The 72,089-nt window shown below is 36.4% G+C and overlaps 4 protein-coding genes across 6 annotated transcripts in view; 3 read left to right on the top strand and 1 right to left on the bottom strand.

The window, feature by feature from the left end:
• Window positions 1-12,886: 12,886 nt before the first annotated feature.
• Window positions 12,887-19,086, top strand: faima (Fas apoptotic inhibitory molecule a). The gene is made up of 5 exons (XM_028436750.1): window positions 12,887-12,976; window positions 13,084-13,218; window positions 15,774-16,002; window positions 18,128-18,177; window positions 18,309-19,086. The coding sequence occupies exons 2-5, from the start codon at window positions 13,105-13,107 to the stop codon at window positions 18,456-18,458; spliced, it is 543 nt and encodes a 180-aa protein (XP_028292551.1). The 5' UTR covers window positions 12,887-12,976; window positions 13,084-13,104; the 3' UTR covers window positions 18,459-19,086.
• Window positions 19,087-22,644: 3,558 nt separating this feature from the next.
• Window positions 22,645-33,425, bottom strand: parp9 (poly(ADP-ribose) polymerase family member 9). Its single transcript, XM_028436749.1, has 8 exons — window positions 33,167-33,425; window positions 30,041-30,912; window positions 27,387-27,602; window positions 27,082-27,297; window positions 26,938-26,995; window positions 24,728-25,245; window positions 24,489-24,648; window positions 22,645-23,162 (listed from the first exon to the last, which is right to left on the bottom strand). The coding sequence occupies exons 2-8, from the start codon at window positions 30,905-30,907 to the stop codon at window positions 22,891-22,893; spliced, it is 2,307 nt and encodes a 768-aa protein (XP_028292550.1). The 5' UTR covers window positions 30,908-30,912; window positions 33,167-33,425; the 3' UTR covers window positions 22,645-22,890.
• On the top strand, window positions 32,898-49,188 carry parp14rs1 (poly(ADP-ribose) polymerase family member 14-related sequence 1). Of its 3 annotated transcripts, none has more exons than XM_028436746.1 (17): window positions 32,898-33,523; window positions 33,606-33,706; window positions 36,000-36,030; window positions 37,877-38,158; window positions 38,246-38,467; window positions 38,745-40,978; window positions 41,072-41,302; window positions 41,375-41,596; window positions 41,692-41,761; window positions 42,942-43,088; window positions 44,302-44,364; window positions 44,475-44,651; window positions 45,239-45,454; window positions 45,521-46,135; window positions 46,278-46,414; window positions 46,508-46,682; window positions 47,938-49,188. In XM_028436746.1, exons 1-17 carry the CDS (start codon window positions 33,349-33,351, stop codon window positions 48,219-48,221), a joined length of 5,382 nt encoding a protein of 1,793 aa, XP_028292547.1. In that variant the 5' UTR covers window positions 32,898-33,348; the 3' UTR covers window positions 48,222-49,188. The 3 variants fall into 3 exon arrangements, with proteins under 3 accessions (XP_028292547.1, XP_028292549.1, XP_028292546.1); XM_028436748.1 differs by having other exon boundaries at window positions 42,939-43,088; window positions 45,239-45,421; XM_028436745.1 differs by having other exon boundaries at window positions 42,939-43,088.
• A 3,197-nt stretch (window positions 49,189-52,385) lies between these two features.
• The window catches only part of esyt3 (extended synaptotagmin-like protein 3), a 19,824-nt gene continuing 120 nt past the window's right edge, over window positions 52,386-72,089 (top strand). Inside the window, exons 1-23 of the mRNA XM_028436744.1 lie at window positions 52,386-52,921; window positions 53,875-53,916; window positions 54,894-55,028; window positions 55,324-55,400; window positions 56,972-57,041; window positions 58,258-58,347; window positions 58,446-58,501; window positions 59,513-59,633; window positions 59,710-59,886; window positions 60,932-61,014; window positions 61,215-61,263; window positions 63,682-63,771; window positions 63,857-63,919; window positions 64,023-64,082; window positions 67,903-67,974; window positions 68,081-68,167; window positions 68,793-68,942; window positions 69,874-70,199; window positions 70,272-70,370; window positions 71,222-71,353; window positions 71,424-71,529; window positions 71,603-71,652; window positions 71,919-72,089. The exon at window positions 71,919-72,089 is cut by the window's right edge and continues 120 nt beyond it. Coding sequence (XP_028292545.1) covers window positions 52,568-52,921; window positions 53,875-53,916; window positions 54,894-55,028; window positions 55,324-55,400; window positions 56,972-57,041; window positions 58,258-58,347; window positions 58,446-58,501; window positions 59,513-59,633; window positions 59,710-59,886; window positions 60,932-61,014; window positions 61,215-61,263; window positions 63,682-63,771; window positions 63,857-63,919; window positions 64,023-64,082; window positions 67,903-67,974; window positions 68,081-68,167; window positions 68,793-68,942; window positions 69,874-70,199; window positions 70,272-70,370; window positions 71,222-71,353; window positions 71,424-71,529; window positions 71,603-71,652; window positions 71,919-71,958 — 2,529 coding nt within the window. The 5' untranslated portion in view covers window positions 52,386-52,567 and the 3' untranslated portion in view covers window positions 71,959-72,089. The remainder of the gene's footprint in view (window positions 52,922-53,874; window positions 53,917-54,893; window positions 55,029-55,323; window positions 55,401-56,971; window positions 57,042-58,257; window positions 58,348-58,445; window positions 58,502-59,512; window positions 59,634-59,709; window positions 59,887-60,931; window positions 61,015-61,214; window positions 61,264-63,681; window positions 63,772-63,856; window positions 63,920-64,022; window positions 64,083-67,902; window positions 67,975-68,080; window positions 68,168-68,792; window positions 68,943-69,873; window positions 70,200-70,271; window positions 70,371-71,221; window positions 71,354-71,423; window positions 71,530-71,602; window positions 71,653-71,918) is intronic.

Genomic DNA, 72,089 nt, shown 5'->3' with positions numbered 1-72,089 from the left:
CACAAGGTAGGCCTCTGGAGTGCTTTGTCTCTGCTGCTAACAAGCTAATTAAATGAAAATGTAATGAAACAGTTTACATCTCTGTAAACCTAATCTGATCAGTGCCTTTGAATGCTACTGAGGAGTCCAGTGGATGAAGGACAAACTGACTGGCATTTTGTGTATTGTTGTATGTAGGAATTAACAAACGAAGGAGAAGAAGAAGCCCAGCTCATCAATCTGCATCACGCGCACCCTGAGATTGCTGCAGTTGGTTGAAATAAAGCAATCTTTTAAGTGTAACATTGATCTACTCTAAAGGTGCTTTCACACCCAAAGTGACTTCAGCAACTCTGGCGACTAGATTTGCAACGTTAAGAAACCTCCCTTCAAGCAACGCGACTCACGCAGTTCCAGCAACACAGATTATGCGATTTAGTCGCTGGATGTCGCTCAAACATTTTGAACTTTCAAACGACTTTTAGTAACACTGTGTTGCAACATCCAATCGGTTCTCCCTACGTCGCTTCCCCAGGTGTCACAGGGCTAATACTTTCTTTCTGGCCGCCTTCTACTCTTAAACATGTTCATAGATGATTCATTACCCCTTTTGCACTGAAAGAATATCTGTAATATTACGTGAATGTCTGTAAAAGTCATGTTTTTCTATTAGCTCTGTCTGCTAGCATAGCATCTCTTCTTCACTGCAAGAATTTCTGCATGCCAACCGACCACTGGGTTACCAGCACCCTCTACTGGTCCAAATAAATGTAAATCAGTGCAATGACTGTTTTTTTTTTTTTAAGTCCAATTGTTAAGTCACAAAATACATTTTCAGTTGCACTTTTAAAAAGAAAAAAAACTATTATGCAGTTTTACATTGTTTACTATAGAACCAGAATTTAAATGAATAGGCTTCTTCTTCATTTGTATTATTCCTTTGTTTATTTCATTCAAGATTTATTTTTAGTTAAATTGCATTGTTTTGAATAGTTTATCAGGGGATTCTTTTGACAATGAAAAATAAAAGGAAAATAATACAGTATTTTCTATTTTTTTTCCCCAAAAAAATAAAGCAATGTTTTTCAGTCATTTGTCTACAGTCCCATTTTGTAAAATAAATCGTGAGAGAATCGTATCGTGAACCCAGTATCGTGAATCGAATCGTATCGGGAGTTGAGTGAATCGTTACAACCCTATTTAAATGTATTAAAAAAGTATCTTTATTGAAAAAAAAATAATTCAAATAATTCTATTTATGGATTATTATATATAAATACATCTTATTCTAGCTTGTAAATGCTTGTTCATGTGGATCTTGTTGGGTTCTTTCTTTCTTACCATGGACTTTAGAATTACCTAATTAGAATTATTATTTTGAATTTTTTCTTAATATTCTAACATTTTGTTCACCTTTCTTTTTTTATTTTTCAAAGTACATTTCACTCAACTTTTCTCCTGCATTCCTTCATCCAGCATCCAGTGGAGCATCTAAGCATTCTCACTTGCATTTTCTGCAGAAATGTTTTCTACTTCAGCAGATGGAAAACATTTATCTTTGCCATTCATCCAGAAACATAAAACGTTTCTTTATGATCCTCGTTTCATTTTAGGAAATGACCACAAAAATGTTTAGAATGCAGTGTATGTGTTAAAAGTCTGCTTTTATAAATATATAGGAATATGTCAATGTTTTTCACTCCAAAACTATCCCTCTCACATTGTTACATGATAGCGACAGTGAGATAGTAACGCCTGTAGGTGTCCCATTTTTAAAGACTGAATGCCAGTCATGAAGGTAAAAGAATTTCACCCATGTGAGGACCCAACATTCTTAATGACTACATCAGGTGATAGGGCATCACTCCTGCTGTCTTTGCAGGCCACTGTTTACTGTGGGAAACCCTGTGTGTTGCACAAGAAGAGCCCGAGGCTTGAACAAAGCCAGCTGTTTCTAGTTTCTGTGGTGAGGAGCCTGTGAGCGTGAATACATGAGCCTCTGGAGTGCCTGAATGTGTGTGTGTGTGTGTGTGTGTGTGTGTGTGTGTGTGTGTGTGTGTGTGTGTGTGTGTGTGTGTGTGTGTGTGTGTGTGTGTGTGTGTGTGTGTGTGTGTGTGTGTGCGGGGGCTTTGTTGTGTCTTGTTTTGCAGGGCCGAGCTGGAGTAAAGGTAAAATATCAGGTGGTGGTTTTACACCAGGGCCAGATGACAAGGACAAAGATGACGTGAGACAATAAACTGAAAAAAACTACTACCTCTTCCTAAACCGGTATTTTCAGCTGAGTCATAATGTGCAGGCCATTTTTTTTTTTTTTTTTGCTAAGTTGCTGAGTCATTAAATGCTGACATCCAGAGGGAAGAAGTCACTCTGAGCTCCTAGTTAACTTGTTCATTTTTCTGAATACAACTAGTTCACTGATCAGTGGTTCTCAACAACATTTTGCTCAGAATTCAGTGAAATAACAACTATAGAGCATAATGATGGAATTAATTCAGATTTATTTATTCATTTTAGGATTGTTATCTTTCATATTTTTATTGTTATCTTATGTTGTTTTAAAGTTTTAGGATTGTTGTATTTTACATTGTTTTTACAGTTTAAAGATTATTATCTTTCATGTTTTTATTGTTATCTTTTATGTGGTTTAAGACTACTATCCCAGTGTTTCGTCTGCACTGGGGGCTGTGATGGGGCGTGGCTGCAGTAGTGACGTTTGTCGTGGCCCTCAGTGATGGTGAATAGCTTCTGCTATTCTGATGGACTGGGGGCTCAGTGCCATGTGCACTTTGTAAATACAGTAAGTGGAATGAAAACAGTATTTTCCATGTCCTGAGTAGAGCAGGATTCCTATTACAGCTCACGTTCCCTATTAGTGGGTGAACAATCCAACGCTTGGTGAATTCTGCTTCACAATGATAGGAAGTGGGTCACGGACAGCTAGTCAAAAATAAGTTAATACTTAATATGCCTTTTATTTTTAAAGAAACTTTTCTTTGCTCTGAAATGCATGCTGCACAGGAAATTATAAAGATTTATGTAAAAATTATATATTTGTGTTTTCAACCGCTGGGTCCCAGGGTGAGACCAGTTGAGAATCCCTGCTCTAAAGTACCCCTGTAGTGCCTTCTGTAGTACACCCATTGAAAAAACACTGCACATGTAAAGCCGTGGACACTCACTAGCTGACATGTACAAATTTGGAGCTTGACTAGTTGACATGCAATTTCACAATAGTCCCTAACTAGTAAACTATTACTGTTACTTGTTAACAAGTACAAACCAAGATGCACTTTAAAGTTAACATGCTGCATTTCCTGAGGAAACCTGTTCACTATTAAACAAGTGGAAACAAATAAATCCTGAGTTTTCATTGGTTGTTGTGTTTCATTTTAGACTGGGGAGCCAATAGGAAACCTCAGTGCATGCTCCTCCCCCCATATCATTATTATTTATTGTTTCTGTAGCTAGTTAATTAGTTTCCTTCTTTCTTTACATTAGCTAATACACACTTTTATTCCCACTAGTTTACCAGTTCTGCTGCAAATGGCTTCACTAGTCAAACTGGTCGATATCATACTTTTACTAGTTCACGAATAAACATGTTGGGTCCATCTAGTTTACAAGCAAAAACAAAAAAAGGCTTGGACTAGTTAACTAGTGAACTAGTAACATACATTTGTTTGCACTAGTTAAGTAGAGACCTTCATTCTTAATGACCTTAATGCAATCTGACTAGTTAACAGTCAGATTGTTGCTCACTATTGAACTCGTTTGTGTTTTTGATGTCAAGGATGCATCACTGAGCTTTCCATTACTCCTGAATGTAACGTTTTTTACAAACCTCCAATCATTACTGTTGATTATTATGAGCAAAGTCAGCGTTATGTTATCTGTAGTGAACTGTAACAGAGTCTGTATGAATGCAGAGGCTTTCACTGATGTTTACCATCAGAAAACATTTCCAGGTCACTGAGTGAACCTTTATCTCCGTCCGTTGGTTCTTTTCTTTCTCTTCTCCTCAGGCACAAGCACACTTAGCTTTAGAGAATCGATTGAATGTATATGTTCTTCACAAGCATTTAGATCCAACCCCCCCACCATCATTAGTATCAGACCACACAATAACAAGCTATCTCCATCTATGTAGGATGTAAACTCTCTATTGTCATTGGTTTCCACTCGGTATGTTTCGGCCACTGATAACATCTATAATATACATATTTATAAATTCAAACACCTCACTCTCCTTCCAAGGCAAAGCAAGGCAAATGTATTTGAATAGCGCATTTCATACTGCTCCATTGTTAAATGTTGAAGGAAGAAGTTTCAGAGCACTCTACAGCGCTGGCTTTGACTCATAGATGAGAACCTCTTCTTCAGGTTTCTGTTTCTCTGCCTAGAGAAGTCTCTACTCCAGTAACGACCCCTCAACTGGTTAGCTCATGGAGCTGCACCAGAGACTGTTTGGAGAAGATCAGAGGTGGTTCTCTGAACGCAAATCGAGCCAAACCAAGGTGATAAAATAATCAGCTGTCCTCTGCCCATTCACACCGAGTCCATGACTAAACCGGTGTGAAAGTACTAAAAGAAAAAAGTCTTTTTACCTTCAACTTCCTCACTATAATTAGCTCACACACAAGCAACAGTGCTTATTTTGTGTACACCTTTGAGGCATTTGGGAGGTAGGACAATCTTAAGATATCTGACACTGGAAACCCCATTCATCTATTGCTCTGAAAACCTGACACTGGCTCTTTTTAAAAGCTAAAGGTACAGACACAAGCTGCTCAGGCTGTGAAATAAAACCTATGGATCCTAAAAAATCAGCAAACCGGATTTTAGAATGAAATTGAAGATCTGTGTGTGGTCGCAATCGAACTCGGCTCTTTCAAACCTCTGACATAGAGCTGACCAGTGCCATTAAAGTAAAACAACATAGAAATAAAACAAAAGCAGATCATATTTAGGAGTGAAGCAGTGAGAAAGGGTGAGGATGTTTGTGGAAATTCACAGGAATAACCAGGTTTAACATGTTTATCAGCTTAGAAAACACCCACACATAGAAAAGGCTCCGTGGCTCACTGAGGAGGAGCGAGTCAGTGAGTCAGGGACTCAATGACTCACTACATCTTCCCTTCTTCACTCTATGACTTTTTGACACAGTACATTTGGAGTTACAGCTTAAAAAACAGTCATCAGCTAGTGTTGGAGTACTGGAGACACTGGGTTTCCTTAATGACCAGTGGAGACTAGTACTCATCTGCTATTCTTCAACTTCATTAATGTAATAATGAGAAACACTGTGAACTGTTCCGGATTGATTCATGATGTCATTTTACTTCAAGCATTTTCACATATTTAAAATAACTCTGGACTAATAAGTGGCTTTCAAATACATACAAGGATTTTTGTTTTTTTATCAAGAATTTCATTGAACCATTTTGTCAAGATATGAGATTTTTTGCATGTTGTGCTTTTAAAGCATTGCAGATTCTTTGTTTTGGTCAGTAAAATTTGTTTAAAAGAAAACTAAAATTAAAGAGAGAGAACGTTCAACACTGTCATGGTTCTGGTCTTGTCTCGGTCTCGGATTGTCTCTGTATTGGTCTTAACTCCCAAAAGTCTTGGTCTTGTCTTGGTCTTGGTGTGTTCTGGTCTAGGGTAGTGTGGTCTTGAATACAACACTATTATCAACTGTTCCACGTCCAATCTAGCCCATAGTCCTGGACTGTCCTGATGAGAAAGCAGCTGAAGTCAAGCAGTGGTGGCTTCAGGTTGAGGGGAAACGACTTGGTAATGGTGGACTAAAAAAATCTCTGTACAACATTGTATCATCTGACACAGATGGAGATTGTGGGTTACAAACAAGGCTGATACTCTCAGAAGTCGCTTATGGATTAAGTTGAGGAGAGAATGTGTGTTTGTGTCAGTATCTTTGGAATTAAATCACCTCTATTTTTCTACAAATGAGAATTAGTAGAAAAGCTCCAGTGACCAAAGACTAATTGCTTTGCTGGCAACTTTAGAAAGATGTGGTAATTTGGTGCTTTTTTTTTATCGTATCCGCAAAATTATAGTGCCATGGTTCAAAACTCATTGCACTGATTTTAAACATTTCACATTGAACACGTAAAACATAAAGAACAGTGTCTTCTTTCCAAGACGCTGACATTTTGGCACAAAGCTCCTGATGTTTGAGACACCCAGGCACCATGAGTAAAGGCACAGAACTCCCACTGTTTGACGCAGAAAAGGAGAACATACACACATGACTAATGGAAGACTTGGAGAGTATCGTTTCCCTTCCTTCTCTCTGCTCAGTCAGCAAACACTCAAATTATTTCAGTCTCTATGGTGGGAATGAAAAACCACCCAGAATACTGAGGAGTTCAGGTTTTTAAAGGGTACCTGTGCTACTGTGTCGTATGTGTTACCAACAACTTAACAACAGCTACACAAACAGTGAAACTAAAGTGGCTGTAACTGTGAGAAAATGGATGTAAATGGTTATCTGTTGGAACCAAAAAGGGACAGTGATAATCATGAATCTAGTGATTCCCAGGAAAAAAAACAGCAGCAGAGATTTGTGTGACAGCAGATCCAAAGTGGTTACTATCACGTGGTGCCATCGCGGGTACCATGGACCGGAGCGTTTGGTGCTAGAATATAGTTTTTTCAAAACTCAACCGTAGTTTATTTTCCAGGTATTTTACTTTGAAAACTCCCTACTCCTCTGTCTAAATATTGAAAACAAATCCCCCAAAAATTGTAATTCAAGAGGTTGGAAAGAATATGAAGCCCAATGTAATGGACCAAAACCCAAAATACGACAGAAAACTACACAAAATGTCAACAAAAGTACACAAAGTAACAACGAAAACACACAAAAGATTCCAAAACGACACATAATAGAACAGACAATAAAGACACACAAAACAACCACTTAAAAATGACTACTTAAACAACAACTCATACAAAATAACTCCAAAGACACAGAAACAAAATTTCACAAAATAACACAAAAAGACAGAAAAATACACAGAACAACAAAAATGCAGATGATTCCAAAAATGCACAAATTGACATAAAAAATGTTGAAAATGACAGAAAAAATATCACAAAATGAAAACACGAGCACACAAAATAACAAAAACACACATAATGAGTTGAAAAACACACAAAGTGACAACAAAAATCACACAAAATGACTAATAAAACTGACAAAATGATAATGAAAACACAAAAAACACATACTATATACAAAATCACACCAAAGATGGACAAATTACCAACACAAAATACACAAACTAATAACAAAAATACAGATATTGACTCAAACAAATGTACAATTGACAACAAAAATGTTTAAAATGACAAAAAAATTCTTACAATGAAAACAAGAATACACAAAATAACAACAAAAATACACAAAATGACATAAAACACAAAAAAAATATATCAAACAATTCACAAAACAACAGCAAACTATCAACAAAAACAAAATTAAACAAAATGACTCATAAAACAGACAAAATGGCAATAAATACACACAAAACAACTACTTAAAAATGAATACATAAACAACAACATATATACAGAATTACTCCAAAGATGCTAAAATTACCAACAAAATGACAGAAAAATACACAAAACAACAACAAAAATACAGATGACCCACAAATTGACAACAGAAATTTTGAAAAGGACAAAAAAAATGAAAATAATCACAAAATGACAACAAGAATACACAAAACAATAACAAAAACACACATAATGACTCTAAAAACACACCAAATGACATAAAACATTTTTTTTTTTTTTTTTTTTTAAATCAAACAATTCACAAAACCACACAAAAAAAACAAACAAACAACGACAAACCCAAAGTTGCGCCAGTATTTTTCACCAAATTTTCTTTACTTTTCTTTTAAACTGTATCTTTTCTGTAGGTTGTAAAATAAATGGATAAGTGTGATTTATATCTTTGACCATCTTCTCCAGTTCAACAACAATAAAATCAGCTTGGCTCACACTGTGAATTTTGGATTTTTGGAGTCGACATCAATAAAATAACGTTTCCCATCAAAATGAATGATAAGTCAATGAGGTAATAACAAGTGGACGTGTCCAGATGTGTCCACAGCAACAAACAACACAAATCAAAACTGGGTGGTTTCACTAGTTCCTGATTATTAAACGATAAAAGGAAGAGAATCCTGAAAATGGGGCTTTCTTTAAATTGCTTAATCAATGTGAAACCATTAAAAAATGCTGAGAATGATTATTAAAGCAATAAAGAAGTGGCCGCGGTGCACGCCAAGCCAAACAAACCCTCCACAAAGTGACGAGTAAAAAAGAACTCATTAAGTGATTGAAGCAGGAAGCTCACGTTCACTGTCACAATAATAGATCTTCACTGACATGAAGGAGTGTGTGCACGGGCTGCCGTGCACAAATCCATCTTAACCCCAGTTTTAAACAGACGGGACCTTTTCAGTGCTGTGTCTACAGGCTAATCTTTAGCCATCTAACAGACAAAGACTAAAGCAAACAGAGCAGAATGAGAGGATTGGCTCCAAAAAGACACCATAGCGGGAAAATTAGGAGCTCAGTGAGCAGAGGGAGGGCATGTCTACATCCCAAAGTAATTTATGGCTTTAAATTCACATCAAACAAGACAAGATGTTAGACATTACAGGGATAAACCTGAATCTACGACGATTACAAATGAGACAAATTCATTTTTATAATGTATACTAGAACAGTGGCACCCACTGTGCCCCATTTTTTTTGTTCCTGAATCCAAGTACCCCCTTATGTCCGACTACTATATTTTGCTCAGAATACTGTGAAAAAACAATGAATGAGTGATAACACACATTTTAAATAATCTCATTTTGTAAATAAGTGGAATGAAACGGTATTTAGTGCCTCCTAAATAGATTTATTTCTTTAGTTTTCATTATTTCCAGTCATCTCCCTCCTGGTGTGTGACCGAGACTAACCTTTGTATTTTTAGTCCATGTTCTAATTAAGATCATTTCAAACATGTGTCAAACTCAAGGCCCGGGGGCCAAATCTGGCCCTTTGGAGAAAGTAAAAATGACAGAGAAAACGTGAATCATTGTGTAAACAAAACTCAACAATATTTGCAGGTGCTCACAGTGTTTCTGCTGCTTTCATCACATTATTACAGTCATTTTTGTTAAACTGTAGAACAAAAAACCTCAAAATTCTTACAAAAACCTTCAATTTTCCTTAAATTATTACATAACATTTCACATAATTTAATAAAAAATTGTCACAAAATCTAGGAAATTTCAAGTGAAGACCCTGTTGGGGCTGATGTCTGTCACTTATTGCTTGGATATTGTCAGTTTCTTATATATTTTGTATTTTATGCATATGTAGAAGTGTAAACTAGGGCACATTAATGTTGAAAATACTCATTTTCCCACATAAAATCTGTAGCCTACTTGAGATTAAGCTGCTCCTTATTTGGCACAAAAAAACAACATTATTTAAAACCCCTTATTTTTTATTTTAATCATTTAATTTGTTAATTTTCCTTTCTCGCTCTCTCTCTGGTACCCCCTGTAGTGCCATTGCGTAACCCTAGGGGTAAACGTACCCCCATTTGAGAAGCACTGTACAACTGGCAGACCAGGGGCCACATGTGACCTAATTTTGTGTGGCCCTTAAATTGTGATTCCCCCAAAAAAGTAAAATTCTAAAAGTTTGTTTGTCACATGACAGAAAATAAAATGAAAACAAAAGAACAGAGGCATGCACCCGAAAACACCCAAAGTTACCCCAAAAATATACAAAGAACACATAAAAATACAGCAAAAAACAAAAACACATTAAAAAAATAGTATATAATCAGTGTATAATCACATTTTTTTTAATTGCCAGTAGCTGAATAAAGATAACTGTACAAATAATGATGTCTGCACATAATTTAGAATAGATAATAAAACTAAAATAATAATAACTATTAGACACACATATATACTTTAGATAATAATTCATTCACTTATTTTTCAAAGAAATTAAACAAACAAAAGTGTGTTCTATTGACAAACTTATGTAGATCACAGTTGGAGTGCACTGATGCTAAGCTAACAGCTAGCTTTAGCTCACATCTACATTTAGCAAGGAGAAAGAATTGTTTAAAAAAACTAAATAAAACATCATAAAGTGTCACAAACCATCAGCAAAGCTCGTAGTCGTGAATAAATCATTCCAGACCAGGAACATCCTTAAAAACACATAAAGAAAATGAGTTAAAGGAAACTTTCTAAAATATAGGCTGCATTTCAGGGTTAGTGAGTTCTTCTTTTGTTACCTATTATAACTTTATATTTTGGTTGAACAAATGTTTCCTTTTACGTGTAAAATAAAAAACACAGTTGTACTTTTTTTTGTACTGGTTTAATTGATGAAAGTAGAAGAAGAAAAAAAACCCCGATTTATTTAGCTACTTAGAAAGCTGCACATCGGTCAAAGAGAGCCGAGAACGCCCCCTGGTGTCTGGGAGAGAACATGACCAGGGTTTGAGATATACGTTCTTACTATAAAATAAAATAAAATAAAATAAAATAAAATAAAATAAAATAAAATAAAATAAAATAAAATAAAATAAAATAAAATAAAATAAAATAAAATAAAATGTAGAAAGCACTACCAGATTTTTCTCTCTCATGTAAAACCGTGAAGTTCCTTATATACAAAATTCTAATCCAAATTTGTCTCTAGTTTTAATTTATTTTCAAATTGAGTTCATTTAAGAAATTCAAGTAAAACTTTACTTCTCAAAACTGTAAAAATAAAGTTTTCTGTTGTATTATCATTATTCTTTCCTTTAGAATTTGACTTGTAGTGACTTTACTACAGTGGCTGAGAAGTGGAAAAACTTCTCAAAAATATATTTGTGAAAATAAATTGACATCATTATCACAAAATTACAAATTACTGCAATACTTTTACAAATACCTAAAACAAACAGATGGAAATTTATTTGCATGTTTCATTTGTTCATTAATGTGTACTTTCCCTTTTCTAAATAAAAAAGAAAAAAAATATCCGATACTTTTAAAAATGCCAAAAACTAATATGTAAATGTGGAAATACTTTTATACTTACAAAAACATTATTGTACGGAGCCCTGGAGGTGACATGACTACGATTGTAAACCTGTTTCAACATTTGTAAAAGTGCTTTTGCAATTTGTAATATTTTTTAATGATTAAGATAATGTATTTTGTGTAAAAGTGTAAATTTGCTAAGGCATTAGTAACAACAAAAATCTTTTAACCATTTTTTTTTTTTTTTTTACTTCAATTTACTAATTGATGGGTTAGGGATAGTAATCATTAATAAAATCAATTAATTATTACTAATTGACTAATCAATTTACTAATGTAACTTACTTTATTATTATTATTTACCATTTTTAACGGTATTTTGTTGTTACGATAAATGTGTAGTTTTCATTATTAATAAATTTTTACACAGAAGATTATAGTGATCATAAAAATTCGATATTTCAAGCTTAACATTAAAAACATGTAAATATAAATTTATATTTCCTAAAATTACGTCGGCTGTGGGCGGGGACAAGACTGTGCGTAATGCCGACGTCCCGTTGCCATAGTAACAGCACAGCCACCGCTCGTGCTTCTGCTAAAGGCTCAACTACAACCAGCTGTGATTAAAACTGTGTTTTTAAATGTTTAAAATGAGCCTCTGATAGTCTGCTAAAGGTTATTCTACCGTGTGGTGATCAAATATTTCCTCACACATTATCCTCGTAGCACAGGAGCTAATGTTAGCACTCCGTTACCCACATTTCACAGGTTTCCTTAGTTACTGTAGCAAAGAGCCGGCGTTCCTTTCACAATAAAACATCAGCGCAACAGTAGCGTTGGAAATATTTTCTCCAATTGTTTGTGTCAACGAAATATTTCTCATGTTAAAATATCTTTAAAAAGATAATTGCGAGTTCTTAAAGCTATCAAAATACTATTGTTTTATCTAGTATTTAGTTAGATTTGTGTCTTTATTGTTAAATTAAAAAAACAAATTTTAATTTAAAAACAATTACTCAAATTAAATACACAACACATTTTCAATAAAACACAAAAAGTTTTCAAATACAAATGAATATTTAACACTCCAAAATTGTATTTGAATACTAATTTTTATTTAAGTTTAGTTAGTGTTTATCTCAAATGCTTTAAATCTACCGCCACATATTACCTTTTGACAAGATAATTTATTTTGTTTTATATTTTTCACCAAAAGGCACGTGTCAAACTAAAATCTGCAAGATTTTTTGTTGTTGTTGCGATCAAAGAACGAATTTAGACTCAAAACGTGTTTTTATGCCTTGATTTCTCTGAAGCACAAATATGTATTTGTGTGATTGAGTGAATTAAGTGAGTTTTTCTTTTTTTTTTTTTTTTTTTTTAAACAAGAAATACTTTTTTGATTCAACAATAAAGACACAAAAATAACTCCATACTCCATATATTAGCTTTTGACAAGATAACTTGTTTATTTGTCAAACTCAAATCTGCATAATTTTATTTTAAATCATGCAAGATTGCTGCCATCCAGGAACAAATGCAGACTCAAAATGTGTTTATATGATATCTATTTCTCTGAAGCACAGATAACTTTTTATTCACATGGGGGCAAGTTTGGTCAATTTTTGCAAGGACTTAATAAAGAATGTTGTTGACAGTGAGTGAAAGCTTTGCACTTCTGTCTGTTTGAGAGAGAAAAAATGCAACAGTTAACTCTATTCATTTTCATTTATTAGCGATTTACTTATATTTTTTACATATTTGAAACGTTTTGGGCTTTATTTTGAAAGGCGTCATAAAAAACTCGGAAGTGAGAGTGTAAACATTAGCGGAAGTTGGATTCGTCCTCTTTCTGCTCTCGTGCCAAAAACAGGCTCAACTAAAGATGGACGTTTTCCTCCTCACAGGTAGACGATGTTAGCGGTGTTTAACATTAGATTTAGTGACTTTGGTCGCCCTACGTCACACCTCCGGTGTTGTTTATTTGTTTAATGTTTGTTGTTGTTTACTGCAGGTCGTTAGTGAGTGAGTGAGGATGTCTAATGATCTGGCTGGTGTTTGGGAGGTGGGTCTGAGTGACGGAGTCCACAGGATAGAGTTTGAACATGGAACCACTACAGGAAAGAGGGTCATCTCCGTGGATGGAAAGGTGAAGACATGTCAACAATAAACAGTGTTTTATTATTCAAACTCATCAACATCTGATAATAACCTAGAGCACGTGTCAAACTCAAGGCCCGGGGGCCAAATCCGGCCCTTTACAGCATCAAATTTGGCCCGCAGGATAAAGTCGAAATTACAGAAAACATAATTTGTTTTGTTTCATATCTCAGCCCTTTTAAATACATACATTCAATGAATATCCTCAATATTTTATCACATGATGGCAGTCATTTTTAATTGCAAGTTGTTGAAAAAAAAAAAACTATATATATATATATATATATATATATATATATATATATTTATTATTATTATTATTATTTATTTTTTTATTCAGTTTATTTCCGACATGGTTACATTCACTTTTTTATTTTTATTTTTTGTACATGCCGAAAAAGGAGACGAGAGAAGCAGTTTGCTTATCTGGGTCCCGTCCCCTGTTTTACCATCGCAAATTTACATGGGTTTACATGTCTCTCTGGTCAAACATTTTTGAGTTGTTCTGAACAGTCCTTTTTTGTGTATTCTCATCTGTAGTCAGTGTTGTCTTGTTTTTATTCCTCCTCCTCTCTATCGTTGTTCGTGTTGGCCTTGTTCCCTGCCAGACGTTGTTAGCATTCCTCCAGTTCAAGAATAGTTCCTCTTTCGAAGGTGTTTGGAAGGTTTTTCCCTTTTCATCCATAATGTCACCACTCGGGAATGTCTCTTTTGGACACACAAGTTTGCTGCTTGTTTTGTCTCTACATCAAGGTTAATCCAGCTGTTGTTAGTTCTATTGGCAGTGTTGTATTTTCCACTGTTAGATTTAACTTGTATAAACACATTATTATATCTTAGTTCATAAGCAAGGTAGTAATTTCATTGTACAGGAAAACGTGTTTCTAACTGCACATATGACAATAAACACTTTGAATTTAAATTTAATGTAATCCTTAATCACCCCACCACCTATCAATTGAAATGAATAAATGACAGACCTTTTTTACTCTTGGTTTCCACATTTAATTCAGTCTCCGTAAAATAATCACAGTCTGAGTTTTGTTTTCAGTGTTTATATAGATCTGGGTCCATATCCATGATTACCATCAGTAATGTTGTTGTTTAGGTGGATCCTTCGTATTTTCCCAAGTCTTCCATCGTTTTGATGAGGATTGGTTTTCCGTTATCTTCTCCCAGTGGTGTGATGTAAATCCTGCAGTTTCTTGTCTACGTCCTCACAATTTTTCCTCCTTTTTTTATTTGGCGTGCCTTCCATGCAATGCTTGCATTTTGTTTCGTCAGGTTTTTATTGATGTACACCTTCGTTCCTTTCAGTTTATTTCCTTGCTTCAGTAGTTCTCCTTTGAATTTCATATTTGTGAAAGTTATTTTTACAGCTCTGTTATCATTTTTGTTTGGCAGGAGATGGCAGGAGTTGATGTTGTCAGGGTTCAGGACAATGTCTTTCGACTCCAGGTAGTCAATGACCTGTTGTTCAATCGATTTTGTTTCTTCGTCACTCGCGTAACTCCTGGGTTTTATCTTTAGGCCTGTGATGATGACATCTTTCTCTCTTTCCTTTTGTTCCAGCTGTTCAACCCTGGCGTTCAACAATTTTATCTCTTCAGCATTTCTTTCATTCTTTTCTTTCAGTACCTTTGCTTCGCTTTGTAGGTTTTCCAGTGAGTTTTCCAGCGTCTTTTCCAACGACTTTATCTCGGCAGATAGGTTTCGTAGACCCTCGCGTATCATCTCCTTGACCTCCTCCAAACCCGAATTGGGTTCTGAAGGGCTTCCCTGTGGTTTTTTCACCATTTTCCTTCAGTCTTGGGCCCAATTTTTCAGGCTGTTCAGCTGTAGCCAGCTGTAGCCAAGGTCGTGTTATCGGAGCGAATGAAAACACGTCTGCTCTCTCCAAAGACCAGAGACAATTTTCTTTATCTTCATTTTATTTATATTATTCCACAATTTTTTTTCTCTCTTCCCAAATTGAGTAAAAAATGGTCACAAACAAGGAAATTTAAAGATTGGATACTGTCTGTAACCTAATTGCTTACATATTTTTATAGGGCATGATAATGTTGAAATTACTTGTTTTCCCACCTAGAATTTGATTTAGATGCTCTAAAGGGCCAGATTTGGCCCCCGGGCCTCGAGTTTTACACATGGTGTAAATGAAACTCAACACTCCCAGTGCTTATATCACAGGATTGCAGTCATTTTTAATGTTAAAATGTTGATTAAAAACTCAAAGTTCTTACAGAATCCTTAAATATTCCTTAAATTATGATATATTTCCCTTAATAATTAAAAATTGGTCAAAAAATCTTGGACATTTAAAGTGTAGATCCTGATATCTGTCACTTATTGCTTGGATATTGTCAGTTTTGTACATATTTTGTATTTTATGTATACATAAAAGTGTAAACTAGGGCACAATACTGTAGAAATTACTTGTTTTCCAGCATGAGATCTGTGGCCCACATGAGATCAAACTGCTCCGTATTTGGCCCCTGAACTAAAATGAGTTTGAAACCACTGCTCTATGATAACGTCCCACAGGAAGTGCTGAGGCGGGACTGGATGTTCAAACTGGTGGGGAAGGAGACGTTCACTGTGGGAAAGGCCGACACCAAAGCCACCATCAACATTGACGCCGTCAGCGGCTTCGCCTACGAGTACACGCTGGAGATCAACGGGAAGAGCCTCAAGAAGTACATGGAGAACAGGTCAAAGGTTACCAGCACGTGGGTGTTGAACCTGGATGGGACCGACTGCAGGGTGGTACTGGGTCAGTTCTGGTTTCTATTCTTCTTATTCTATTCTGTGACTGACACCTAATCACATGTTAGCTTACACTGCAGCAGAAGCTAATCTCGTTAGCGGCCCTAAGCCTCTCGCTTCCAGCCAATCGGGGTGGCCCAGGTCACTGTCCAGTGTTTACACGTGGATATAGAAGTGTTAAGTCATCACCAAAGGAGGCTTTTCCCACAGCTTGCCTCCTTTACGTGATGGTGAAATCACTTTTATCTATTCAAAAAGGTTTTCTGGTCCAATTTCTAACAATTTTTTTTACTGACAAACCATCATTTTTAGGGGTGAGTATTGGCAAGGATGTTGCAATACGATACATATCGCGATATGTGGGTCACGATATGATATTATCACAATATATCACGGTATTCTACCCATTTAATATCAAAATTAAACGTAGAGCTGAAAAATCAAGTTGCTGTATATGTTCATAAGAAGATATTGATCATTCGGACAAATTGAGTCAAAACTAATTGCTTCAGAACATCCTATAACAAGTTTCTTTTCACTCAAACTACTGCGTAGAAGTCTCAAAGTAACAAGACAACATAATGACGTCATTGTAACAACTGTAAGTGAGAACATTAATGATAAATCACCCTGAGTTACTGACAATACACAAAAATAAGAAGAATTTTTTTTTTATCCTATTGTGTCAGTTTAAACACTGATCTGAACAGATTATATGAAAATAAAATGTCTGTGCATACATAAATATCACAGGCATTACACACTGCCAAATATCAAAAAAATGTAAAAAAAAAAAATTTGTTTAAATAAAAAATCCACCCAAAGCACCAAAAAATTGCGATATATTGTGAAATTGATTTTTTTTTTTCACACCCCTAATCATTTTAAAGTTATCTTCCTTTAAATCAGGACATATTTTCTGGAACTTCATTTTAAAACATGTGGGAAACTCCAAAAACACGCAAAACAACAACAAAAATATACAAAACGACCAAAAATATTTAAAATAACACAAAAAACCTCAAAAAATTTCATTTAATTTCATTTTATTAAGAGCCCCATTAGGTCCTGACTTAATGCAGGAGCTATTCTTCCTGGGTCTCCTTTATTTTCACAATATCACATAAAAAGCAACATAAACACATGTTTCATAACTGTGATTGTCTGAGAAAAATCACCATTTATTATGTATGATTTTAGATATTTTTGTAACAATAACATTCCTAATAAATGTTATTAGGAAGTACTTTAATCTACATTTGACCATTGTCCTGACTTTGGTTCTATTTGGGCAACTTAAAACAAGTTGTGCCGCTTTATTTTGAGCTACTTGTAACTTCTGTAGATTATTTTCACTTGTGTTTGACCAAACAACTGATGCACAATCTACTGTAAGTAGGAAAGTACAAGTGATTGAACTATAGTTGTTTGGTCAACCACTGAGGAATACATTTTCTACAATATTTCATTATGTCCATCAACAAAAAAACAAACAAAATGACTCCGAAAATCACCAAACATGAAATGGCATAAATAGACGTTGTTGTTGTTTAGTGTATTTTTTCTCTCACTTGGTTTTTTTGTTCTTCTTTTGTATGTTTTTGGAGTAATTTTTTTGCATGCTTGATGTCGTTTTGTATGTTTTTCTGTCATTCTGTTTATCTTTGTTGTTGTTTTGTGTCTTTTTGTTGTCACTTTGTACATTTTTCTGTTATTTTTGTGTTTTTGGAGTAAATTTTTTTGCCTTTTTGATGTTGTTTTGAATGTTTTTCTGTCATTTTGTCTATTTTTGATGTTGTTTTGTGTGTTATGAGTTACTGTATTTTGTGTATTTTTGTAGTTTATTTGTCTTTTTGAGGTTTTTTTTTTTTTTTACATTTTTGATGTTTTTTGTCTTTTCATTGTCACTTTGTATATTTTTCTGTTGTTTTTGTGTGTTTTTGCATTTTTGATGTTGTGTATATTTTTCTTATTTGGTCTGTTTTTGTTGTTGTTTTGTGTCTTTTCATTGTCATTTTTAAATTTTTTCTGTTATTTTTGGGTGTTTTTAAAGTCCTTTTACTTCGGGGTCCGCACAAAAATAGACCCGAGGGTCCGCCTGTTGTTGATCTGTGTATTAACTTTCCTTCCAGAAAAAGACACCATGGATGTTTGGTGTAACGGACAAAAGATTGAGACGGCGGTGAGTGTAACATCAGAGACAGACGTAGAACGTTATTGTTTTTATCATCTCAGCATCGCAGTAAACGTTCCTGTTCCTCCTTCCTGTTCTTCCTTCCTGTTCCTACTTCCTGTTCCTGTCTCCGTGTTCAGGGCGAGTTTGTGGACGATGGCACAGAGACCCACTTCACCCTCTCCGACCACAGCTGCTGCGTGAAGGCCGTGAGCAGCGGGAAGAGACGTGACGGCATCATTCACACGCTGCTGGTGGACGGCACGGAGATCGCAGAGTGCACAGAGTGAACAACGACGTCTGCTACACACCAGTGCTACACACCAGTGCCACACACTGTGCCAGGTATCACAGCCATAACATGAGGAAGGATCTGCTGTACACACACTTTACTGTAGTAAGCTGGCCCTTACTATTTACTTACTATTGTAGATAATCAACTCCAATAAACGCACCCTGGGATTTTTACACTAAGCTTGTTTTGTAGAAACATTATTTTTGAAGCCATGAGCTAGAAAACCTGAAGAATCCCTTTGATAGACACAGCGTGTTTGTCTCATCAAACCTTCTGATGTCAAAGCTGAGAGAATTCATAGCGAAAAGCACAACAGTCACGTAAAGATCTGTGTGTCACTACTTTTTTGTTCCTGTTAGTGTCAATAGAATTTACATAACCCTGATGATATGAAACCATTTTAAACCACACATGGGACATATATCCTGCAGCCCCCAAATTAAATATACAAAATAACTCCAAAACAATAACAAAAGTATACAAAATGAGAAAGAACTATATAAACTACAATGGTACTCCAAAATACACACGAAGGTACATTATACAACAACAAAACGACTCCAAAAACACTCAAAAGCACAACAAAGTATACTAAATGACAGAAAAATACATAAAATAACACAGAAAATGGCTCCAAAACACACAAGCCAACTATAAGAATACGTCAAAATATCACAAAAATACACAATACAACAACAAAACACGCACAAAATTACTTCAAAAAATGAGCATGAAAAGGCATAGACAAAAAACAAAAACATAAAAAATTGCAGAAAAATGCACAAAATGAAAACAAAAAGACACAAGACAATCACAAGAAATGCACTAAACTACATGAAAAACACAAAATGTCTCCAAGAACACACAACATTAAAGAACTAAAACACAAAACCAACACAAACATTTGGAAGCGACAGAAAAAAAACGTATAAAACGACAAGCAAAATACATAAATTGGCTCTAAAAATACATGGAAAAATCCTATGGAACCAAAAAGGCAACAAAAATACACAAACACCAACAATAGTGTACAGAAATGACAGGAAAACACACAAAATAACAACAATCAAAGACCAAACTCTTTGTTCTCATCAGATCAGATACAATCACATGTCTGTGGCCCCGCCCACTGTGATAAAAGTTGCTTTTCACTGTTAGTTGTCGTATTGTGTGACGGGTTGAATTCACACGTTAGGATGGATGTTTGTGCTTTATTTAAATATCTACTGCAGTAGGTTTATACAAGGTACCAGATGATACTGTGAATAATAATGTTTTATACTAGCTCTTATGGTTTACTAGACCACACTGTTGCTGTGAACGTGTCCTTCTGTCTTTATAAATGTGGATCACTGTTCTACTCTCATTTGTTTCTTCATTTTATATAAAGGTCAGAGGAGTTGTAAACTAGTGCTGTGTGATATGGACAAAATTTTGTATATTTTCCATAAAATTACATGAAATGAATGGGAATTTTCTCATCATCTTTTTTCCTTTTATTTATAGAACTCATATTTTATATATGAACCAAAATTAAATATCTAAAAGAGATGTATATGTATCGAGAGAACTTTTCTTTATTTTTGCTCCGTCTCAACCTCTGCTTAGGAGAGGCATTAGTATTCAGATGGAATAAAACGCAGACGCTGCGCGAACACATTAACTCATATCCAGACAACAGAAAAATAATTTATGGCCGAATTTTTGGTGCATCACTACAAATAACAATGTAAACGATAAAGGGTCATGTCGTACGGTAGACGTTTTTATATCGCACTCCAACATATATCGTTATATCGCACAGCACTAGTGTAGATGGTGTAAGGAGTGTTAATAATTTAAGAGAAGTTTTTGGTTTGTGGACTCTTAATTTCTTCAGATTTTAAAGAGTAACTAAACTCAAAAACCAATTTTTTTCTGCTGAAATATAATTTATTGTAATGACATTTTAGTCAAAGTATCTCAATTTGTCCTATTTTGTTGTAAAATTTGTAAGAGTGAATGACCTTTATGGGTCACAATCCGGCTATTACAAATGAATTATGCTATTTGGTGGCTTCTAATGGCATTTTTGGCTCCGCCTCTTTTATAAAAATTATCACCTGTGGACTCTACAATCTGTGGCGAGGTTGGATTGAGGGAATTGTAAATAAAGAGATATAGTATCGAGCATTAGCATAGCATAGATTGTTCTTTGGAGACTGGGCGTGTCTTAACTGCTCCAGGAGCCCCACCCACAATCAAGGCATTTCTTTAAATTTCCATCCTGGACATGTCAGGGATTAGTTTCTCTTCAACAAGGTAAAGTTAAACTCTTATGGCAGCTGAATTAGAGTTTCTGTCTTTAAATATACATTTTATTTTGATAGCCGCTACTTCATTATTGGGCCAACTTCCTGTGTGATAAACGAATAATAAGTTTCCCCTCAGGTTTCTTCACTAACTTTAACTAATAATACCCGAGTGCTAACGGCTAGTTTAGCGCTCACACAGGAAGTTGTGCCCATGAGAAAATGTTTAGTAGTACAGACGTGTATCTACGTGTAAATGAAATGCTGGTAAACTGATTTTAAACAAACGTGTTGTCTTTTAAATGTGACAGAGTTTTAAAGTGTTTTTTGTAAAATTGTAAACACACGTGTGCAGTGTCTGTGTCTGAGCTGCTGTAATGTAGATATAAATCACTATGTTTTGTTGCACATAAATGTTGACCACGTCGTTGTGGGTGTGTTGCATAAATAAATTAGAGGTGGGACTTGATTAAAAAAAATACTTTGTAATTAATTAATTTCGATTAATCTAAATTAATGGCCGATTATAATATTTGACACGAGAAGCAACATTTTCCAATTTAAATGTATTTTGGTATATGACTGAATCAATGAAAACAATAAATGATCTTAAACAACTAAATAGTGTTTATTATTTCCATCACTGAGTGCTAATATGTGTAATAAGAATATAGAATATTTTGATTGCATTGTTCACAAAGCACACACTTAAATTTCCAGTTTGATTCAATTCGATTAGCGATTATCTCCCCATTAATTGACTAAAAGTAATTTATACATGTTGATTTACATATCTAAAATGAACACAAAAAAATGAATTCCTTAACATTGCAATATGTTTATTGCTCTTCAACTCAAAATTTCAAAATAAAGTTCAAGTAAGAATACAAAAGTACAAAATAATGCATTATCAAAGGTAGCATTCAATAAAAAGGCTGTGGGAGCCACAGCCTGTCATGGTGTCTTTCCTCAACCAACAGAATTTAATATTTATGTTGAAAACACACAGGCCTAGCTTACTGAAAAAGTGCTTTAATTCTTCATTCACATGAAAATAACAACTTAAAGTAATACTCTGCCACTCACATTTTTCTTGAACTCAAAATACCAAATGCCAATACAGAGCGCTTATCCAATAAAAAATAAACTTTTCTTTTATCTTAAGAATTGTGTGCGTACGTGTGTGAGATGCTGCTGCATGTGTTGCTGCTGATGTCACGGCGGATGTTTCCTCCTTGTCCCGTCAACGTGCTGCCGTCTGGTCACACCCGGGATAAAGGACGAAGGTTACGAGGAACAGCTACCTTCGACAAACGAGTGCGTGCCTTCACTCCCTTGCACTTTTAGAACTCAGAGGATCCACTCGCGTTAGTTATTCTCCAGCGCCGCCATCTTTGTTTTGGTCAGACGATGCGTCGGCGTGCATATTGTGCGTCAACTTATTTTTTGCATCGACGTCATCAATTACGTTGACGCATTGTCCCGGCCCTAATTGAGGTGCCAGCTGCTACATGTTTAGCATTAAGGTGCTAGCTGATACATGTTTAGCATTGAGGTGCTAGCTGAGGCTAGCAGAGCTCCGGTGATCGGCAAACTCTTTCTTGCAGAATTTCTGCACAACTGGGCTTTTGTTTTACACTGTGTTTTTATTTAAACTAAAATTAACACCCACAACGCATAGCAATGACTTCTCCTCAGGTTCTCCTGTTCCTTGTGTTGTGGTCTGTGCATCAGTATTACGGGTGTACCGGGAACTCGTGCAATGAGAGGTTCCTTGTTTGGAGTGCAAAAAAACGATTAACTGCGTTGTTTTTCTGTAATTAATCAATCTCAATTAACGCGATAAAGTCCCAGCCCTAAAATAAATCAGTGAATAACAGAAAAACACAATTTTAAGTCAGCACAGAGCCTTCAATTTGGCTTTTATTGTGTTAAATCAATGTCTTAATGTTGTGATAAAAAGGAAAACAAAGCTGTGAGCGGTACAATAACAATTTTTTTTAACTTGGAACAAATCAACAGGTTTTACCACTTTAAAGAAAATGTGAATATACATCAAAGATAACTTTCCTGCTGTAGATTATAGTAGATTGTATTATTGTGAAGAACAAACACTAAAGATGTTTGTTGAACTGGTTAGCGCTTCTCACAGGTGATGATGTATCTGGGCAGAGCCTGATAGCTGCTGAAAACCACACACACGTGGGCTCCTCCAGTCACGCTGTCGTACTTGGTGCCGGGACTCTTCCCGTCGGTGGGCAGGATGAGATCCCGGTGTCCTGGGATGGACTTCCCCTCCAGGACCTCAGCCTCCACAAAGTAGAGGTAGCGGTCGCTTCTCTGCCTCCACAGCTGCTTGGCTTGTTTCACAGAGCTGGTGAAGTAGATGCCCTCTCCATGTTGTGGATCTGGATCAAGCAACACATGGAAGCGGTTATTATTCCTCCATATGGACCAAAACTCGTTTCAATATTTTTTCTCAAAATGGCAAAGTACGATATAAATCATGATATTTTTAACTTAATAAAGTCTGACTAGAAAGACATGTCAAATGCTCCACAGACGCATTTATTAACAAGCAACTGCACAATATGTCACACTTTTGGCCTTTCTCCTCTAAGTGACAGCATGTGTGAGTGAGTTCTGTAGTGTGGCTTGTTTAGGGCAGGGGTTCTCAACCTTGGTGTCACGAGACACTGGGAGGGGGTTGTCAGATGCCTTCAAGAAACTTAAGCGTATTCTCTGAACAATTTGAGCCAATTTTTGCTTATTTTTATCCTTTTTCTGCAACTACACTGAACTTGTCATATTTTTACCTATTTTCATCAATTTTTCTTGCCATATTTTTGTTCCTTTTAATGTATTTTTGCTACATTTCTCCCATTTCTTACACTTCTCCATCAAATTTCAATGTCTTTTCTGCACATTTTTTCCACTTTTAAAGACATGTTCAGCACTTATAAACTATTTCCACCACTTTTCTATCTAATGTCATTTTGACCCATTATTGTCACTTTTAACCTCTTTTCACCATATTTCATGATTATTTTTGCCAATTTAACCACATGCACAATTTGTCATGCCCATTATTTGCCAGTTTAAAACGAATTGTTCCAATATTGACACTTTGAACCCTTTTTACCACATTTTCTGTCTGTTTTTAGCCACTCTTGATTTGCAACTTTTAACCAATTTCTGTGGTTTTTAAAATCCCATTTCACCACCATTTTTGGTCACTTTGAACTCATTTTATTTGTGATTAAAACCATGATTTCCATCTTTAAGATGACTATAATAATAATAAATGTTCCAGGATAACAGTGGATATTATTCAGATGAATAAATAAATGTGGTTATCACAGATTCATAGAACAATGGACCATCATTTTACTGACTTTATGGATGGACCCCAAAAATCTCTCCCCTTTATTCCCCCTTATAGATGGTCCTGTCTCCACATGACTGTTCTTCAATGTTCATGTCTGTGTTCAACCACCTTCAGCTACAGTGGGGGTACCCGCTCTCTGGGACCCTTATTTTGGGGGTCGTGGACTGAAAAGGTTGAGAACCACTGGTTTAGGGGAAGGTCTAGGACACAAGTATTTTAATACAAACTAAGCTATAAAATAAAGACATTGTTATATTGTAATTTTCAATATCGGCAAAATAGAAATCTCAATTTTATCTTGAATCTCGATATACTGCCGAGGCCTACTCCACGTTACTACTTCTACCTTCTGGTGGTGCCAGCTCCACGTGGAAGCCGATTTGGCTCACGATGTGGCAGAACTGTGCTGGAATGCATTGGTACATTTTTCTTGTTTGGTTGCAGTTGAGCTGTTGCTTCTTTAAATCAAACAGATTCTCCAGGGATTTGTTCGACACCGCTTCCACCTAAAAACGACACAAAGAAGGACTTACGATACGTCTTTAGCAGACCGTGTCTTACGGATGCAGATGTCACATGTGATACCTTTACTATCCTCAGGCCCTGATTTTGAAAGTGTTGACTTCTTCCTGTGAATTCTGGGCTTGATTTGTCAGCTACCCTTCTTTCACACGGCATGTTTTTAAATGTCATGGTCATGGTTCCAATTTCACTCAGTTGTTCAGAGATGAACTCCTCCTGAGCTTTGCAGAGCATCTCCTCCACCCTCAGCACAGCCCTGACCACATCTGGAGAAAATCCCTCAACAGTCATGCATGCATGACCCTTAGTGAAGAACTCCTCAATGGAGATCGCATTTTTAAGACTGGACAACTGCTGGTGCTGCTTGTAAGTCAAGTGCTGGATGAAGTTGTTCTGAATGTTAACAGGGTTTGAGGCTTTAAAAAGGTCATTCAGCCATTTCTCAGCCTCTTCTCTTGCTTCATGGGAGGAGCCAGCCAAGCAGATCTTTGGAGCTTCTTCATCTCTGTGCATGTGATCAGTCAGGCTGAGCTGTGGAGATGCATTGATCATCTCAAAGGAATCCTCTAATTCCATAGAGCCTAATGGAAGAACACACAACACATCTGTTCTGTTAGCAAACACAGGACGACTTCTACACCCTACGGTAAGTTTACTTTCTCCTCCCAATAATGCTAATGAGTTGAGTCTCAACATCTGTGTGGACTAATGGGTTAAAGTCATTTAAAGCTGCTGAAGACAATAAAGACATAGTGTAGGCCTTGGAACAATACTTTGAAGATCATTTGCAAATATTGCTTGAAATTACTGCTTGAAAGTTGTTTCGATCTTTTGAAAAGTTTGGTGCATTGCATTGTGGGATGCGGACTCCCAAATGTTTTTACTTCATTCTTACTGGGATTTCTTGAGTTTCTTCTCCAGAAAAGGAGGACGGTGATTGGTTTGACTTTATATTAGGGTTGTCCCAATCCCACCTTCATATTGGTTATCGGTCCGATATCAGCCAGAAAACCAATATCAGATTTTATCAGACTACATCTAAAATCTCTGATATATATTATATTTATTCAATTGTAGAATACTGTAGATATTATGTTGAAGGTTAACATTAATGTAACCAATTGGTTCATAATAAATGGGTCAGTTTTTCTCATCCCTACTGTTGCTGACTATTGTTCTCTGTTTGAGTGACATCACTTGATCAAGTCTTTTTTTAACATTCCACACAAAGTAAGTCATAAAAGTATATATGATTCATGCTGATATCATATCGGTATCGGCCAACACTCAAGGCTGCAATATCGGTATTGTATCGGAAGTGAAAAAGTTGTATCGGGACATCCCTAATTTTTGTTGTGGTTTGTTCCCAGTATTCCTGATCTTTCCGCACAAACCCTAAAATAAACATTCTCCATTGTTTTACTGCAACTTTAAATGAAAACATCAGAAAGGAGTTGGGACGTTACTTTGGTAGAGTTTTTGGGGCAAACACAAGAAATCACAGTAAGAATGAAGGAAAAACACGTCTAAGCATCTGTCTACGGGACTCCACATCCCATAATGCAATGCACCAAACTTTATCGACAATGTCAATAATTGAGTGTTTACAGTGGAAATCAAAACAAATTTTCAAGCCGCAATTTCAACCTTTTTTTGAGCAAATTATCTTTGATTTATTGACCTATGAGTAAGAGTGTAAGATATATATCATGAAATAAGAATTTAAGAACTTATCAGAATCTGTTGTAGAAGCAAAAGTTAAACTTTTTAAAATAAATGCAGTTTGACAGTTTGATAATATTTGTGCTTGAATTAGTTACTATTTACTTGTTCTCACTAGTTTAAAAAAATAAATAAATTAATTGTATTTCATGCCATTTTGTAGTTCTAAAGGTGAAATGTGTAATTATTGATAGTGCGTATTGTTTGGTATCGGGATGTATCGTAACGTTAGACTCATGGCAATGCACACCCCTACCTAGGAGGCCTACACTATGCCTTTATCTGTTAAAAATCATCTTAAGCGGCTTAAATCATAGTAATAGTAATAGTGTGCAACATTTGACTCTTACCAACATTGATGCTACAATCAATCGTTCACCACTAATAGAAGTTCACACCTAATCCTAAAGACGATGCCCTCAAATACACGAAGTACTGCATTGGAACCAGTTTCGAGCCTTGGAGGCCATCTCTAGCTCTCACTGGGCATGAGGCGTGTTACACAGAATGCCAGGATGTGTTTAACCATCAGGACATTGAAAGGTTTTTACCCTGGATGTCGTGATCAGATGCCATTGTCTGCAGAACTCTTAGTTCCTTCTCAAATGCCTGGAGATGAAAAACATGGTTTAAACATTTTACATATAGGTGAGATATTAATACTGAATGTTGATCTTTTTCTGTAAAATTACAACCTTAAACGTATCTTCGTCATACTTAAATATGACAAAGTGAACTTTCATCTTGTTTTGACAACGTTTGCTGAACTCAAACACTTCCTCTGACATAATCGAAGCCACTTCTTCTTTGGTGAATCCCAGTTTTCCAGTGCCAATAGCTGGAAAGGCGATTGACCTGTGGTTATTGACGTCTGCCGCAATTAAGCATTGTTTCACAGAGTCTCGAAGGTTCTGTATGAATAAAATAATAAATAATCTCAGGTTTATAATGCTTCAACAGACAGAAATGTATTATTATTTCCTGTAATCTTATGCTTTACCTCGGTAGCCTTATGCCCCCATTTACCAATGCAGAAAGTGTGATAGATCTCTTTACATTTCAGCCGGAAAGCATTTGTAATAATGAGATTGCCATTTTGGTGAGCTGTTCTGAACTCTTTCTCCAATTCAGGTCCAGCTTTCTGCAAGATCGCACTGGAGATCACACCAAGGGACAGATCTCTGTCCATTGAAGTAGTGTTTACGATAACATCAGTCTGAAACAAGGATGGAAGAGGAAAACACAATACATTATAATCATACATATCTACATTCTGTTCTGATAAAAATCGCCCAATGGAAGATTATTATGGGTTGTTGGTGATAATTAATAATCAACAAGTCCAATGATAGTCCATCAGGAGCGTTTGATAATAGCTTGTTTGAGGCACTAACGAAACCTGGGCTTGCTGGTACAACAATACAACATCTTAGCATGATACAGCAACATTTTGACATCAACATCCAGCTGTTAAATTAGAAACAAGGATATTCATGGTAGAAAGTAACACCGCTGAGTTTGTAAGTAAATGGAAACCTTTCATAGATTACTTTAACAGATTAAAAATAGGATTGCCAACTTTGGTCGTTCAGTCGACTAATTGGTCGATGCCGTCGTGGTCGACCAAGATTTTCATTGATCGACCATCAATGGTATCAGTTTCAACACCGTAAAAAAAAAAAAAAATGCAGTGCACTTATATAAGTGATAAAGATTAAATATCAATACAATGTATTTAATACCTAAACACTGATTCTATGTTCAGCAACAGCTGTGTGTGATTGTGTGCTGGCTGCAAGAAAAAAAAAAAAAAAATCCACTGTTAAATCAATCCTTTATCTGCAAAAGAACATGGAGTATCTTTATATTTGATACGTGGATTATGTAAATAGATCCACTGTCTCTGGCGCGGCGGCGCGCACTGCGCTCCTGTGTTTGACGTGCGTTTGTTCTCCCATGCGCTGATCTAAAAGCAGGTTTACCACTAAAACAAATGTAAATATGTCATTTGTATGAGGAAAAAATAGGTTTTAATTGTCGGTTTCGGTTCAGGCACTGATATAAATACCTAATGTCTGTCCCTTTTGCTTTGTCGGGTTCTGGTCAAAGCTTGAGTAAGGTTCAGATCATAAATGGTTTGTGTTTAAAAGCAAATCTGCACCATAAAACACTAATACTAAATATGTGTCTCTCTTTTCTTTCTCCTTGTCCTCCTCTGCACCTGCATTCATTCTCCGTTTTTTTTTTTTTTTTTTGGTCGACTAATCGCTACGTGTGCCATAGTCTTGGTCGACCAACCATTTCTTTGGTTGACTGCAGCCCTGATTAACAATGTCCTGTGGGGTTCCCCGGGGCTCTGTTCTTGGACACCTTCTGTCTGCCCTTTGTATGCTTCCTTTAGGACTAATTCTAGAGAATTGTGAGGTTGATTATCAAAGCTACGCAAACTAGACACACCTACTGTATATCTATGAGTGAACCCAGATGACTATGGTCCCTTACAGGTGTTGTGTGACTGCTTAGAAAAGGTAAACAGCTGGATGAGTGAAAACTGTTTGTTTGTTAGCTGGATTACATCATAATTCCTTAATGGATTTATAGGTTTTAACCAAGGATAGACCTCAGGTCATGTAAGATTAAATAAAATTTCGGTGGGGATCCGGATCAATATATTGATTCTGGATCAGCTTTAAAAATGGAAAAATCTCTCTCTCTCGTCTCTGGCCAATTTTTTGAAAATTCACATCTCGGTTCATAATATACTGATCTTTATTCAGTTACGTTGAGTTGGTTCCTCAACCCAACGATACGGATTGCGCATTTTATTGTGATTTTTACCAAAATTGGGGCTGTCCATATATTGTGACCTACCTTGTAGGTATTAATGGGAATATATATTTCTTCCAAACCTTTGGAGTGTGAAAGATCATGGTACCATGATCAGGATTATTGATCCAGATAACTGACAATATCTTAGCAGAGGTTTGAGTGACTATTAATTTTTTCTCATATTTTATTTCTTTAACATTTCATAGTATTTGATTATTATTATTATTGCTGTCAGAGACATTGTTCTATATGTTCTTGTTGTTTGAACTTCTTCTGAAGGCCCTGGGTTTAATTTTTACTCATAAGGAAAGGAGAAAAATAGGGTTTTTCCAGTTCAGCATTCCAAAAGATTAATGGAAAAACAAACTAACAGGAGCTGGTTTGCCTGGATCAAAGCATTTCAAACCCATTCTAAAATCCTGATCCAGATTAAAGCCAGTTTTATCCAAAAATCATTTCACACAAGTATTAACAATGAGGTTTCCTTTAGTTCCTCATTGATGTAGCAAAAATAATCAGGGTTCCCACACTTTTTTTACAATGATTTTTCAAAACTTTTCCAAACTATTTTACTAAATTTCCATACCGGTATGCAGCACTTTCACTTTGAGATAACACTTGTCATCTTTGGGGTTTAATATATTTTAAACACTAGAATAAAATAGGCTATATTTCCAAAACTTTTCTAAAACAGTTAAATTATACCATGATTTTATGGAATTTTTCAAATTCCATAACTTTTCCAAGAATGTCATGACCGTGGGGACCCTGAGTGATACTATTATTAAACATAGATGATGTATATTAGAGAAAACAGACAGTTACCTGCTGATCTTCAATGGCGTCCTTCATCAGTGTCAGGACCACATTTCCCAACTCCACACTGTATTTGGAGGTAGGGGCACTGGGAGCATTTCTCTTTGTGGGACTAGGTCCTGCTGCACCGTATACCTGCGTCGTATGGCTGGATAGAAACGTATGACAGGCTCTCTCCATCTCTCTGACCGTGGGCTCGTCGTGGTTCACGAAGCGGATTTCGGAGGGACGTTTCTCTCTAGGCGAGAGGTTCTGATAGTAGTACTTCACCATCTTCACAATGGTGTCTGCACACTGTGGCAGCGGGTAGTTGAAGATCCCAGAACTTATGGCTGGGATTGCCACTGAATTCACATCATGTTCCTTTACTAGGTTCAGAATGCTCATGATGGTTTTCTCGAGCTGCTGCTCTTCTTTCACCAGGTTAGAATGCAGTGGTACCCGTGGCCCCACGGCGTGAATGAGCCATTTGCATGGTAGTAATCCTGCTCTACACAAGATTGCATCCCCTGTTTTCACACGACCATGACGTCTGATGTAATCATCACTTTCTTTCTGGATGGAAGGGCCACCGGCTTTGGACAGAGCCAGAGCGAGGCCACCGGAATGCTTCAGATTTTCATTGGCTGCGTTCACGACTGCGTAGTCTTTGGCTTGAGTGAGATCTGCCTTCCACACGGACACACGCACGCCTGAATCCAGCTTCGCTTCAAATCTGAGATCTGGGAGAGCAGATGAAGGCTTGTGCGATATGCCTTTAATGGAGACCTTACATTCATACTTGCTGTGAATAATTTCACACAACTCGAGCTCGAAGTCTTTCACGATGTCGAAAAGGGTCTCATCGATATAAATCTCTTTTCTGCACTCGTCCATTGTTCCTAAAGAGATGGAAATAACTTTGCATAAGAAACACCAGGTAGACTTTTTCACTTCAGATACCATTCCGATATCGTAATTCCAGCAAGTTCTTTTGATCTTTTTTTAGAATAATATATTTAGGTTTCATTTATTCAGACAACTGTTTTTTCAGGAAATTTACTATGATCTCTTGACATGTTTTGACTGTCAACTGCCAGTCTTCTTCAGAGGTGTCTGCGAATCGCTTCGATGTTTCCTTGACTTACGCGCAGTAATTCCAGCAAGTTATTTTTGTCTTCTTTTTAGAATAATATGTTAAGGTTTCATTTATTCAGACAACTGTTTCCAGGAATGTCAAAGTTAAAAACTTTTACCATTGTTTTTGTTTTGTTTTTTTTATGTTATTGGTTTTTATATGGTTTTGCTGATAAATTTTACAAATGGTCACAGTTTTAGTGTTTTCAAATTTTACATTTGATGATACGATCTCTGTGTAAATGTTGCATTTTTTTTTTAAACACATTGAATTACTCTACATATACATTGACTCTGACTTTTAGCGCTGTTACACTCTTACTCCAGTAGAGGGAGACAGATATTATAAATAAAAATTGCCCTGCCATAGTTAATCAATTATTCGGAAGGAAAAGTAAAACTACTGCACAATAGGTGTAAACTTTGCAGCTACAGGCTTGTGTTCCGGATGCTGGTCTTTTCTTCTCTATTGCCGTTCATCCACCGGATGCTCGTTTCTTCAAAAAAAAAAATTCCCTTTTTTTTTAATTAACAAAAAAATAAACAAATATGGCATTTTACAATTAACAACAAAATACCAGAATTAAGAACTTGCCAAGGGAACAGCAACTCAAAGCAACTAATCATTTGTTCAATGCACTCAATATTAAACAGTATAACAGTAAACAATCATAGACAACAAAACAAATCAGGGAATATCATTTGGGCATATATGAAAAAAATGACATCCAAAATGAAACAAAAGTAAGCAAATATCAATCACGATGTCATTCATTTAGAATAAAAAGAGGTTAAAAAAAAATACAAATACACAGTAATAAACAAAGTTAAAGTCAATCCTTGACACAAGAGAAAATTCTAATCCATTCTTGCTATCTCTAGTTCAGTGGGGACATTTTTTAGAATATCATATTTTTTGGGCTTTTAGAGTTTTTAAGGACTTCATATCCACATTAAATTTGTAAAAGAAAACAATACATTTGGGGGATCATTTTAATAGCCTATTTTTGTGGATAAAGTATTTGGCTAAACACGAAATTATGTTACAGCAGTTAATTTTATTTTGCAAGATCATACCAAAAAATATGTAATCTCTAGATAATGCTGGAAATAATATAATTTTATGTTTGATCCAATTTTGAATACTGCGCCAAAATATCTGTATTACAAAACATCACATAAAAAAAGGTCTCTAGTTTCAATGTTAGTTTTACAAAATGTACATACATTATCTTCAATATTAAAATGCTAACGAAGTAATTCAGTCACTTCCTTCACAACAGGGCTCCTGGGACGTGATATTTGAACGTAAACCGACCATATGACGTTTAATTATTTTAATAGTAGTACACGTAAATATGTGACTGTTTTGTGGTGTTTTTATTTGTTGATTAAAAAAAAAAAAAAGACGACGTTTGTTAACCATTTTAATAGTACACATGTACATACAGTATGTGATGGTTTTGTGGTGTTTAATTGTTAATAAAAATTAAAAAAAAAAGACGACATATACGAAAACGGATCAAAACACAATACACAACATCGACAATGAAATGTCAAACAAAATTAAATAACAAAAATAAATCGGAATTTACTAAAAACATACATTTCGTTTGTTCTTCTTTTCTATTTCCGGTTGTCCGCCGGAAGCTCGTATCTTCTTCTTCTCTTCTCCGTTTGTCCTCCCAGAGAACTCTTTCTCTCTCCTGTGGTAACGTCGCCCCCAAGCGTCTAACTCTATCAACTGCATCAGTGTCCGTAGAAAGGGTTAAACGTTGCACGGAGACAAAAACACGCTGTTCCTGGTTGTATTTTTCGACATATTTTATGTCATTTATAACTTAACTTGTATTTAAAACGCGTGTGTGGAGTGTAGTGTAGTGACGTCATAAACACACATTTTAAGGTAACATTTTGCTGTGCCGTGTATTTCGACGACAAAATGCCAAAAGCGCGAACTATTACCGTCTATTTAAGCTTTTATAAACATTACGAGTATGTAATGAAGTAAACACTCACCTCCAGTCGGTTGGAAACTACCGACAAAACAGCAGAAAGTGAAACAATGAGCGTTGTGATGTTTCCTCCTGAGTCACTGACGTCGGTTTGCACCCGACCCGGGCCGTCCTTCTTTTCTCAAAATCAAAAGTGAAAGTAACTTTTAGTCCCGTTCTACCGACGGTCAGTAAGTGGAAGGAGCCATGGCGGACGGTTACATGTTCCCCGTGTCCGTGGACCTGGAAGGAGCGACCGCACCGAGACTTAAACTCAAACTGATGAAGTATTTTCAAAGTAGGAAATCCAGCGGAGGAGAATGTGAGGTGGACTATGAGCCAGGCAGCAGCACGGCGATGGTTCGCTTCCGCAGAGAGGAGGGTAAAGAGTATTATTTACACCGAACAGTTATATTAGATGTGTTTTTATTTCAATAACTGAGACTGTGTCTTCTTTTCCACAGACCAGAGAAGTGTTTTACAGAGAAGATCACATCAGATCCAGCTGGACTCAGGCATGGTGAAGATGTCAGTTAGTTTACCCACAGACAGGAAGAGCTCACAGGTCAGTAGAATAGTACACACATCAGATATAGACTACACACATGTGGCTCCAGAAATCAAGCTCACACACAGTGACTCCAAAAACACACAAACCAACAACAAAAATACACTAAATGTCAAAATAATGACATAAATTGAGATAAACATGTTCAAATAGAGAACAAACACACACTAAATGACTCAAAAAATCCACAAATCAACAACAATAATACAGTAAATGTAAGAAGAAGAAAAAAATGCATAAAATCACATAAAAATGCACAAATCAAGAACAAAAAACACACAAAATGACTCAAAAAAACACAAGAATCAACAACAAAATGACATAAAATGCACAAATGGAGAACAAAAACACACAAACCAACAACAAAAATGCACTAAATGTTTAAAAAAAAATGAATGAAAATGCACAAATCAAGAACAAAAAACACACAAAATGACTCAAAAAAACACACAAATCAACAACAAAAATACATTCAATTTCAAAAGAATGACACAAAATGACATAAAATGCACAAATCAAGAGCAAAAACACACAAACCAACAACAAAAATACACTAAATGTTGAAAAAAATTGCATAAAATTACATAAAAATGCACAAATCAAGAACAAAAAACATGCACAATATGACTCTAAAACCCCACTAATTGAGAACAAAAACATCCTTAATTTCTAAAGAATTACACAAAATGACATAAAATGCACAAATAGAGAACAATAACACACAAAATGACTCCAAAAACACATAAACCAACAATAAAACTACACTAAATGTCAAAAGATTTACACAAATGACATAAAAATACAAAAAACGTCAAAAGAATGACTCTAAATGACATAATATTACACAGTTCAAGAACAAAAACACACGACTCCTAAAACACATGAATCGACAACAAAAATATACTAAATTTCTATAGAGTTGCATAAAATCACAAAATAATGCACAAATCGAACACAAAAATACACAAAATGACTCCAAAAACACCCAAACCAACAATGAAAGTACACTAAATGTCAAAAGAATGACACAAAAATCACATAATAATGCACAAATCAACAACAAAAATAAAAATTCAAAAAAATTACACAAAATGACATAAAAATAGACTAAACGTCAAGAATTACACAAATCGAGAATAAAACATAAATTTCTTCAATAAACACAATAAATACACAGTGACTCTAAAAACACACAAACTACAAGAAAATGACAGATCGACAACAAAAAACAAACAAAATGTCTCCTTTAAACACACACATTAACAATAAAAATAAACAACATTATGATACAAATCCGCACCGACTTAAAAACACGCAAAACAACAACAAAATTACAAAAATGACAGAAAAAACACAATTTAAAAACACAACAAAGCAACAAATATACTCACAAAATGACTCCAGAAACACACAAAACAACAAAATTACATGAACTGACAATCAAGATAATACAAATTCATCAAATGACACCAAAAATACACATACTGACAATAAAAATACACAAAACTTCAATAAAAATACACAAAATTAACCCAAAAATGCACAAATCACAAACAAATTAAATAAACAAATTGACAGAAAACAACAACAAAAACACACAAACTCTTTGTTGTTTCCTGTGTTCATGCTTAAATTGCTCATAATTCTAAATGTTGACGTGACACATTGATCATGTGACCCTCAGATCAGACATTGATCTCATTTCCTGCTGCCTCCGCTGTCATAAAAAGTTAGTTTATTTGTTATACAAACTCAAACACATGGATTCACATATTAAATGAAACAATCACATGTTAGATTTGTTCAAAAACTGTTTGTCAAGCGTGAAAAGTTTATTTTTTGAACCCAACTTTGACAAAAAAAAAAAAACACATCTCTGTTGTTGTTGATTGTGTAGTGAAATATGTCTTTAGAAAGTAATGTAACTTCTGGGAACCTGTCCTGGTTTACTGTAACTACAGAGGTAACTTTTGTTCTCATAAATACTTGATTTATGAAATGTGATTTATACTTTCACTTCTGAGCAAAGTATTTAATATTCAACACTAGATGGTGCTAATGTGTAACCTACTTACACTATTTTATACAGCAATAACTAAGGAAAGTTATGATTATTTACTATAATTATTGGTTATTTTTTGCAACAAACTGAAATATTAAATGGTCTCTAAGTGTCTCACATGTTTTTAAATGATCTTCGAGCTTTTTTTATTTGCTGTTGTTGTGTCACTAAGGGTGTTGGCTTTTCCCAGAACACAACAACATATTGTTATTCTTTCTTTTTCAACAGGAAGAAGCATCGAAGGAGGACATTAAAGAGGGTACGCATCAAGCGAAGCATATTTATTCATTGATTTTCACAATAAAGGTTTTTAACAATAATATAAAGTTATTAAATCAAATTCAAAGCCTTATTTACAATTGTTTTATTTTGGTTTGTCTTAATCAGGTGACTGTGACACATGTGGTTTCACTTTGTATTAATAAATTACATAGAGTAGCACATTATATAACTTTGGTATTAGCATTACATAACCTCATTTAATAACAAAGCAACCATTTAAAACCATAACGCATTGAAAATAACTTTTACTTTTCATTTTTTTAAACTTAATTTACACAATATAGACAGTGCATCCTATCTTTATGGGTTTTTAAATCAACTTAATAGTTTAAGGAAATATTTTGGTGTAAATAAGAAGATCTGTTTAAATAGTTTCAGTTCATTTTTGGTTTTAGCAAAAAGAAAAAAAAAACCTTTTATTTAATAGTGACAAGTTTTTTCAAATCATGCCTAAATAATTTGAAAAAAATAAAGTATTCTTTTATCATCTTTATTTATTTTATAGTTATTTTAGGTATTTTTTTCAAATCATGTCTAAATGTATATATTTATTTTAAGGTATTATTTTATAAGTTTTATTTAAACTATTAATAAAACTAAGGATACAATGAAAACAATTTAGAATAAAATATTAAAAATAATGTCTACTTTTTTCATTTCTTTCTCATTGGGAGAAAAAGAGAGTATTTTGGTCTTTAAACTCATCACTTGAAGAACATTTTGGTCGATTTACTTTTATCTTCACACTTTTAATTACTACCAAATATTGAAATAAATTTGAGAAGGTTTGGTAAATACTTTCATTTTTTAATTTCATATTGTTATGACATAATTTGAATTAATAATTTACATACAATGCAAGTTACTAGTTCATTTCAACACTAGTCTAATGCAGGGGTTCTCAACCTTGGGTCAGGACCCTATTTGAGGTTGTGAGCCACTGGAGGGGGGGTCACCAGATGCCTTCAAGAAACTAAGAATATTTTATTACACAGTTTCATCCCATTTTTGCTTATTTTGACCATTTTTCTACAACTACACCAAACTTGCCATATTTTAACCTATTGTCATCACTTTTTCTTGCCATATTTTTGCTACTTTTAATAGATTTTTGCTACATTTCTCCCATTTCTGACACTTCTACATCACATTTCAATGCCTTTTCTGCACATTTTTTGAACAATTTTAGCTAATTTTTGCTTATTTTTACCATTTTTCTGCCACTTTTTTCCCTCGTTTCAAACATGTTCAGCACTTATAAACCCTTTCCACCACTTTTTCCACCTAATGTCACATATGTTGACCCATTATTATCACTTTTAACCTCTTTTCACCATATTTTATGCTTTTTTTTTCCAATTTAACCATATTCACCATTTGTCATGCCCATTATTTGCCAGTTTAAACTAATTGTTCCAATATTGATACTTAAAACCCTTTTTACAACTTTTTTTGTCCACTCTAATTGCTACTTTCAACCATTTTCTGTGGTTTTTAAAATCCCATTTCACCACCCTTTCCACCATTTTTAGTAACTTTTAACCCATTTTATTTCCAATGAAAACAAGGATTTCCATCTTTGGGATCACTATATACGATGTCACAAATAATAGTAAACGTTCCTGGATAACAGTGGATATTATTCAGATGAATAAATAAATGTGGTTATCACAGATTCATAGAGCAACGACTAAATTAGTTTTTCGTTTTCAGCAGAAATTGCACGTCAAATATTTTTCTTGTAACGTTGGATATCAGCTGCAGACTTTCTTTTAGCTCCTTTTTTGCTCATAAATTATGCTCTGATTCCTTTTTCTTTCCAGTCTCATTAGAAGCAGAACCTGCTGCGTTAAAGAAAAGTGAAATAGAGTATTTTCCTCTGGAGAAGAATCAGCCTGAGACTGAAGGAGCAAAGGCTGAATCAGAAGATGAAGACCCGTACATGGATGCTATGGTTCTGGGAAACCTGCCCGATTCCATGGATCTGGAGGTCCTGGAGATGCTCGTGGAAAACATTTTTGATGGCGACTCGTCATCACCAAAATTCACTTTGGAGCTGTTACCTGACATTTCCTCTGCTGTGGTGATTTTTCAAAGAGGAACAGGTATTTCCTTTGAACCAATGTGACCAGAAAACCATCCACTGTACCATAACCTGTAACTGATTACTTTATTTATTTTTGTCTAACCAGGAAAAATCGACTTAAATAAATGCAACCAAAACCGAGTATTTATCAATAGGAAATTAACAGCTCAACGTCTGGGACCCACAAATCAAATAGTAGCAGAAGACGTTGAAAGGTTTGGTGAAGACATCCTGCATCTCTATTTTGAGAACAACTGTGGAGACGTTGAGAGTGTGATTATCAATAAAGAAGATCAATCGGCCATCGTCACGTTTAAAGAAGACAAAGGTAGGAAAGCCACATACACGAAAAGACAAAAAAACTGCTGTCAAACATTGTTTGATTGCGTCACACGCTACTATTCGGCCTTGCTTTGAACTCACAAAACCGAAGAATGAATTTGTCTTTTTTTTGCAATATTCAGTGCATTCCTAAACAAAAATAGACAAAACCCTTTATTGTTTCCTGTGTCAATTCTCAGATTGGTCATTATTCTAATGCTGACATGAATGTTGATCATGTGATAGTTATACTGACTAATATAATTATACTGTGTTTATGACAGCTGTTAAACGGGTCATGAAGATGAAGCATCACATCAAAAAAGAAGAGATCAGAGTTTATCCGTTTTATAAAAGTTTAGGGAGAGCTCTGTACGGCAACGAAAAACAGCCATCGCCAAAACTCCCCTCGCCCATCTCTGAATCCATAGACGTCGCCCTTTGGAAATTCATAAGTGTTTCTGAACCAGCAGCTAAGTCTGTACAGAGTGAGCTAGCTAAGCACCATTGCAACGTCAACCTAAGCCAATCCATTGTGCAACTGAGTCCGTCACCTTCACTGCTGCAACAGAAAGATGCCAAAGTCCTCATCAGGGAATGGACGACTGCTGTAAAATCAACTTTTGCACAAGCCGTGTCCAAATTCAGACAACTCGTGTTGCGACCAGATGAAGAAGTCTGGGACGAATGTGACCTCAAGATCAAAAATTTACAACAACAGGAAAACATTATAATACATCCAGATAAGCTAAGAGGTCACCTAACGGTTGTTGGCTATCGGAATGACATCGACCGGTTGGAATCTACGCTCTGTGGTATTGTAGACAAGGTTATAGAACGAGTACGAAGGGAGAAACTAATAGTAAGCCAAGAAATCAAAGTTTCCAGTTCAGTTTTCTACATCCTTTGTCAAGATGGCCTCCAGGAGAAGCTTAAACAGGTTTACCCGGCGCTCGTACTGTCCTACCACAAAGACCACGCAGTTCTGAAAGTCACAGGGCTAAGTGACGAAATCTTAGCTGCCAATAGGGTAATATACGATGCCATGCTCTCCCTGAAAAGACAGAATTTAGAGTTGGATAGCTTCGTCATTGACCTCATAAAGAGTGAACAACAAGAGGAGGTCACGGAGACTCTTCTCATATCTGCTGGAATCAACGCAGTGTTAGATATCGGAACGAACCGTGTGCAACTCATGGCTGTATCAGGCCGAGACCTGAATGCGGCCCAATGTCATCTGGTACAACTACTGACATCTCAATATGTGGATGTTGAAGACAGTAACGTGTTGAAAAAGACCGAATGGCAGCAGCTGGTTTTTCGGTTAGAGAGTGAGAACAGCAAACCCTGCAGGAGGACTCAAATCCGCATCAAAGACAACCAAGTTGTCGTCTCAGGCCACATCGACAATGTCTACGATGTCAGCGAAGAGCTTGAAGACTTCTTAACGCAGAACGCTCAAACGGAAGAAACGGTGATGGTCAAACCCTGCGTCAAACTCAATTACATTAAAACCATGCACACATCCTGGATGAAGCCGTTGCAAGACACGGTGGTGCTGACTTTCAGAAAGGACGCCGTGTGTGTGAGTGGATCGAGAGTTCATGCGACCGAAGCCAAGAAGGTGATTGAAAAGCTTGTGTGTTGCGTGTTTTTTGAAATTCTGAACATCTCCAAGCCTGGAGTCAAGAAGCTTTTTCAGGAAAAGGAAGCAATGTACGTTTCCATTCTCAAGAGTGAAACCAACTGCTTGGTCGAGCTCGTTAATGACACTCAAACTAGTCAGGATGACTCCAAATTCCAACAAGGGCCAAAGCCTCTTTACCAGCTTCAGACACCGGATGGGGTGGATATAGTCGTTTGTAAGGCTGATCTGTGCACTTACCCCATAGATGCTGTGGTGAGTTCATCTAGCCCAGACCTGAAACACAAAGGAGGCCTTGCTGGAGCACTTTCAAAAGCCGCTGGCCCTCAGCTCCAGGATGAATGCGACAAAATAATTCAGACGCAAGGACAACTCAAACCCGGGGACAGCGTCATCACCAACGCAGGAGGCCGCCTCTGCTGCAAGAGAGTCATCCATGCAGTGGCGCCGACATTTGAGCCAGCTAAACCTGCGAAGGCTCTAGCTCAGTTAAAGCGAGCCGTCAAAGGGAGCCTCGAGCTCGCTGAAGCCGACGGCTGCGTCTCCGTGGCCCTGCCGGCCATCAGCAAGGGTCTCGGCTTCCCCCTTCCGCTGTGCGCCATCACCATTGTGAAAGCGGTGAAGGAGCATTGCGATGAGAAGTGTGACGACGGCACATTGAGGAGGATAGACTTTGTAAACAACGACGATGCCACTGTCCAGGCCATAAAGAGCGTCATCAGGCAGGAGTTTGGCAATTACGGCGTCAGTCCTTCTCATGAAGACCATTCATCACATGGGAAGCCAGCTGGGTTTGATCAGGACTTGTATCATGGGCAGACCAAAGAGGGTGTGAATATCACTCTTGCAAAAGGATGCATAGAGAACGCAACGGTAAGTGTCTTTTGTTTTTCAAATTGCAAGAAATTCAATAACTGGTAACTTATCCGTTGCTTCAATGTGTGATCCCTTTTTTTGTGTTTTTAGACGGACGTTATTGTTAATATTCTCGCCAGCGATCTATCGCTAAACAAAGGAGCCGTTTCCAATGCCATTCTTCACGTGGCCGGATCCAAACTCCAGGATCTGGTGAAAGCAAGCAAATCATCAGGACACGTTGGTGAAATCATTGTTACCGACGCCTGCAAGCTCAGATGCAAACAAGTCTACCATGCTATTGCTCCTCATTACAATAAAGGAAATAGCAAATCTGAAAAGGTAAGTTAGAACCCATGATGACCTCCATATTTGAATTCTAAAGCGACGTGTTGCATGTGTTGTGTCTTCCAGGAATTGAGAAAGATCATCAGCGATTGTTTGAACCGGGTGGAGAATGATGCTCTCACTTCCATCACGTTCCCGGCCATCGGAACAGGAAACCTGGGTTTCCCGAGAGACCAAGCAGTGACTTTGATGTACGAGGAAATCCTTGCGTTCAGCAGTAAAGCCAAACCCCAGCATCTCAAGACCATCACGATTATCCTTTTCGCTGGTGACGTGGAGACCGTCCAGGTGACATAACCAACCCACACGTTTGATGGAATTCCTAAACATGAAGTGTATAAAGGAAGTGGCGTTTATGAGTCTGTTGCTGATTCTGTGTTTAGGTTTTTTGTCAGGAATTTAAAAAGATGGTCCCCACTTCCTCGGACGGTTCAGGTTCCTCACCCAGTTCAGGTTGGTAACAAGTCTTTGACCTAAATATCAAATCAAGTTTTATATCTAAAGCGCTTTACAACAACCAAAGTTGACCAAAGGGCTGTACACAATAAAAAAATACAATTTAAAAACAGCATAATATATAATTAAAAATAGACCATTATCACATTAAAAACAAGTGCCACAGAACTACAGTATGTATCAAATCTCTTTCTAAACAGGTGAGTCTTTAGCTTTGCTGTGAACAGGGGCAGGTCCTCGATGGCACATAATTCAAGCGGTAATGAGTTCCAGAGTTTTGGACTTGCCACAGCTAAAGCACGATCACCTCACTGTTTGTAACATAACCCGGGCACCTCGAGCAGTGTTGAGCAGGACGTAGGGCTCTGCTTGGCCGGTGAGGGGTCAAAGTCTCACATAAATACATAGGTGCGAGGCCATGGATGGAACTGAAAACAAAAAGCAAAAGTTTGTACTGGATTCTGAAATGGACCGGGAGCCAATGCAGGGAGTAAAGGACAGGTGTGATATGGTCATGTTGGCAAGAGTTGGTGAGGAGCTGGGCAGTAGCATTTTGCACAAGTTGTAATCTGTGTATGGAGGTCGAATTGAGTACAAAATACAGTGCAATCCAATCGTGAGCTGATGAATGCATGAATAGTTTTTTCCAGGTCGGAGCGGCTGAGGAAAGGCTTCACTTTTGTGAGAAGACTACAGAGTTAATTTGCTTGTGAAAGTTCACGTTTGTATCCAAATTTAAACCAAGGTTTCTGATGACAGTGTGGGGGACGAGAGACTGGAGACCAGGAACAATACTGAGTGGGTTTTGAGCGCCGAAAAGAAAGAGTTCAGATTTGCCCTTATTTAAACATAAAAAGTTATGTGAGAGCCAGAGTTTAATGTCATCCAGTCACCTGTGGATGGACTGAGATGCATCTGGGGAGTTTGGTGTAATCGGGAGATAGATTTGTATATCATCTGCATACATGTGAAAGGACACGTTATGGCTAGAGATGATTGAACCTAGGGGCAACATGTAAAGTGAAAATAAAACTGGACCTAAAATGGAACCCTGTGGCCCACCAGAGGACAAAGAGGCTAAATACACACGTTTGTCATCAGTTAGGAAAGAACCTGTGAGAGAAGATGTACATACGTGTCTCTGGGCGTCTTCACTTTGGTGTTTCTTCTTCAGCAGGGTATTTTTCCCAAGTCGTCTCAAGTCCAGGAATGTATGAGACAAAAATGGGAAGTGTGACGATACAGGTGGCCAAGGGGGACATCACTAAGGAGACCACCGATGTGATTGTGAACTCATCCAATGACACTTTTACTCTCAAGTCAGGTAACGGATCCATACAAAAAAACTGAAATATTCCCACAAAAATGTTTGTTTTTTACCAATATTTGTTTTGCCAAATAGTCACTAGTTATGCCCGTCTCACAATACACCACCCTCAAATGATCATCTCAGGTGAACAGAAACAGTTTAGTTATTTTAAACTGTTTGGAATTTCAATCATATGAACCTGAAAGTTTGGTAAATGTTTTTACCTCAGTTTTTAAAGCAGCTGAGAAAGGGGAGACCAACATATATAATTTAGCTTCAGACTGGACAGTCTTTTTTCATTTATTTGCTTATGTTTCTTTGTATTTTGTTGAACTAACATTTTACTTACCAGGCCCTAATGTATGCCCTCATTTTTAGTCATTGTCTATGTCACACATGAACAACCACATACGGCCCTCAGTTTAATTTTGTGCCAAAAATAAAATAAAAATTAATATATATGTGGAAAAGCACCAAATAAATACACAAAATGACTTGAGAAAACACACAAAATGAAAACAAAAATGCATTTACAAACATTATACAAAATGATAGCAGAAATACACAAAATACTAATAAAATTACACAAAATGAATCACACAAACACACAAAGCAAAAACACATAGAATGTTAACATTATACAAACAACATTGAAATGCATAAAATGACACAAAATGAGAGAAAAAAACATAAGGTCAGAAATTGACAATTATACACAAACTATCAATTAAATATCACCAAAATACAATACATAAAACCAGTTCAAAATTATACAAATTGTCCACAAAAATATACAAAATGACAATTATATGACAACATAAAACAACAATACAAATACACAAAACAACAATACAAATACACAAAACAAGTTCAAAACCCCACAAATTGACAATAAAAATATACTAAATATCAACAATATTACACAAAAAACAAAAATACAGAGAATGTCAAAATTATAGAAAACAAAAACAAAATAACACAATGACTCCCAAAAAACCATAAAACAATGACAAAAACTTACAAAATGTCAACAAAATTACACATAATGATTCCAAAAGCACAAATTAATGTTCAGATTGGTCATCATTCTAAATGATCCAATGAATGTTGATAATTTGCTGTGATAAAAGTTGCCCCATTCCGATCTACTTTATTATGAATTTCTTGATTTGCTACAATTCCTTTAAATAAAGGGTATTAATGAATCTGTATTTGTCTTATACTGTAGGAGTATCTAAAGCTATCCTAGAGGCTGCTGGACAGGCTGTGGAGGCAGAATGCCAAAAGCTCGGTAAGTTAACGCTGTAATAAATGAATGAATGAATGATTGAACACATTGTGTTTCATCTCAACTAGTGGATTTACTACGGTGAGTTACTCACAGACTCTTTGTGCTTTTAGGAGCAGATAAAACCACTGGGATGATGATGACACAGGGAGGGAACCTGAGCTGTAAGAAGATCCTCCACCTGGTGGGACAGACGGACCCTCAGAAGATCAACAACGCTGTGAAGGACGCTCTGCAGATGTGTCTCAGCAACTCCTTCACATCTGTATCATTTCCAGCCCTCGGCACAGGTCACACCTGCATATGGCTTTGGTTTCTGTTGCTGCTTCTTCTACTTTAGTCTTCTTTCTTCTTCGTATTTTTCGTACTTCTTCTCCCGTTGTCGTCATCATCATCTTTTATTCTTCTTCTTCATCTTCCTTCTTCTTCCGTATTGTTTTGTTTTTCATATTCTTTTCTTCTTCATCTTTTTCCGTATTCTTTTCTTCTTTTTACTCCGTCGTCTTCTTTTATTCTTCTTCTTCTTCTTCTTCTTCTTCTTCTTCTTCTTCTTCTTCTTCTTCTTCTTCTTCTTCTTCTTCTTCTTCTTCTTCTTCTTCTTCTTTCTCTTCTTCTTCTTCTTCTTCTTCTTCTTCATCTTCATCTTCATCTTCATCTTCATCTTCCTTTTCTTTTCATCTTCGTATTCGTCTTCTTCCGTCATTTTCTTTTTCTTCTTTTCTTCTGTATTGTTTAGTACTTTGTATTCTTCTTCTGTTGTCTTCTTTTTCTTCTTTTCGTCTTTGTCTTCTTTCTTCTTCTTCTTCCGTATTCTTCTTCTTGCTCCTTTGAGCTTAAACCGTTCAGTGTAAACTGAGTTTTTTTTCTGCATCCACAGGTCAAGGTCAAGTGAAAGCAAAGCAGGTCGCCGACGTCATGTTGGACGCAGTGATTTCCGTGTTGAGCAAGAACACGTCCGGCACACTCACCACTTTGAGGATCGTTATCTTCCAGGAACCCATGCTGAATGACTTCTACAGCAGCATGCAAGAGAGACAAGTCACAGACACTAAGGACAAAGGTTTTTGGCAAAATTTTCACTCCAAAGTGAAAGGTGAAAATTGTTTTGATAACTGTTGTTTTTCATTGATTTCTTCAAGACTAACACATGTTTTTTCAGCTTTTTTCTATGGTAAGAGTCTTGAGAAACATCAGAGAAATGGAGACTTCGTAGTAGCACCTGTGCAGACGGACCCCGCTTGTTTCCACATCTGCAGCGACTCACAAACAAACATCGATCGCGCCAAGCAGTGGATAAACCACATGGTGGCACAGGAACTGCACAATCTGGCCATTAAAGACGACGCCATCCTCCACTTCTCTGACTCTGACTACAAGCTCATCAATGAGATCCAGAGAAAACTGAGCGTTAGCATAACGACAGAGAGCAAACAGGCGGTGGCTTCCGTCATCATCGAAGGGCTCAATAAGGACGTACTGCTTGCCAGTAACGAGATCTACAAGATGTTGGGTGGAGTCAGGGAGCAGGAGGAGACCAAAAGGAAGGTGGAGGTGGCGTGCACTGTGGCTGACTGGCAGTACAAAGAGCAGGGGGCTACCTTTCAGAGCTTCGAGCCTATGAACAACTTCCTGCTGGAGCAAGCCTTAGAAAAAAACCAGGTCAGCATTAAAGTCACCGTGCTGAGTCAGGACTACACCGTTGACATGCAGAACAACCAGGCTACGGACAGCCAGGGGAACACCATGGAGATACGGAGGATCGATAAGCTCAAAGGTACTAGAATGTTCGCCTGAACTCTCCTTCAGATAAGCTTTCAAACAAACGTGTTGACACAGAAAGTTCTGATATTTACATCAATGCATCTTAGACGAGATCACAGTGTGTCCCAACCGTGTGGTTTCTCTGTCTCTACTAGATGAGGAAATGCCTGGGCACTGGGAACCCATGAAGGACAACACCAAGAGTCACAGCGTCACCCTCAACCCTGGCACAGCAGAGCACACAGAGATCCTGAGTCTGTTCCAGGCCACGTGCACGCGCCCCGTCACCAAGGTGCAGCACACGCCTGCGGCCATTGGCCACATCTGCCTCAGCTTTGTTCAACGTCACGTGTTCATAAGAAATGCTTCTCCTCGTCTCTTTTAGATCGAAAGGATTCAAAACCCGGTGCTGTGGAAAAGTCTGATGATCAAAAAGCGTCACATGGAGGAAATGAACGGCCATCAGAATAACGAGCGCCGTCTCTTTCACGGAACCTGCCAAACGACGGTGGCGACCATCAACGAACACGGATTCAACAGATCGTTCGCTGGAAAGAACGGTGAGAACTTTCTGGGTCCATGTGTGACACTTATAGAAACAACTGCTACAACCATTATTTACATACCTTATCATTCCCCTCAACAAAAAAATGTGACTGCACAAAATACATACAGTACATATTGATAATAAAATGTACGCAAAACAACAGAAAAATACATAGAATGACAATACAAGCACAAAAAATGACATAAAACCACACAAATGAACAACAAAAATATTTCAAATGGAAAAAAACTACAAAACCACAACAAAATGACAAAAAATGCTCAAACTGACACATAAAACAGCAAAAATATACAAAATATCAATAACATTACACAAAACAACAAAAAACACTCAAATATAAAATAAAAAACTAATACAGTCACTTCTACAAGAAATATACATATTGATAATAAAATGTAAGCAAAATGACAGAAAATGCATAAAATGACAATACAAATACACAAAACTGAAACAAAAACACACACAAATCCACAACAAAAATACAAAAAATGTCAAAATTACACAACAAAAATGTAAAAAAATTAAAGAAATCTGTACAAATCGACAACAATTCACATATTGATAATAAAACTACACAAGGACCCAAACATACACAAAATGGCAGAAAAAAAAAAAAAATGCCAAAAACCACAGCAAAAGTTCAAAAAAATACAGAGAAATAGACAAAGGGGGTACTTGAGCCAAACAATGTTGATAACCACTGGTATAAAATACATTTGTTCTTACTTGTTTATGGGTTCAATAACAATAAATGTGTTTAGTTTGAAAGCAGTTCTGTAACTGCAATTGTCCTTATCTGTTTAAAGCCACACAAACCCTGTTTGTGGTGTATGTCTTTTTTGGAGTTGTTTAGAAAAATGCACCAGCCGCCACTGAAATCAATGACAAAACCACACAACATTAATCCCAAAACACACAAAACCTCTACAAAATTACACTAAATGACAGAAAAATACACAAATCAAAAACATAAATGCACAAAATGATTTCAAAAATACATAGGATGACAATACAAGAACACAAAATGACTTAAACACCACACAAATCAATCACATAAATAAACAAATGTCAATAAAATTACACAAAAATACACAAATCATCAAAAAATGTGCAAAATGGCTCCAAAAACACACAAAACATCTACAAAAATACACAAAATGTGAAAGCAACACATTATGACAGAAAAATACACACAACCCATCATCTGCTAACTGAAATGTTTTGTTTTTTTCTTTCTTCCTGTTTAGCTGCTAATTATGGCAACGGCTCGTACTTTGCGGTGAACGCTAACTACTCAGCACAGGACACGTACTCTAAGCCCAACGCCACTGGAGACAAGTTCATGTATGTGTGTCGTGTGCTGACTGGAGACTTCACTCTGGGTAAAGTCAACATGCTGGTTCCTCCATCTAAAGGAGCTCAGTCTGTGCAGATGTACGACAGCGTGGTGGATAACATGACCACGCCCCACATGTTTATCATCTTCCACGACAGCCACGCCTACCCTGAATACCTCATCAGCTTCAAGTGAAACTAGAAGAAGTGGAGGATTCATTCAGACGTGTTCACGTGTATTTTTGCTTTGGGAATTGTTTCAATTTCAAATTATTAGAGCTGCCAACTTTGGTCGTTTAGTCGAATAATTGGTCGACGTGGTCGAACAGATTAAAATAGATTTGAAACGCACGCATCCACTGTTAAATCAATAATTTTTTGCACAAGAACATGGATTATCCTTATATTTGATACATGGATTATGTAAACAGAGCCACTGCTGTCTCTGGCGCTGCGGGGCGCACTGTGCACCTGTGTTTGACATGCGTTTATCTGATGTTGACATCAACAGTTTATTAATAAAAACAGGCTTATCACTAAAACAAACGTAAATATGTCATTTGTATGAGGGAAAAATAGATTTTTAATTGTCGGTTTCAGGTCGGGCTCTGCTATAAATACCTAATGTCTGTCAGACCTGGAGGTTTCACGTTAGCTTTGTCGGGTTCTGGTCAAAGCTTGAATAAGGTTCAGATCATCTGTGTTTAAAAGTAAATCTGCACCATAAAACTAAACATAAAACGCCAAAACTAAATATTTGTCTCTCTTTCTCCTCCTCGTCCTCTGCACCTGATAATTCATTCTCCGTTTTTTTTTTTTTCCTTGGTTGACTACAGCCCTACAAATGATATTGTACAGTACATGTAAATTGGAATTAGTGCAACACCTTCACTGTTATTATTGACTGTTTGCTTCACACCATTAATGATGACGATCTCACCCACAGTCCATCTGAAATGACTGATTTCAGGCATTAGGACACGCCCCCCTGATGGTTCCTTTGAAAAAAAACCTTTGAAAATCTGCCGTCCAGAGTGAATTTAACCCTCCTATTATCCTCAAATATTATTACATATTTTCCCTGGGGGTCATTTTGACCCCAGGGATATTTGTTGACCAAGTTTTTGTGTCAGACACTTTATTTATTTTTTGAATACATAAATAAGCCCTTGATAATGAAACGTTGACCTGTTCTCTAGCACCACCATCAGGACAAACTTTTACATTAGAATTAATTTATCTTGACTATTTTTCATTCAAATCTTCTCAAATTTACTGACAACATTAATGTATTTGCTTATTTTTTTATCTCCTTTTTGTAACACATTTGGGGTTATTCATTATAAAGTCCTGTCTCTCAGACACATTCTCCTCTACATCACTTTTACTGTGAAAGAGCTGTTCCAAAATGAAGCTATTGTCTCCTCTCACCCCCCCTTTTCATGTATCAACTCAAAAGCATCAACTCTCCCCCTACTGGTGAGGGGATGTAAGGTCACACACAGACAGACAAGTTTTAAAAGGCTTTAAAACAGCTTGGGGTCAAATTGACCCCAGATGAACACCAATGTGCAATGTGTAAAACACGTTGAAAAATATCATCATAATTTTATGCTTAGTCAATTGTACCCATCAAATTAGAAAAAGTCATGAAATATGACGCAAATAAAAAATAGTAAACTAAAATTTTTTGAATGACTAAAATTGAATGGGGTCAAATTGACCCCAAGGATAATAGGAGGGTTAAAAGGATCCTGAGAAAAAACGAGTTCATGTGCGACTGTGTGCAATCATTGTTGGTTTGAAGGCAGAATCTAAAGCAATTGTTACATAAAAAGTGTCTTAACGTGATAAAGTTGTGATTTCTCACAGGAAAAATCAGAAGATCAAACTTCCTGATCTAAAGATCAAAGAGATGCTTTTGCTTTTACAAGTTTAATAACAAAATAGTGTGATTTCTTTAGAAATGTAATGATGGTTATTAATGGAAAATCAATGTGAGACACAAACTTTGATGATGAGATAAAATCATTATAATCCTTCTTCATGCAAACTGCAAAAATAACAGTTTTAGACATTTATGTTTCACCAGTTTGTTCTGACTTTAGATATTTTCCACTCATTCTTAGTATCTTTAATTTTACTGGATTTAGTTGGATTTTCTGATTTGTTTTGAAAAAAGTTTACTTTGCTGTTAATGTGTTTAATGCACAATAAAGTTGCACATTTGCATTTTCACAAGTTGGTTTCATGAGTTTTTTTTGGGGGTCTGTGTTTCACTTTTCCTGTCAACAGTTTGAAATCTGAATTTACATGTTAGCAGCTGCTGGTTTTAGATCCAGGCTAGAGGAGGTACAAACTACGCTTTGCACAACTTTAAGCTGCAGCCTCGGATCATGTGACCAGCCCTGACAGAGCAGCACATTAATTGCAGATTTCAAGAGAATCGTTCACTTTGGTATAAAAGCATAAAATGTGGCACAGATACTGTCTAAAAGCCACTATTTTGGAAAAAAGGCATTGGCCACTCAAAAATTCAATATGGCGGCCATTTTTCATGATGGCTGCTATTGCTATTCAATGGTTATTATATACCGTAACCAAACAAATGCTTAGATCAGGCCAAACCAGGTGTCAGTGGAAAGGTCTGGTCTGCACTCAACTGCGGTGCAAAAAACTGCTTATTTTGTAAAAAAAAAAATGGTACCAATGGATGCGTTTTATTCCCCCGAGTCAAAATATGTGGTTTTGTTTATGGCTAGAGGCCGAATTGCGCCCGCAGGAGGCCCGCGGAAGTTTGGTGTTTTCCTGCACCAGGGGTAACCTCTGTCAATGGGAGAAAGCAGTATCAAAGTTGCTCCCTTTTGCTCATACTCCTCTGAGGTTACCCCTGGTGCAGGAAAACACCAAGCTTCCGTGGCCTCAGGAGGACCAGACCTTTTCGCTGACACCTCGTTTGACCAGATCAGAGCTTTTTTGGATGTTTCCCAAGTTTTTTGAGGGGACTGAGTATTTTGCCTTTAGCGGGCGGAGTCCTGACTCTACCCGGGGGGGGAAGCACATATTTGGACTCGGGCGGACCAGACCTTTCTTGAAAAATGGCCGCCATATTGAATTTTTAAGTGGCCAATGCCTTTTTCCAAAATAGTGGCCCTTAGAGAGTATCTGTGTGAAATTTCATGCTTTTATACCAAAGTGAACAATTTTTTTTACTAATCTGAGGCACTATGATGGGACCTGGACACCAGCAGAGCCTTGGAACCCCGTACAACAGCACATAATCCTGGGACCCGTACAACAGGGCTGTCAAACTCATTGTGCTTCAGGGGCCTCAGACAAATAACAGAGTAGGACCACAAACATCCCAGCAGCATGTTTGCCAAAGAAATGAGTGTATTCTCAACAATATTTACATTTCAAAACACAACCTTTTACATTTTACTGAATAAGCAAAGAATTATGTTACTTTACATGTGTGTGAAATCTCGCCATGGACCATTTGATAAAAGAGTGTGCGACTGAAGCGCGAGCGTGTGTGAGCCCGCAGAGGAGTAGCAAGACACACGCACACGCACACACACACACACTTTTATAGATGAAGTTATTTATCATTCATTCAACCTTGGATGATAAGCACCCCTGCACTAAGGAATGTTAAATGCTAAATAAATAGTTTTATTTGTATGAATTTATGTCTTTTATCAGATTCTACCTAAACTGCAGCATTGGTGCAAACTATCAAATTATCATGTTCATGCCTCATAGAATTAAACCAGGGAAATCAAACACACTATTTTATTTTGCACCCACAAATATACGTCTTTATAACACTACAGAGTACAGAGTATGTACACCTCTCTATACATCCAACCTTCAAACAACATACTCATTTGGCCATAATTGCTAACTCTACTTAAGCTCCTCCCACTATATGAATACATACTTCCGATGGGCACTGCACTAGTTATATTAAACACAAAATTACAACAAAAATTACAAAAAAAAAAAAACTATATAAAAAGGCAACAAAGATTCACGAAAATATTACAATAAAAATGTACAAAAAGACAGAAAAACGAACAAAACATGTTATTTAATGCTCAGATTGGTGAACCTGTGGCTGAGCTCTGTCTCCACCTGCTGGTCATCCTGTGTAACTACAGCTGAATCTCTGGGGGACTATTTTACCTCCAAATTTACTTCCAAAAAAACTAACGAAATTATTTTTTTCGTTTCTTTTTTTAAAGTCGGATTTTCTTCAGTAAACATAAAGTTTATGAGTTGAACGTGTTTAGTTGTAAAGATAAGGCAGGTTAGAGGTGGAGCCGTGTGTTTCCTTCAGTGGTTTTTGGGCTGATCTCCTTCCACACCCATCGGTGCAGGTGTGCCCAGTACCTGCCTTTAGAGCCCGAGTCCCTCCTTAGTTCCTCCTTAAAAGTCTTCAAACACGGAAGTTCTGGGACCAACATTGACGGTGAAGGTGTTACTACTTCTGTATCTCCAGGGTGTCACACTAGAACCGAGTGAACCGGGTCGGAGCCGATGGCCTCCAGCGGGCGGACGCGTCCCAACGGGCCGCTGGCAGCGGCGGCTCCGTCGGACCGAGCCCCGAACCTGGGCAGCACCGAGCGGCTCAACTCCTCGGACGTGAACCGCATGTTGATGGAGTTCCTGATCTACTTCTGGCGCTCCGTGCTGGTGTTCTACCCGGTGTACCTGTCGGGCTACCTGGGCCTGAGTGTGAGCTGGGTCCTGCTGTGTATGGTGATGATGACCTGGTGGCAGAGGAACCGCAGGTTGAAGAACAGCCGCATCGGAACCGCCATTGACTTCGTGGACCAGGAGAACCTGGTCATCAGCACCGAGCTCAAAGGAGCCCTACAGATGGCGTCCTGGGTAGGTAGGGGGTTCCACCTGGGCTCCAGGGTCTCAACCTGTGGGGCGGGACTCAATGTTGGGTCGTAGATTAACTTTCAGTGGGCCGCAGGTCAAAACTAGAGCCACATTAAAATACAAATAAATCTGAGCACTACCAGTTTAAAGTCGTAGTATTTCAAGAATTAAGTGGTAATTTCATGGAAAAAAGTTGTAACTTTATTATTAAACTCGTAATTTCATTAAATTGAAGTTGTAATATTTAGAGAATGATGTCAAAGTCTTATGGAAAATAAAGTCATAAATTTATGGAATTAAAGTTGCATTTTTATGAAATTAAAGTTGTAATACTTTAGAATAAAGTCAAAATTTTAGGAAAAAAGTCATAATTTTATTATTAAAGTCGTTATTTTATTATTAAAGTCATAATTTTATTACATTAAAGTAATAATTATTCGAGAATAATGTTATAATGTTATGGAAAATAAACTAATAATTTTATGAAAATAAAGTCGTAATTTTATTAAAGCCGTAATATTTCGATAATAAAATAAGTGGTAATTTTATGGAAATAAAGTTGCATTTTTATTAAATTAAAGTCAGAGTATTTCAATAATAAAGTCTTGATTTCATGAAAATAAAGTTGTAATATTTTGATAATAAAGTCATAATTCTAGGGAAAAAAAGTCATTATTTTATTATTAAAGTCATAATTTTATTTCATTGAACAGATAAACTAAATATTTGGTTATTTAATCCTCTCCCTGTCCCTCTGTTGCCATGACAACCCAGCCTAGTATTTGCATGTCGGGTCAGTCCCGAGGAGAGCCGTAACGACCCACTCCCTCTGTGCACATTTGAATGCACCACTCCCAAACAAACAGTGACTCATTAAAAACGTCGTCTACTGATTTAAAATCAGGAGTTAAAAAATCAAGTAAAGATGAATAATCTGCTCTTCTCTTCTGTTAAAGGTGCATCTGGCTGATGTTGAGAAAGTGAACTGGGTTAATAAGGTAACACACAATATAATCAATAACATTCATAGTAGAACTTATTGATTTATGTGGTCAAAATGTAATTTATTGGTAATATCAACCATAGTTAAACTCTACTAGTGCTTACATTTGGGGAACAAGATTCTAGTCCTATAGAGTAGGGGTTCTCAACCTTGGGGTCAGGACTCCATTTCGGGTCGCCTTCAAGAAACTTAAGAATATTTTTTGAACCATTTCAGCCCATTTTTGCTTATTTTTATACTTTTTCTGCCACTTTTTTCCCACTTTCTAGACATTTCCAGCACTTATAAAAACCCTTTCCAGCACTTTTTCACCTAATGTCACATATGTTGACCCATTACTGTCACTTTTAACCTCTTTTCATCATATTTCATGCTTATTTTAGCCATATTAACCACATTCACTCTGTCATTCCCATTATTTGCCAGTTTAAACTAATTGTTTCTGCTTTTTTCTGCCATTTTTAACCCTTTTTTTGATTTGTCATGGCCATTATTTGTCAGTTTAAACTGATTGTTCCAGTATTGACACTTTGAACCCTCTTTCCAATTTGAACCCATTTTTGTTCATTTTTACCCTTTTTCTGCAACTACACCAAACTTGCCATATTTTAACCTATTTTCTTCACTTTTTCTTGCCATATTTTTTGTCCTTTTAATGTCACATATGTTGACCCATTATTGTCACTTATTTTTTTGCCAATTTAACCACATTTAGATTTGTCTTGCCAATTATTTGCCAGTTTAAAACTAATTGTTTCAATATTGACATTTCACCACCTTTTCCACCATTTTTGATCACTTTTAACCCATTTTATTTCTAAATAAAACATGGATTTACATCTATAAGATGACTATATAATATCACAGAAATAATAATAAACTTCTTGAATAACAGTGGATATTATTACAAGGTTGATTGTTGATTGAAGGCGTGTGCTGCGTTTGCCGATGATGCGTTGATGATGCGTTCAGGTGCTGGAGCAGGCGTGGCCTTTCTTTGGGATGTACATGGAGAAGCTGCTGAAGGAAAACATCCAGCCCATCATCAGACAGTCCAACATTGCTCTCAAGATGTTCTCTTTCACCAAAATCCACTTTGGACACATCGTGAGTTCCTGTTTTTACCTCATTTAAAAATAAAACAGTTTTTATATCATTGGGTGCGAGTCTAATGGATTTATTTCTCAAAGCTACATTTTTATGTGGGAAACCTTTAATTAAAAATCAGTTTTAAGGGTTGAAATTAGTTCATTTTTTAAATAATTATGTACTTTGTTTTTATTTATATTTCACACTAAGTTTTGGTGTTACAAAATGGTTTAGTCTTTTTATTGTAAAACAAAGGAAATAATGGGACTTTTCTTCTCGTTTGCTTCTGACTTTTTAAAAAAAACTTTTCCAGCCCCCGAGAATCACTGGAATCAAGGCTTTCACCCACGAAGTGGACCACAGGGAGGTGATCCTGGATTTGGACATCTGGTAAGTGACCATAACTTAACAAACTCTGCTCTGAATAAATTAGATTCAAATAATTAAAGCTTCCTAAATACTATAAAAATTAAAATACAACTACTTAGAAAGAAGGAGAGTATTTTTATTGAGATAAACGGAGCTGGATTTGTTTGGTTTTTTGTCTGTTTGCAGGATTGCTTCAAAATTTAGGCCACGGAAGATTCTGTTACATTTATTAGGGGATCTGGATCAATATGGATCTGGAAAAATCCCATTCCCTCATCATTTACAAAATTAATTAAAAAAAAAAAATATTCAACTATCTCACCTTGAGCATTTCGTGGTCATTTTTCTAAAAAAGGGTTAGAGTTGATGACAGAGAGAATTATTTTCAGTCTTAAATATTGATTGAATGAAGAAAATCTAAATCAGGCTCTACAAGATATTTTTGGGGTCCATCCATAAAGTCAGCAAAATGATGGTCCATTGTTCTATGAATCTGTGATAACCACATTTATTTATTCATCTGAATAATATCTACTGTTATCCAGGAACATTTATTATTATGATAGTCATCTTAAAGATGGTTTTTATCAGAAATAAAATTAGTTTAAAAAAAAAAGGAGAGCAGTAATGGGATTTTAAAAACCACAGAAATTAGTTAAAATTTGTAAATCTGAGTGGCCAAAAATGTACAGAAAAAGTGGTAAAAAGGGTTCAAAGTGTCAATATTGGAACAATTAGTTGAAACTGGCAAATAATGGGCATGACAAATCACGAAGGTGGTTAAATTGGCAAAAATAAGCATGAAATATGGTGCAAAGAGGTTAAAAGTGACAATAATGGGTCAACATATGTGACATTAGGTGGAAAAGTGTTTATTAGTGATGAAAATGTCTTTAAAGTGGAAAAAATGTGTAGAAAAGGCATTGAAATTTGATGTAGAAGTGTCAGAAATGGGAGTAATGTAGCTCAGTGGTAGAGTGGGTTGTCTAGTAACCGAAGGGTTGGGGGTTCAAATCCCGCTCTGAGTCATTGTCGTTGTGTCCTTGGGCAAGGCACTTTACCCACATTGCCTCGTATGAGCGAGTATGAATTGTGCATGAATGTTGGTGATGGTCGCATAGGCACGAAATGGCAGCCACGCCTCTGTCAGTCTGCCCTAGGGCACCTGTGGCTACATTGTAGCTTACCACCACCGGTATGACTATGTGAGTGACTGGTGTGAATGAATAATAGTTTCTGTAAAGCGCTATATAAATCCAAGCCATTATTATTATTATTATTATTATTATTGTTATTATTGTTATTATTATTATTAAATCAAAAAATACATTAAAAGGAGCAAAAATATGGTTAAAAAAAGATATGAAAATAGGTTAAAATATGGTGAGTTTGGTGTCATTGCAGAAAAAGGGATAAAATAAGCAAAAATGGGCTGAAATTGTTTGTTTTTTAAGGAAAATGGGGTCCTGACCCCAAGGTTGAGAACCACTGATGTAGATCAGGGTGGGATTGGAACCTAGGACCCTAAAGTTAGCTGCTAACTGCTAATTATTTCATCATAAATCATGTGAATCTCTGTAACTGCTCTGCAGTTATGATGGAGACGTGGACATCGACGCTGATCTGCAGCCGCCACTCACTGCTGGTGTGAAAGGACTGAAGGTGAGGCTTTTAGATTCTACACCAGGGGCCAAACACGGATCAGGGGCCACAGATTTGAGCTTTAATGTCATTGTGCCCTAGTTTTCAATATCAGTTCAATTCACTTAAAAAACATTGATTATAGTACCAATTTTTGTGTAATTTAGAGGATTTTTGTGGAATTGTTTGTGAGAAATTGCAAGATTTGTGGAAATATTGAGAGTTCTTTTCACAATTTCCAATTAATGCAAGTCCCAAAAGGAGTTTTATTAAATTGGTGAATTTGAGATTTATTTCTTTTTTTTTAAAGGTGGTGAAATGGGATTTTAAAGTCCATAGAAATTGGTTAAAAGCTCCAAATTGCACAAAAACAGACAAAAAAGTAGTAAAAAAGGGTTCAAAGTGTCAATATTGGAAATATTTAGTTTAAACTGGCAAATAATGAGCATGACAAATGGTGAATGTGGTTAAATTGGCAAAAATAAGCATGAAATATGGTGAATGCGGAAATGTTTGTGAGAAATTGCAAGATTTGTGGTAATATTGAGAGTTCTTTCCACAATATGAAATAAAAAATGACTGCATTCATGTGATATAAACAAACGAAAAATGCAATGCCCAAAAAATATTGTCGAGTTTCATTAAATTGGTGAATTTCAGATATCTACAACTGGAGTTTTTGGTAATTTACCCAATATTCTTTCTTTCTCCTGCGGGCCGAATTGGTTGCTCTAAACTCATGGCTCGGGGGCTAAATCCGGCCCTTTGAAGCATCCAATCCGGCCCGCAGGAGAAAGTAAATATTATAATGAAGCTCAACACTCTTATATCGCAAGATTGCAGTCATTTTTAATGTTAAGTTGTTGAAAAAACTCAACATTCTTACAAAATTTTTCAATTTTCCTCTTAATAATACATAATATTTTCCTTAATTTAATAGAAATTGGGACAAAATCAAAGAAATTTAAAGTGTAGAACCTGTTGGGACTGATATCTGTCACTTATTACTTGGATATTGTCGGTTTCTTACATATTTAGTATTTTATGTATACGTAGAAATGTAAACTAGGACACAATAATGTTGAAATGACTTGTTTCCAACATAAAATCTGTGGCCCACTTGAGATCAAACTGCTCTGTATTTGGCCCCTGAACTACAATGAGTTTGACACATTTTACACTTCAGTCCTTTTCCATTCGTTTACTGTGTTTCTAACAAATGTTGTGATCTTTGCAGCTTCAGGGGATGATTCGGGTCATTTTGGAGCCTCTCATTGGTCAAGCACCGCTGGTGGGAGGAGTCACATTTTTCTTTATTCGTCGCCCCGTGAGTCCATTAAGTTTCCAGTTTATGATTACTAACAGTAGATGTATGAGTGCAGCGTTGATGAAATGAAATGAAACTGAATTGAATGGTTTAACCAGACACTGCAGATCAACTGGACTGGTATGACCAACCTGTTGGACTCGCCTGGATTCAGGTACGAATATTAAACAGATCCTTCACTGTTTTTACAAGTTTAGTCTAAACCTTTGAAATGTCCTTATTAGTAGATCTATGTCTAGTAAAACACATTATTATGCACCATATTCATTTTATTACCTTTTAAAAATGGGACTACGTTATAGTTTTAGAGCCTGTGTTCCTCCATCTTGAAATCATGTGATTGATGATGTCACACGGCCCCACTGCCTGTAAACATCCCATTGTTTTCTATTGGAGTGAAACATTCAGCCTGATTTTTTGATCATTTAGTAGATTTTTAGATCATTTAGTAGATTTTTCAGTCAAAATAACAACTTGTGTCGCTTTTGGTTGTTTTGAATAATCAGGAAAAGTTAAAGATATTCATGTAAAACGTCACAGTTGTGACCTGAAAAAAAATCTGTGACCGCAGGGGGCGACAGTTCCAACTCTGTGGTTTCATAGTAGACAATGAAGCAGAGAAGAAGAGCTCTCCTAAGGAGCTTTTACTCTCTCTTAAACAATGCGCTGACACGCTCTGGTGGCTGGAGTTAATGATTAAATCACTGTTGAAGGACTCCCAGCCAAAATGACTTCTATCCTTTTTCTGTAAACAAGAGGTTCTCGACATCTTTAACTTTTTCTGATTATTTAGAACAACTTAAATCAGCACAAGTTGTTATTTTGACTGAAAAAGCTGTTAAATAATCTAAAAAGCTGTTAAATGATCTAAAAATCTACTAAATGATCTATAAATCAGGCTGAATGTTTCATTTTAATAGAAAACAATGGGATGTTTACAGGCACTGGGGCCGTGTGACATAATCAATCACATGATTTAAAGATGGAGTAACACAGGCTCTAAAACTGTAACATAGAGCTATTTTGAAAAGGAAATAAAACAAATATGGTGTATAATAATGTGTTATGTTAGACATAGATCTACTAATAAGTACATTTCTAAGGTTTGAGGCCAAACTTGTAAAAACGGTGGAGAATCACGTTTATTCTGTATATTTATATTCAGTTCTCTGTCTGAGGACACCATCATGGACATCATCGCCTCTCTCATGGTGTTGCCCAATCGCATGTGCATCCCTCTCATTGACCAAGTCAAAGTGGATCAGATGAGGTTTCCACTTCCTCGTGTATGTAAAGAAAACTGTTTCTATATTCACGTTGTGTGTTACTGAGATGTTTGCTTTTCTTCTTCTTCTTCTTCAGGGGATCGTGAGGGTCCACCTGCTGGAGGCCAGGGACCTGGTGGCCAAGGACACGTACATGTTGGGGATGGTGAAAGGCAAATCTGACCCGTACGTCAGAGTCAGAGTGGGAAACAAAAGGGTGAAGAGCAAGACGGTGAAAGAGAATCTGCACCCGAAGTGGGGCGAGGTGTATGAGGTGGATAACAATGTTCTTCATCGTTATTATTCACTGTGGCTGTGGTTTTCTTTGAATCTGCAGAAAGCAGAGCTTGTTTATCATTAAAGCTGCTGGAGCCAATCTTAGTTTAGCTTTCATTGATCAATAAATCTGGAAAAGAAGGATGGAAAAGGTTGAATTTGCCAAATGTTTGTTTTGATCTCCACTGTAAACACTTATTACCTAAATTATTAAGGTTTCATTTATTCAGACAACTTTATTTCAGGAAATTTACCTTGAAAAATGTGTTGTCTTTGAATTTCCTGACAAAAAGTTGTCTGAATAAATGAAACCTTAACATATTATTCAGAAAATTGCTGAAATGACTCTTAATTAGCTGTGTTTCCTTTACTGTTGGAAATGTGCAAAGTCTAAATAATTCATTAAAAACTGGTAATGCAAACAGCTGAATTAAAAAAAAAAAAAGAAGTAAAATATTGCAAAGGTTTTCTTCATGAAAAATAAATGGTGATTTATTCACATTATTCTAATTTTTTAAATTCCTGTTTTTGTGGGTTTTATGAGCTGGAAGCTTAAATTATGTAAAAAAATAAACAAATAAATACTTGAAATCATTTAAATTGTGGGCCCTGAATCTATAATTTATGAAAGTTTAACTTTTTAGTGTAATTAAGTAAATCAAACAACTTTTCAACGATATTCTAATTTTTTGGAGCGGGTCTGTATATACTTTTATTTCTTATTTTGTAGTGTGGAATGTTAGAAAAGGCTTGATATCAGATATCAATATTGGATCGGGACACCCCTAATTTCAACCATTTACATCTTTTTTTTTTTCTAAGAAAACGTATTGAAAATGTATTTATTGATCCATGACTTTATGTGATAAACATTTATCTTATCCAACACCTTTAAATGGTGGCACAGCAAATATGTTATTTTAACCACCCAGAGTGATTAAAGTGAACTATTGGCTCTTTCTGTCTGTGGTTACACACACACACACACACACACACACACACACACACTTTTTAAAGTAGATTATTTCCTCTCCCACCTGTAGTTTGTGGTTCACGAGGCTCCTGGTCAGGAGCTGGAGGTGGAGCTCTACGACGAGGACACGGATAAAGACGACTTTCTTGGACGGTCGGGCTCTGAATTTATATTTACATTGTTAATATCAGGTTTATTTTTTTTATAATTGACATCTTTCACCAAATGCTTCCCATCCTGCTGTAACTCTACGTAGAATAATGGGGGACGTACATGTTAAACGTCTCGTTACAAACATCCTGTGAGGAATAAGTAAATGTGTTGACTTTGTTGTCTGTGATTTTATGCCTCAGATATAATCTGGATTTGGGGGAAGTGAAGAGAGAGAAGGAAATCGATCAGGTGAGATCTTTGACATGCACTAAGACAGTGACGGGAAACTTTTATCACATTAGGGGCCGAAAAAATGTCTGATTTGAGGGTCATGTGATCAACATTCATGTTAGCGTTTAGACAAATGACCAATCTGAGCATTAACACAGGAAACAACAATGGTTTTGTGTGTTTTTATAGTCGTTTTTGTACATTTTTAGTGTTGATTGGTATATTTTTCACTCATTCTGTCTATTTGTTGTTGTTTTGTGTTATGAGTCAATTTGTGTAGTTAAGTTATCATTTTGTGTTTCTGGATTTTTTTATTTTTTTATTCTGCATTTTTGTTGTCATTTTGTAAAAAAATAATAAATTCCATTATTTGTGTATTTTTAGTGTTTATTTTTGCCAATTCTGTGTGTGTTTGTTTTTGTTTTGTGTAGTTCATCATCATTTTTGTTTTTGGAGTCATTTTGTAGATTCTTCCATTATTTTGTGTATTTTATTTATAGTTGCGTGTTTATGTGGTCTTTTTATGTGTTTTTTTTCTTTTGCGTTGTCGTTTTGTGACTTTTTGATGTCCTTAGGTGTAGTTTTTTGGAGTCATTTTGTGTATTTGTTTTGAGATGAACGAGGATTTTTATCAGAATCAGAATCAGAATCAACTTTATTGGCCAGGGGTGAATGAATACACACGAGGAATTTCTTTTGGTGACCTGTGCTCTCTCAGGTAGTATAACATTAAATAATAACAATCAACTAGAATAAAGAAAAATAAATAAAATAAAGAAAAATAAATGAAAAAAGAAGTATAAACATAAATATAAGAGTAGTTAGACTAATATGTGCAAACTAAATAAAAATAACAAGATAATAATAGTAGTAGTAGTAATAATAATAATAATAATAATGAAATAAAATAAGAATACAATAATAATAATAATAAGATAATAGTGCAGTAGTGCATTGATGAGTAGTGCAAATAGGTGAACATTTAGATGAAAAAATTATGTCCATGAACATTCACAGTGACAGGTTGTTCCAGGGTTGATATGTTTAGTTCCAGGTTATTTCACAGTAACAGAAACAGGTCTGACACTCTTTGACTGTTTAGTGTTGATCAGAGTGACAGCCTGAGGGAAGAAACTGTTTTTATGGCGGGAAGTTTTGGCGTACAGTGATCTGTAGCGTCTGCCGGAGGGGAGGAGTTTAAACAGATTGTGTGCAGGGTGGGAGGGGTCTGCAGTGATGCTACCTGCCCGTTTCCTGACCCTGGACAGGTATAAGTCTTGGATGGAGGGCAGATCAACACCAATGATCTTTTCTGCAGTCCTGACTATCCTTTGTAGTCTGTGTCTGTCTAGTTTGGTTGTAGATCCAAACCAGACAGTGATGGAGGTGCACAGAACAGACTGAATGATGGAGGTGTAGAACATTATCAGCAGCTCCTGGGGCAGGTTGAACTTCCTCAGCTGACGCAGGAAGTACTTCCTCTGCTGTGCCTTTTTCCTGGTTGTGTCTATGTGGGAGGTCCACTTCAGGTCCTGTGAGATTGTGGATCCCAGGAACCTGAAGGAGTCCACAGTAGCCACTTTGCTATTCAGAATGGTAAGGGGGGTGAGTGGGGGGGGATTTCTCCTGAAGTCCACTGTCATCTCCACAGTCTTGAGTGGGTTCAGTTCCAGATGGTTCTGCCTGCACCAGAGATCCAGCTGTTCCACCTCCCGTCTGAAGGCAGACTCGTCCCCATCCCTGATGAGACCGATGATGGTGGTGTCGTCTGCAAACTTCAGGAGTTTCACAGAGGGGTCCCCTGAGGTGCAGTCATTGGTGTAGAGGGAGAATAGCAGTGGGGAGAGAACACACCCCTGAGGGGCACCAGTGCTGAGTGACCGGGTGCTGGATGTGATGCCTCCCAGCCTTACTTGCTGCTTCCTGTCAGACAGGAAGTTGGTGATCCACTGACAGGTGGAGGCCGGCACTGTGAGCTGGGTGAGTTTCTGGTGAAGGATGTCCGGGATGATGGTGTTGAACGCAGAGCTGAAATCCACAAACAGGATCCTAGCGTAGGTCCCTGGGGAGTCGAGGTGATGCAGGATGTAGTTCAGACCAATGTTGACTGCATCCTCGACAGACCTGTTTGCCCGATAGGCAAACTGCAGGGGGTCCAGCAGTGGTCCTGTGATGTACTTCAGGTGGCTCAGTACCAGCCTCTCAAAGGACTTCATGACTACGGACGTCAGGGCAATGGGTCGATAGTCATTAAGTCCTGTGATGGCATTGTTTAATTATCCGTGGTTTTATTTATGCATTTGGTGAGTGATCTTTAAGCAGCCAAAATTCTAATTTAATAAATATTTTGTCCAATATTTGTTAAAGAAAGACCATGTTTAAGCTAGCTGCAGCTAACCCACTGATGTTTTTTTAAATTGTTCTAATAACTTCTAGTGGTTTCCTCTGGAGGGCGTCCCATACGGTGAAGTCCACCTCCTGTTGCAGTGGTTGTCCCTGCAGACTGATGCCAGCCTGCTGAAGGAGGTCAGACAGACCCATGTGCCTCGTTAGCTCGATGCTACAATGATGCTGATGCTAACAGCTGTTTGTAACTAACTCTCTGTTCCAGTCCAACAACGGCCTGGCCTGTGCCATGCTCTCAGTGTACCTGGACAGCGCCTCCAACCTGCCAGTGAGTTAGCTCCTCCCCCTTCCTAGCCCCTCCCCCTCCTACTAAAAAGTGCTGTTAACCACACTGATCTTATCATGGGTTTTATTTTTTTTTATTTCTGCAGAAAGATCACAATGAGATCTCAGAACACGCCAAACATCCAAAGGATTCAAAGGATTCACGGGTAAGACACAAATACGCCATTAATGTGAAAAACCTTTTTATAATCTTAATCTTTACCCTCGAAGACAACATGTAGATCAGGGGCGTCAAACTCATTTTAGTTCAGGGGCCAAATACAGAGCAGTTTATCTTCAGTGGGACGCAGATTTTAGGTGGAAATGAGTAATTTAATCAGTATTATGCTCCAGTTTACACTTCCACATATAGATAAATAAAAAATATGTACGGCACTGATAATATCAAAGCAATCAGTGACAGATTCAGTAACTGCAGGACCTTCACTTTAAATTTATTTGATTTTGTGGCCAATTTTTATGTAATTTGAGGACATTTTGTGCAATAATTTGAAGAAAATTGTAAGATTTTGGAGAAATGATCTTAATAATTTGAGGTTAAAAATGACATAAACACGGGGGGAAATGTGAGCTCTGCTAATATTGTGGAGTTTCATTGAATTTGTGTTTTATTCCTGCTGTCGTGGACCGAATTGGGTGCTCTAAAGCACTTGTGTCAAACTCAAGGCCCGGGAGCCCAATCCGGCCCTTTAGAGCATCAAATTTGGCCCGCTTGAGAAAGTAAAAAGAAAAATAGAGAAAACATGAAACATTTTGTAAATTACCAACTAATTCACTTGTAGATTTATCAGCCCCTACAGAAAACAAAAAAACAATTAAAATCCACATATTTGCAGAAGTCACTTTTCACTTTTCTTTCTCAGTTCTTGCGTCACATGACGGCAGACATTTTTTATCTGAAATTGCTGAAAGAACTTTAAATTTTTCTAAAATCACATTCACGCTGAATTTGCTCTTTTTCTCCACAAAAAAAGTCTGCGGCCCACTTAAGGTCAAACTGGTGCATATTTGGCCCCTGAATTAAAATGAGTTTGACACGTCTGCTCTAAAGGGCCCCGGGCCTTGAGTTTAATACATGTGATATAGATATACAGATAGATATGTTTAAAAGGCTGCCTCAGGGAAATTATGGTTACCAGCAGCATTAAGAAAGAAAAATAAATAAATATAAATACAGAAAATATGGAGAATATATAGAATATTACAGTATTTCTGATTTAAACATGAACCTTTGCACGTTTATGAAGCTGCAGACTAGAAAACCACTTGCTTTTTATTGGTTATTTTTGACTTATTTATCTATGTTGTACCTCCTAAAAATCAAACCGCTTTAAAATTCCAAACTCTTGTTGTACGTGTGTAGAGGTGTCCTCTGTTAGCCTCAGTGCTGATCTAGTATTTCCTGTCTGTCTGCTGCATGCCACTCATTCTCCCTCAGGGTGTGTTGTTGTTACTCACTGCTTCACACACTGGGTTCACTCTTTCAGGTAAACGCTCAGACTCACGTTTAGGTTTGATTAGTTGGAGAGAAAATCACTGAAATCAATGGATTATGTCGCTCTAAGAAAACGACTTGGTAAAGAAACTAAACTAGAACTTCCATTAAAGTCCCTCCCTGTGGTGTACGGACAGATTCTAATCTGGTTTCCTTTCAAACCATTTTATTCAAACTGGATTAACCAACTTTAATCAGATGAAGATGTTTGAGTTGTAATCTTTCATCACTTTAAGTTTGTTTTGTTCACATTGATTGATGTGGAAGGTCTATAAAGGCAAACATTACACAGTTCTTTAGTTCCCTCTGCTGGTCACAGCCTCAAACTGCATCTAAACACTGAAAAACACAGGATTTCTTTTACGTCTTGTTGTCTTAGTGTTTAAATACAGCCTGTGGCGTTCCCGTACGGTAAGACCACAGATTTACAATAAAAGTGGTTACAATCTGTGTCAAATGAAGACCTAGCAGCATCGTCATTTAGTGCAGGTGTTCTCAACCTTGGGGTCAGGACCACATTTGGGGTCACAACTCGAGACACTGGGAGGGGGTCGCCAGATGCCTTCAAGACACTAAGAACATTTCCTGAACAATTTGAGCCCATTTTTGCTTATTTTTACCATTTTCCTGCAACTTCACCAAACTCGCCATATTTGAACCTATTTTTCATCATTTTTGCTACATTACATTACTTCCATTCCTGCCACATACACCAAAAGGAATCCAAAAACACAGACAATAACAAAAGTACACAAAAGGTTTGCAACATTACACAAGATGACAAAAATAGACAAAACAAATACACAAAATGACTTAAAAAAACACCTGAATCGACAACATAAATAACCAAAATAAATTAATCTAAAAACACACAAATGACGACAAAAAACATTACACAAAATGACAACGTTACACAAAATGACAGGCATGATACACAAAAAGTCAATTACAATTCACAAGATGATAAAATAGATGAGACGAAAATGCAAAAACAGTAAGTGACCTTAAAAACACACAAACTGACAACATAACCAAAACAACAGAAATACACAAATCTAAAAACACACTAAACGACAACAAAAATCAGAAAGTGATAAAACAAATAGCCTACACCAAAAGGAATATTTTCTAAATGATTTCAGTCCATTTTTGCTTATTTTTACACTTTTTCTTTTATCACATTTTCTTGTCATATTTTTTCTCCTTTTAATGTATTTTTGCTACATTTCTGACACTTTTACATCACATTTCAATGACTTTTCTGCATCACTTATAAACACTTTCCACCACTTTTACACCTAATGTCACGTATGTTGACCCATTATTGTCACTTTTAACCTATTTTCACCATATTTCATGATTATAATTTAACCACCTTGGTGATTTGTCATGCCCATTAATTGCCACTTTAAACTAAATGACATTTTGAACCCTTTTTTTTTTTTTACCACTTTTTCTGTTTTTTAACCAATTTCTGTGGTTTTTTAAAATCCCATTTCATCACCTTTTCCACCATTTTTGGTCACTTTTAACCAGTGTTGGACAATTTACTCTAAATTTGTAATACATTTTATATTACTACTTACAAGCATAAAAGCTTAACGGAGTTGCACTACTTTAAGTTACTTTCAGCTAATAGCACATTTATGTTATGTGAAGCCATTTTAAAATATTAAACCCAATTACACTGATACATTACAGATTAATGTCTATATATGTGACACCACAAAACACTTTCCTTTTCCTTTTAAATAAAAATATACAATCAGAAATGTATTGATTAAAACAAAAACACAAAATGAATCTTTATTGTTCAGATAACAGTAGGTATGAATGAATGACTTTGAAATTGTAGGAGTAATTCCACCTTACGAATGTGTAGTCCGTTTCCATGGCGATGCGTTATGATTTGCAACAGTTAGCTCTGCAGGAAAGAAGTCGGTGTGGAGGTTCTTCTTCTACGCCGCAGAAATGGGTAGAATTTACGGGGGCGTCTTCAACACTTTTCTGACTTTTTTTTTTTTCATTTTTATTAGAATATCAGTGGAATTCATTAAAGTTTCCATGTAACTAGCGTTACTGAGATTGTAACAAGTGATATATTGCTGAGTTTTGTTTCAGTAAAAGCGTTATATCACTGCGTTACTTAAAAAAGGAAAATATTACAGTAACTTGTTTTATATTGTGTTCCTCCCAACACTGCTTTTAACTCATTTTATTATTAAAATAAGGATTTACATCTTTAATATGACTATAATAACGGTGGATATTTTTCCAAATAAATAAATACATGTGGTTAGAGCAGGAGAAACACCACACGACAGCGGTTAAAGTTGAGAGAGAATGGACAGATAGTAGATCAAAGAAAAATATAGCTTATATTTATCATTAATGACAAGAAAGGAGATCAGACCTTAAGTATTTTTACTAAACCACAGCTTGAATTGCTTCAAAATGTGGTTTTTTTTCAGCTGGCGCGGAGAGTTGCTCACCCATCGTCGTACGTGGAGTTTTCTGTCGGTGAAGATGTTCAGAAAAGCAAGGTAATGTTCTCATAACCACCATGACATCCAATCAAATTCTACCAAAGCTTCTTCAAAGTCAAATGTAAGGTCCGTCCTTAAAGATGTGATTTTTCTGTTTGCACAGGTCGTGTTTTCATCGAAAGACCCCGCGTGGGAGGAGGGGTTCTCCTTCTTTGTGCGTAATGTGAGGACAGAGCAGCTCAGTCTTCAGGTACGAGTGTCACTCAGCATTAATAAAGGTTACACACACTGTCATTGTCATACAAAACCACCTATAATGACTCCAAAAACACACATATTGACAACAAAAATACAGAAAGTGACAAAAAAAAAAAATACACCAAAAGAAAGCCAAAAACACACAAAACAACAACAATACACAGAAGGTCGACGAGATTTCACAAGATGACAAAACGACAATGCAAATAGACAAAATGACTTCAAAAACTTATGAATCGACAACATAAATAATGAAAAAGAAATGCACAAAATTATCAAAAACATACACAAATTGAATCTAAAAACACCAACGACAACATCAATACACAAAATGACAAAAAGATACAATTTAAAAACAACGTAAATACACAAAATGAATGTAAAAACATACTAGACGACAACAAAAGTACACAAAATGTCAACATAAGACAAAATGACAACAAAATACAGAAAAATGACTCAAAAACACACAAATCGACAACATAAATAACCAAAATGACACAAAATAAGAATATATGTAAAAACACACAAACCCTTAGTATTTTTGTTTGATCGTGTGTTGGTGTATAATTTGCGGTTTTTGACCACAGGATGTGTGACGTTCTCTGTTTGTTCAGGTCAAAGAACATGAAAAGAAAACCCAGCTGGGCGTTCTCCACCTGCCGCTCAGTCGACTTCTGGCCACGTCCAACATGAGCCTGGACCAACGATTCCAGCTGGAACGTTCTGGAGCTAACAGTCAGATTAAACTGAAGGCTGTTCTTAGGGTGGGGGCGCACACACACACACACACACACACCCTGTAATAAAACTCGGTGTTATACATAAAACCATACAAAATTACAATGTTCTACAATTAACTCCAGACGTGCAAAACGACAACAAAAATGTACACCTCCAATAACACACATGACAATAGAAAAATACACAAAATGAATCTAAAATTGTACAAAATGACACAAAAATACACAGACTACAAAAATGCAGAAAGTGACGAAACAAATGGAAAAGGAATCCAAATACACAAAACAAAAACAAAGATACACAAAACAAAAACAAAGATACACACATTACACAAGATGACAAAAAAAAAACACAAAATGACAGAAAATGTAGACAAAAATGACTCAAAATACACACACACAGACAATGAAAATACAGAATGTGACAAAGCAAATAAACAAAACAAATCCAAATACACAATATTACTTAAAAAAAAAACAAACTGACAACATAAATACACAAAGTTGACATTAAAAAAGATGAAACTAAAGTTGTTCTCATCCACTCCTGAATCCAGTTTGACCTTAAAAAAAAAAGTGACATTTGAGCCGTTTTTATCGATTGAAAGCTTTGTCAAAACAATGGTGGATGTTGAAATTTTGGTTTTTCACGGAAATACACGAAATCGGAATGACATCACACACACAAACACACACATAGACAACAAAAATACAGAAAGTGATAAACATACACAAAAAGAATCCAAAAACACACAAAAATTAAAAAAAAAAATACATAAATGGTCAACAACATTACACAAGATGAGAAAAATAGACAAAACGACAATGCAGATACACAAAAAACAACAGAAACACACAAAATGTTGTTTTATTATTTGATCATGTTGGTGCGTGAGTTCTGCTTTCTGACCACAACCATTGTTTCACTCTAACGTTGTTTATTGATCCGTGGTAGATTCTCGCTGTGGAGGAACCGCCTCCTAAGATCATCCTGACTCCTCCCCCTAAGCAAAGAGAACCAGGACCAGGTTCTTCTGCTCCCATCACTCCCTCCAGCAGCGTCCCAGCAGCCTCCTCCCCCACCCAGACCCCTGGCCCTCAGAACGGCTCAGGTGAGGAGTATCTCCCTCAGCGCCGTGGTTCCTTCCTCGCTGCTCAAACATCCACGTCTCCGTCGTCTGCTCCTTCCAACATGCGTCGGTACGACTCCCACAGCCTGCTGTCGGAGAACTCCTTAGGCTCGTCACGGTTCGACCTGTTAGAGGGAGCTCCTTACCCAGAGTGAGTCTGTGACAGGAAGTGACCTCATCAATAACCGTAACCAGCTCTAATTCTCTCTCTATATGATTCCAGAGCCATCAGGAACCATGAGGGCTCGTTTGGAGAGATCCAGCTAACCGTACGCTACGCTACACTACGAAAGAAGCTCATCGTCCAGGTCACCGCCTGCAGGTACAGACTGGTATTACATGTGACGAGTCACTATTATAATTACCTTTCATATTTAATAAATGTGTGGGCCTGATCTCTAACATCCTAATGTTATTGGGCTAAAGTGAAGGATAGGTAAACGTCTTTTTACGCAAAAAAACCCAAAACAAAACCAGTTTCCATTTTTATGCGCATGCAGCGCACCGTTTGAGGAGGAGCAGATTAAAGGATGATTTAAAGAATTTAAAGTTTTTAATTTGATTATTTAAAATGGGTTGTAGCAAATAGTCATAAAATTCCTCACCATCGTTCAAATATTATTATTATATTAATTAATTAATTTGTTTGTTTATTTTCTTGTTATTTTCTGACTATTTTGTCTTTTTTCATTTATTATTATTATTTATTAATTATTTCATGTATTATGTTGTTTTTATTTGACTATTTTGTCTTTGTTCCTTTATTATTATTATTATTATTATTATTATTATTATTATTATTATTATTATTATTATTATTTTTATGCATCAATTAACAAATGTATTTATTTGATTGTTATTTTTTCTAGTTACTTTGTCTTTTGTCCTTTATTATTATTTATTTATTCATTCATTCATGTAATGGTTATTTTCTAGTTATTTTCTGATTATTTTGTTTTTTTCCTTTATTATTATTTTTATTTATTTATGTATTTATTTATTAATTTTTTTCTTGTTACAATTATAATTACTGTTGTCATTATTACTATGTTTTATTTATTTGTGTATATTTCACTTTTACTGTTTCTGAAGTTATATATATGTGTATATATATATATTTTTTAATTAAGTTATTTATTTATTTTTATTTTTTAATGTTAATGTGTCCGACAGGAACTTATTTCCGTGCAGTGAGAACGGCTCTGACTCCTACGTACGCCTCTATTTACTCCCTGACCAGACCTGGATCAACCGTAAGAGGACACAAGTGAAGAGGAGGACGGTGAACCCCGTCTTTAATCACAAGTAAACACAGAATGAATGAGATGTCCCGCCTCCTTCACCTCTATTAACGTTAACGCCTGCTCGTCATCAGGTTTGAATACGACGTCTCACTGGAAGACGCAACGACCAGGAAGCTGGATGTGGCCGTGAAAAACAACAGGATGTTCCACAGGAGGGAGAAGAAGGACATCGGCATGGTGGGTCACATGATCACCATGCTGTACACACACTAGTTATTATTATTATTAACACTGTGACCTCTGTCCACAGGTGTTGGTTGATCTGTCAGAGATGGATCTGATCAAAGGAGTCACAGACTGGTAAGAAACACCTCATTATTATTATTATTATTATTATTATTATTATTATTATTATTATATGTCTACTGTAAACACTCTCTTATTGACATTGTTGGAAAAGTTTGGTGCATTGCATTGTGGGATGTGGAGTCCAGTAGACCGATGCATAGAAGTGTTTTTACTGTGATTTATTGTTTATTCTCCAATCACACAGTTTTTACGTTTTAAATCAAAAGTTTAATTTGCAGTGGTTGATGTATAATTGTGTGTGTGTGTGTTGTCTACAGGTACGAGCTCTCACTGCCTGGGTTGAAGAAGTCTGTGTAGGTGAATGAATGAGGATCTGAACCATCAACCCTCAGCGTTCCACACATACAGTAGTTCTGACATATTCAGAACCAGCATTTATACGTTTAAAATACATTTACATCCATCTGGACCAAATATCAGATTACATT

This window comes from Gouania willdenowi, chromosome 21 (genome assembly GCF_900634775.1).
Source record: "Gouania willdenowi chromosome 21, fGouWil2.1, whole genome shotgun sequence".
NCBI lineage: Eukaryota > Metazoa > Chordata > Actinopteri > Blenniiformes > Gobiesocidae > Gouania > Gouania willdenowi.
This window is presented reverse-complemented; position numbering and strand designations above follow the sequence as displayed.

Excerpts from the sequence above, each read along its gene's own strand:
- parp9 (XM_028436749.1), bottom strand. The coding sequence starts at position 30,907 with ATGGACGAGTGCAGAAAAGAGATTTATATCGATGAGACCCTTTTCGAC. Across the intron at positions 27,603-30,040 it reads ACGCCATTGAAGATCAGCAG|ACTGATGTTATCGTAAACAC; the intron begins GTAACTGTCTGT and ends TCCTTGTTTCAG. Across the intron at positions 25,246-26,937 it reads ATCTGATCACGACATCCAGG|GCTCTATGGAATTAGAGGAT; the intron begins GTAAAAACCTTT and ends TTCTTCCATTAG.
- faima (XM_028436750.1), top strand. The coding sequence starts at position 13,105 with ATGTCTAATGATCTGGCTGGTGTTTGGGAGGTGGGTCTGAGTGACGGA. Across the intron at positions 13,219-15,773 it reads TCATCTCCGTGGATGGAAAG|GAAGTGCTGAGGCGGGACTG; the intron begins GTGAAGACATGT and ends AACGTCCCACAG. Across the intron at positions 16,003-18,127 it reads CGACTGCAGGGTGGTACTGG|AAAAAGACACCATGGATGTT; the intron begins GTCAGTTCTGGT and ends CTTTCCTTCCAG.
- parp14rs1 (XM_028436745.1), top strand. The coding sequence starts at position 33,349 with ATGGCGGACGGTTACATGTTCCCCGTGTCCGTGGACCTGGAAGGAGCG. Across the intron at positions 33,524-33,605 it reads TCGCTTCCGCAGAGAGGAGG|ACCAGAGAAGTGTTTTACAG; the intron begins GTAAAGAGTATT and ends TCTTTTCCACAG. Across the intron at positions 44,365-44,474 it reads GGCAGAATGCCAAAAGCTCG|GAGCAGATAAAACCACTGGG; the intron begins GTAAGTTAACGC and ends TTGTGCTTTTAG.